Source organism: Peromyscus maniculatus, chromosome 5 (genome assembly GCF_049852395.1).
Source record: "Peromyscus maniculatus bairdii isolate BWxNUB_F1_BW_parent chromosome 5, HU_Pman_BW_mat_3.1, whole genome shotgun sequence".
NCBI lineage: Eukaryota > Metazoa > Chordata > Mammalia > Rodentia > Cricetidae > Peromyscus > Peromyscus maniculatus.
Genome location: NC_134856.1, coordinates 59,585,813 through 59,657,011, shown reverse-complemented (window position 1 = coordinate 59,657,011; position 71,199 = coordinate 59,585,813). Strand labels below are relative to the sequence as shown.

At 47.3% G+C, this 71,199-nt stretch overlaps 1 protein-coding gene across 2 annotated transcripts; it reads left to right on the top strand.

The window, feature by feature from the left end:
- The first annotated feature begins 30,652 nt into the window (after window positions 1-30,652).
- On the top strand, window positions 30,653-70,844 carry Egln1 (egl-9 family hypoxia inducible factor 1). Of its 2 annotated transcripts, XM_006992829.3 has the most exons (5): window positions 30,664-31,604; window positions 64,232-64,351; window positions 65,865-66,001; window positions 67,673-67,740; window positions 68,633-70,844. In XM_006992829.3, the coding sequence occupies exons 1-5, from the start codon at window positions 30,780-30,782 to the stop codon at window positions 68,689-68,691; spliced, it is 1,209 nt and encodes a 402-aa protein (XP_006992891.2). In that variant the 5' UTR covers window positions 30,664-30,779; the 3' UTR covers window positions 68,692-70,844. The 2 variants fall into 2 exon arrangements, with proteins under 2 accessions (XP_076428448.1, XP_006992891.2); XM_076572333.1 differs by lacking the exon at window positions 65,865-66,001 and having other exon boundaries at window positions 30,653-31,604.
- The last annotated feature ends 355 nt before the right edge of the window (window positions 70,845-71,199 follow it).

Here is a 71,199-nt window from a genome sequence, read left to right as displayed (position 1 = left end):
AACTACAGTCTGAAATTTGAAAGTGAAAAATTCCAGAAATAAACCATTGGTAAATTTTAACTTGTATACCTCCTGCAAAATGTGCTGGATTGGGGCTGGAGAGATGGCTCATCGATTAAGAGCACTGACTGCTCTTCCAAAGGACATGGGTTCAATTCCCAGCACCCACATGGCAGCTAACAACTGTTTTTAACTCCAAGATCTGACCCCTTCACACAGACATACATGCAGGCAAAACACCAATGCAAATGAAATAATAAATTTTAAAAATGTGATGGATTTCCTGCTGCTTCTCATCCCAGCTGTGAGTCACCCTGTATCCAGTGGATCCACACTGTATACACTGCCTGCCCATTAGTCACTCAGAAGCCATTTTGGTTATCAAATGGACAGTGATTATGTCCATGTGACCCTTACTTTATTTCAAAATACCCTCAAAGCACAAGAATGGTGACGGCAGCTGAGACATGCCAACAAGAAGTTAAGACATGCTTTTTTTTTTTAAAGGAAATGTGAAAGTATAATGACATTTTAATTTTTTTCCCTCTATTTTTATTTTATTTGTATGGGTGCTTTGCCTGCATGTATGTAAGTACACCATGTACATACAGTGCTCTTGAAGGCCAGAAGAGGACATCAGATTCCCTAGGACTGGAGTTACAGAAGGTTCTCAGTCATCATGTAGGTGTTAGGAATCCAACTCAAGTCCTCTGGAAGAGCACCCAGTGCTCCTAACTGCTGAGCCATCCCTCCAGCCCCATAATGACATATTTTGACAGAGTGGGGTGTTGTAAAATATTCATTTACACTGTGTAAAGATGTATTACTGTGATTGGCTTAATAAAGAGCTGAATGATCAATAGCTAGACAGGAAGAGATTAGGCAGAACTTCTGGGAACAGAGAGGACTCAGGGTCACCAGCCAGACTCAGGGAAAGCAATATGAGAAGTATGGAGAGCCGTGTGACAGAATGTAGATTAAAATAAATGGATTTAAGTTATAAGAGCTCCTGGGACAAGCCTAAACTGAGGCCAAGCTTTCATGATTGTTATTTGGGAGCTGACGGTACAGAGAAAGACTTGCTACAGAGGGGAGTGAGAGGAGAGAGGAAGAATATATGAATATCCCAGTTAGCTTTAACTGTCAATTTGACACAACCTGGAATCACCTGAGAATGAGGGTCTTCACTGAGATCAATCAGATTGGCTGGTGCCATGTCTGTAGGGAATTATCTTGTTCATTAATGGAGGAAGAGCCAGCCTACTGTGCACTGGGAGGTACCGTCCCTAAGTAGTCGGGCCTGGGCTGTATAAGAAAGCTAGTAAGCAAAGGCCTGTGTGTGAGCCAGCAAGCAGCAAGGTTCTTTGTGGGTTTTGCTTCAAGCTTCTCTTTGAGGTCCTGCCCTGACCTCCCTTCAGCGAAGGACCAGGACCTGGAAGTGTGAGCCAAATAAAGCCTTCCCTCCATTAAGTCACTTCCCATCAGAGTGTTTTTAATCACAGTGTCAGAGGGAAACCAGGACAGACCACATCCACAGCAACTTCATTGCAGCAGGCTGTGGTCATTGTTTTACTTTTTAAATGCTTTTTAAAGCAAGAAAGGTTTATCTTGGCTTGCAGTTCAGGGTTGCGATCCCCGCTGCTGGGAAAGGTACAGCGGCAAGCCCAGCTCCTGTCCATGGTGTTGGATGCTTCTTGCCCTCACCCTGGTGGATCAGGAAGCCGAGAAATCGAACTGATGTTCATTAATGTTTCTGAAATAATGTCTCCCTAAGTAGCCCAGGCTGCTACTACTCATGATCCTCCTACTTCCAGCTCTGAAGTACTGAATTATAGGCATGTGCCCTCACACCAGGCCTTACACTAATTTCATTTTAGTTGTTGTTATTAATGTCTTCATTTATTAAACAACAAAACTTCACCATAGGTACAGATAACTAGGGGAAAAAAACAATGATTTGCAGGGTTCCATTTCAAGTGCACACTAGGGTCAGAGACTACTTTTCATAGGGGGTGGTCACTGCATGAAGCCATTGGAAGCTGGGGTTGACCCACAACTCACAATCTCTCAGCACTTGGATCCTGGGCCTCAGAGTTGGTCCAGATGGGCTCCAAGGCCATTCTCTAATCTCAGCCATCTTCCCACACCATCAAAACCATAAAGTAAAAGGCTATGGGAAAATATTCTGAACTGTTTGGGCCAAAGGTTTTATGTTGAGTTTCATGGTACGCTCTCTCCCTTGTATTTGGTATAAAGTCACATACCTAACAAACAGCCGAGCAGAGGTTTGAACTCAGACCTCCCGGATTGTGTAATCTTTTTACTGTGTTATGTTGCTTACTGAACAGAGTCTGTCTCTCGGTTGCTTTTTTTCTTTCCTTCTTGAGACAGGGTCTTGCTAGGTAATCAACCTGACCTCAAGCTAACAGCAATCCTCCTGCTTCAGTCTCCTGAGTAATGGAATTATGGGGACAAACTCTGACATTCTGAATCTGGTAATTGCTTCTTAGGTCCTGATATAGCTTGGATTTGTGTCAAAGCCTTGGTCCCAGGGTGGTGCTCTTGGGAGTTGATGGGACATGTTGAGAGACAGGCTTAGTGGGGAATCCTAAGGTTCCTGGGGGATGCCCGAGAAGGGAGTAGTGGGACTCTGAATTTCTCTGTCTTTGCCTCCCGGCTGACATGGTGAACAGTTTTGCTCTGCTATGAATTCCCCTCAGATGTATTTATAGAGGCCTCACTCACAATAGGTAAAAAACAGAAAACGAAAAAACTTAAAAAAAAAAAAACCTGTCATTTTTATTCTTGTGGTTTTAATTCTATGCGTTTTTTTTTTTCTTCTCAACTGTTTTCCATCTGTGTGTGGTTGTTTGAATCTGCAGGTGATGAGGGCCAACTCTACATATCCATTGCTTTTCTGGGGTGTTTCCCACTCCCCAGTTCCTTGGCACCTCAGTTTGCAAGATAGTGAACAGCAAAATCCAGGACAGGGTTACCGTTACTTGCAAAAAAATAAAAATAAAAATTAAAGTAAAATAAATAAATAAAAGAAAAAGAAAAAAGAAATCCAGTACTCTGTTACAGGAGGGATCACTCCAGGATACCCAAATCCCCACCCAGTAAAGGGACAGATATTAGAAAGGGGATCCTAAAGAGAGGACCAGATCTTGGGGTGGAGGCTGATGGAATAATACACGTGATAAAGCAGAAGAGAACCCTGTGGGGAGGGGAGGATGTCAGCCTCAGAGGCTGCCAGAGCGCAAGGGAGAGCATTGTCAGGGAGAGGTGAGAACAACCTATGGTTGAAAACACTGTAATGGCCGGGCAGTGGTGGTGGTGGTGGTGCACACATTTAATCCCAGCATTTGGGAGGCAGAGGCAGGTGGATCTTTGTGAGTTCAAGGCCAGGCTGGTCTACAGAGTGAGTTCCAGGACAGTTGGGGCTGTTACACAAAGAAATCTTGTCTCAGAGAGAGAGAGAGAGACAGAGAGAACGTGTGTGCTAGCCAAAAGAATATAATTTAAACCAGGTGTGGTGGCACACACCTTTAATCCCAGCACTTGGGAGGCAGAAGCAGGCAGATCTCTGTGAGTTCAAGGCCAGCCTGGTCTACAAAGCAAGTTCCAGGACAGACTCCAAAGGTACACAGAGAAACCCTGTCTCAAAAAACATATATATATATATATATATACCACTCAGGAGCCAAGCTACCTGGGTGCACATGCCCAGCAGCTCTCAGGAGCTTGTGAGCTGTGGGCGGGATCAGATGGCTGCACCTGGACATCTGTAAAATCACGCAGCAGACAACAGTGGACAGTCCTGTCATTTAAGGCAGGGCATGGCACACCTTTGAATCTACTTTTTTTTTTTTCTCCCAAGACCGGGTTTCTCCGTGTAGTTTTGGTGCCTGTCCCGGATCTCGCTCTGTAGACCAGGCTGGTCTTGAACTCACAGAGATCCGCCTGCCACTGCCTCCAGAGTGCTGGGATCAAAGGCATGAGCCACCACCACCCCGCCCAGTGCTATTTCTTACCATCAGGCTCCCAGAACCAAAGTCCTTCCCCGCTCTGCCTCATGTGAAACACCATCATCTCAAGGTGTTTAGGAAGACTGGACTGAGACCTACTACCCACGTGAAAATGAGTGCCTTTCATCTCTACAGAGAATCAGCTAGCACTGAGCCCAGCAAACACATCTGAAAACCGGCTTCAGCATCAAGCTCACGGCTCTCTACTCAGTTTAGGCAGAGGTATGCAGGGCCAGCTCACGGAGGCTTTGGAGAAGTAACTGCACATCTCTTCTCAGGTTAAGGACATGCTATCTACTGGTAGCTTGAAATCAACAGCACCAAAGGAGTTTAACCACAGAAGTCAGAAACTGCTGTGACCTTGCCCACCTCTACCCGAGAGTCTGTTGTCAAGCAGTTTCTGGTGCACCAGTTGTCAAGGACTGGACTGTCACCAGAGCGTCAGGGAGTAGGGTTTTGTAGTCTCCGTGACAAATAATAAGCCTTGGACATCAGGTCTGTTCTACTTTGGTTCCTGTTCCTGTGATAAATCACTATTCCCAAAACCACCTTGCAGAGGAAAGGGTTTATTTGGCTTACACTTCCGGGTCACAGTACTTATCACTGAGGGAAGCCAAGACAAGACACTGGAGGCAGGCGCTGAAGCAGGGGAGCGCTGCTTACTGGCTTGCTTCCCTAGGCTTCTCCAGCTCTCTTTCTTACACAACCCAGAACCGTCATCTGCCCAGGACTGACACCACCCACAATGGCCTAGGCCCTCCTCCATCAATCAGCAATCAAGAAAATGGCCCACAGACCTGCCTACAGGCCAATCTGATGAAGGTAATTCTTCACGGAGGGTCCCTCTTCCTGTGACAAATTGACAAAACCCAACCAGCATGGTTTATATGAGACAAAGCATTTTATTCCTTCCTTCAGCAACAAAACATTGTGTGTCTCCAAGATAGACCATAGAAACTAGAAGTTCCCATTCTGAGGTAGGTCCCAGAAACTATAATCTTCCCCTGCCTGTAGGTAGGTATGGGAGCTGGGAGCTGGCCACAAACAAACCCTCTGGCCTCCCTTTTCCAATGGCAGGTCGTCAGATAGGCATCTTAGGGTACCTGTCTCACAGCTGGAGGGAGGGACGCTGGGGCAGACAGCCTTGCTTGTCACCCCATCCAGCCTACCTTCTTTTTTTTTTTTTTTTTTTTTTTTTGGTTTTTCGAGACAGGGTTTCTCTGCATAGCTTTGTGCCTTTCCTGGAGCTCACTTGGTAGCCCAGGCTGGCCTCGAACTCACAGAGATCCGCCTGGCTCTGCCTCCTGAGTGTTGGGATTAAAGGCGTGCGCCACCACCGCCTGGCCAGCCTACCTTCTTGAAATACGTACTGATGTTTCCACAGAAACCTCAGAGGTCAGGGTTCAGAAAGCACTACAACAGCTAGTTGGTCATGGGGCAGTTCCTGGAGGGCGGCACCCTGAGAGGCAGGGACGCTCCATGGGTCTCCTTCAGATCTTGCCCTGGGTACCTCTTCCCCTGTTTCTGTTTTAATGCTTTTCATGATAGATGGGACGTTTCCCTCAGTGGGTTCTGGGAACAAGTCATTTCATCTTTTATCCCTTTCTAGGTATTCTATTTGGTTTTTTTTTTTTTTTTTTTTTTGACAGAGTCTTGATATATAGCTCTAGCTGAGTCTGGAATTTCCTAGGTAGCCCAGGCTGATCTTGGTCTTATAATAATCCTCGTTTTAGTCTCCCAAATGTTAATTAATTAATTAATTGAAATCCATAAGAGTTTGTGAAACTCCAATTTATATCCAGAGTGTCAGGAGCAAGGAAGCCCACCTGGGACTTGGGACAAGTGTTAATCCCACCTGGTGAGAATAAGAACACTATCACAATTTCTGAGCCAAATTTGAAACAAGCTTTATTAAATACTGGCCAAGAACATGACCACTGGCTAGGTCCACACCCAGGACTCCCAGAGTATGGCTGTGAATTACATTAGTCAGAGGCTTATAAAGGCAAAACCCCCAAGGCTTCATACTTTCCACCTTCGTACAATCAGGGGCAACCACACATCCTGACATACTTCTTGCCTCTCACCTACTGTAATCAAGCACATCTTGCGCAGTTGGGGCAACCAAGCTTCTTTACAGAAACAAAAACACGTGGCTTGTTATCTTACATGAATAATAGCCCCCAACATTCCAGGAAGTTATCTGTCTCTGGGCAAGTGGGGTTTACAGGTTACAGCTTTTATAGCTCTCTTACACACAGTAATTTAAACTCAAAACACAACTTTAGCCATCACACAAGCACCTGGGGGGAGTGTGTGTGGTTGACAGAGTCAGTGATGACTTACCTCAGAACTCACCAGCTAGCTTGCTGGAATGGGATGTCCCCACACATTTTATGGTTACAGGGGTGATGATCTGTGTTGATTGTAGTGGCTGAAGAACAGAAGGAAAGCAGGGAGCTAGGGGTTTGTTTTCCGGTCTGATGGTCTGTGACTAGGAATGGTAAATTAAAGGTCAAGGCCGAATTGAGGGACAACTTTGCAGACACTGTATCCAATGTGTGAGGAACTGAATCTGTAAAACACCAGGTGCTGACAGGGAGCCACAGGTAGTGGAACACCCAGGAAGAGGCCTTAGTCCCCAGGACACGGGCTGGATTAGTGAGGGATTACGAGGTGAGAAATGTTTGCTGATGACTTTGTGCCTTATCTTTCACACAGGGAGGTTCCAGGGACAAGGTCAAAGGATGGGCAGACTTGGAAAGGCTCTGTGACTCAAGAAACAGGGACAGACTGGGACTTTGTAGGTCTGAGAAAACTCAAAGGAACAAGTACTCGGATTAGTCGAGACAAGAGACAGAGACTGGAGTGGTGTCTGGTCCAGTGATGTGGATGGATACGGAACCTGAACCAAGTACTATCCTTGTTATCAACTACACTTTGTCTAATGTCATGTGTGCCTCCAGGATGAGTGATTCCCCAGGAAGCCAAGTGTTGGAGTGATTAAAAGAGATACTTAGTGACAATCCCTTCACTGGACATCCCATGTCTGATATCCTTGTGTGCAAGCCCGTTGTCTTTCTGTGATATCTCTTGCAGCACCAGAAGTATAACTGCTCATGTGTTTGACAAGAACAAGCGAAGTATGTTTAGGGCCTTTCCAGCCTGGGTAAAAGTTAGAAAGATACATTTTCCTTTCTGCATGGCATTAAGGTTGATGGAAGGAACGATCTCTCTGTAGCAATGGTCCTGGGGTGGCGCTACTTCCAGCTCCTTGTACTTCAACCCAGAAGGTTTGTGATAATAATTTGTTGGCGTTTTGTTTTGTTTTACCAGGCGGTGGTGGCGCCTATCTTTAATCCCAGAGGTTGGGAGGCAGCGGTAGGCGATCTCTGAGTTCGAGGCCAGCCTGGTCTACAGAATGAATTCCAGGACAGCCAGGACTACACAGAGAAACCCTGTCTTGAACCGTCCCCACCCTGCCAAAAAAGTGTGATTTTGTTGTTGTTGTTGTTTTAATGTATATGTGAGTGTGTTTATGCCATGTGTGTGGCCAGAACAGGAAGTCAGATCCCCTGGAGCTAAAGTCACAGACGTGAGCAGTTGGATATGGGTGCTAAGAACCAAACTCTGCTCTCTGAAAGAACAGGAGGTGCTCTTAACCACTAAGCAATCTCCCCTTCTTTGTTTTTTATGGTGATAGTGATCTATGCCAGGGTGTTAAACATTCGGCAAGCTCTCTGCCACAGAGCTACAGTCCCAGCCCAGTGAATTTGTAAATAGTTTTAACTGGAAATGAAGGAAAGAAGCTGGTCCTGTTTAATCCTGTCCTGGCCAACGAAGGCTGCAAACCTGCGAAGGACTCACTGAAGTGCCCCAGTGAATGTTTCAAGTCTGATAGCTCTGGAAAGAACTGTGGGAAGAACAGCTGTCTGCTCTTTCTCAAGAATAGGGCCTTGGGGGTGAAACAGCCTGCTCTCTTTGTTGTTGGAACCAGCCCAGGGTCCTTAAAGCATGGGATTTGCTATTATAATCATGACATACTGCCTTGTGTCATGTGTGTGGCCTGTACCCTGTGAGTCATATTAAAAATGAGTGTGGATCACATGTTTTTAGCATTTACTTAATTGGTTAGAAGACAAATAGCCTTTGAAGTTTGGTCTGGTTTTGTAATAGAGTCTCCCTCCCAGGCTTTCTTGGAACTCACAGTTGTAGCCCAGGCTGGCCTCAAGTTCACAAGAATCCTTCTATCTGGGCCTCCCTAGTGCTGGGATGACAGGCATGTGCTACCATACCTGACTTCACACAATACGACATTAGAGAGTTCTCTGACATGGACATTGGCCTGTGTATTTCACGGAGACTGCGATTCACAGACAAACACTGCTTCTCCTTTTCTGTGATTGGTGCCAGTCTTCCTCACTGACCCCTTTTGTCCGGCCAGGATGGCACACACTGTGCCTAGTCTGGAACTCTGAGTAGTTTACTAACAAAGAATCCTCTTTGCAAGCCTTCATCTGAATGGACAGAATCAGCCTCCGATTTCATCTCAACCTTTCCTGCTTCTCTGCACCGGAGAGAAGTGTGGCTGGCTGTGGCCGTGTGGCCACAAGGAAAGGCTTCCTCTTGACCGTGGACTTGCCTCCTTCTTCTGGCCTCCAGGTCAGCACACATCCTCTCATCATTACACCTGGTCTCCTTAGTGTCTGGGCTGAGGGCTGCTGTGGGGCGTCCTTGGGGTGCTCAGAGGTGGCTGGAGCTCCGGGTGTCACTTGGCCTCACTGTCACGAAGAGCCCTGTGGTTTTGCTGTTTTCTTACTTCTAGCCTTATGTGCTCTGCTTCCCAGCTGGCAGCCTCCTTCTCAAGTCCCCATGAAACCAACCATTCCCACTGGGCCACATGCCGCACACCCCCTTAGGGGATACAAGCCTCCTCGGCTCTCCCCTAGCCACTCCAGAGCCAGAATATCCACAAAGAAGACTCAAGGCCTCCCTCTGATGGGCCTCTGGATCCTATCTCATTTCAATCTGGTGTGGCCTTGACGAGGTTGGCTGGAAGGTCTGTCAGAACACAGCACCACCCTACCCATAGCTTTTTCCTTTCCTCTCAATTCCCAAGCCGTAGAAGCAGGCTCCCTGCAAGTCCTCCTTTCCCTTCATCAGACTCCAGGGCGCCCTTCCCTGCCCTGAATCGCCACATCTAGACATGCCGAGCACCTCCAGGCATGCTGACCGGAAGCTGAAGGAATCTGAAATGTCCTTGGTCTTAACTATGCCTACGTTGAGATGATAGCCTGGGTGAGATCTCATCTTGGTGTCACATGATGAATATTAACCCCTTATTTTCCCTCTGCATTCCTCTAGGAGTCCCTAGCATCCATCCCTGACTTTCTCAGATTGCTCTCTGGAACTGACTGATGGGAGGATACAGGTGCAAACAGTAAAGAAAATAACAAAGCTGAGTGGTGGCGGCGGCGCGCCTTTAATCCCAGCTCTCTGGAAGCAGAGGCAGGTGAATCTCTGTGAATTCAAGGTTAGCTTGGTCTACATAGTGAGTTCCAGGACAGACTCAGACTCCAAAGCTACACAGAGAAACCCTGTCTCAAAAAACAAAAGAAAGGAAGGAAGGAAGGAAGGAAGGAAGGAAAGAAGGAAGGAAGGAAGGAAGGAAGGAGAGAGAGAGAGAGAGAGAGAGAGAGAGAGAGAGAGAGAGAGAGAAAGAAAGAAAGAAAGAAAGAAAGAAAGAAAGAAAGAAAGAAAGAAAGAAAGAAAGAAAGAAAGAAAGAAAGAAAGAAAATAATAGCTCTAATCTTGTTAGTGGCTGTGCAGATGTGAGAAGGTGAGGTGGTTTGACTACTGTAAAAATAATGGTGTTTGCCGGGCGATGGTGGCACACGTCTTTAATCCCATTCAGAGGTGGACAGACCTCTGAGTTGGAGGCCAGCCTGGTCTACAGAACAGCCAGGGATAACACAGAGAAACTCTGTCTTGAAAAACCAATAATAGTAATAATAACAATAACAATAATAATAATAAACAATGGTGTCAATGTCCACTACAAGTGAAATATTATAAAATAAAAATTTTGAAAAGAATTTTTGTGGGTCAGTGAGATGGCTCAGTGGATAAAGGCACATTGCTGCCAAGTCTCATGACCTAAGTTCAATCCCCAGGACCCACTTGGTGAAGTCAAGAACCAATTTCCACAAGTTGTCTTCTGATTGCCACCCCACACACATGCACAAATAAGTAAATAAATGCATATACAATATTAAAAGAGAACTGTAAATCTGGGCTGTGTGGTGACACACAAATCTGGATTCTGTGTTCTAGTCTCTGGTCATGGAAGGGTCCCACACACACAGGAATGCGAGCCCTGCACGAAGTCGGCCCCAGTAAGTTAGGAGAACTGGGCACCCTCACAGTTCCCAGGGCTTGCTCTAGGTAAGTTTGCGTTTCACGTAGTAGGTTTGGGGCTTTGTTTTTTTGTTTTTGGGTTGTTTTTTGCCTTGTTTTGTGACAAGTTCTCTTCTCCCTATGTTACCCAGGCCAACCCCAACTGGAATCACAGATATGCGCCGCCATACCTGGCAGAGATATTGGTAAAAAAGATAATTTGGAGTTTGGTGACACCTACCTGTAATCCTAGTCATTGAGAGTGTCAGGAGTTCAAGGTCATCTGTAGCTACATATCAAGTTTTAGGTCAACCTGAGAGACTGTCTCTGTTTATTTTTATTTATTTATTTACTTATTTGAATTTTTTGAGACAGGGTTTCTCTGTGTAACAGCCCTGGTTGGCCTGGAACTCACTCTGTAGACCAGGCTGGCCTTGAATGCAGAGATCCTCTGCTGCCCGAGTGCTGGGATTACGGGCATGTAGTAACCATGCCCATTAAAATTTTGTCTTAAAAACAAACAAGACAAAAAAGGCAACAATAATAAAGAAGACCCTGTTAGATAATCTTTACTGCAAACTAGATATAGCAGAAGAAAAAGGATGGGTTAACTTGCATAATGAAAATAGAGGGGCTGGTGAGATGGCTCAGTGGTTAAGAGCACTTGACTTCTCTTCCAGAGGTCCTGAGTTCAATTCCCAGCAACCACATGGTGGCTCACAACCATCTGTAATGGGATCAGATTCCTTCTTCTGGTGTGCATGAAGATAGAGCACTCATATACATAAAATATATGAATAAATAAATCTTTAGCCGGGCAATGGTGGCACATGCCTTTAACCCCAGCACTTGGGAGGCAGATCCAGGTGGATCTCTGTGAGTTGGAGGCCAGCCTGGTCTACAAAGTGAGTTCCAGGACAGGCTCCAAAGCTACACAGTGAAACCCTGTCTCAGGGAAAAAAACAAAAACAAAAACAAAGAAAATAGAAAATGGAACTGAAGAGATGGCTCAGCAGTTAAGAATACAGAGGACTGAGGTTCAATTCCCAGCACCCAGATGGTGGCCAACAGCAGGCTCTAACTCCAGTTTCAGAGGATCTGACACCCTGTCTGGCCTCTGTGGGCATGAGGTACAGAGACACAGTCAGGCAAAACAGCCATAAATATTATATATATATGTATGTATGTATATGTATTTGTATTTGTATATGTATATAAAGAAAGCATAAAGTTTCCAAATTGCGGTGGGGGAAGCTAATAAAAAGGAAGCAGGGTGCGGTGGGCTGGCTCAGTGGATATAGGCGCCTGTCAACAAGCCTGACAGGCTGAATTTGATTCCGGGTCCACACGGGAGAAAGAGTCAACTCACTCCAGCAATTTGTCCTCGGACTTCCATGTGCAGCTCCCAGGCCAAAGAACTGTAATAAGGTGACCAACGTCCCAGAAGGAGAGAGAAAGACTAGAGAGGAAACCAACCAACGAGGAGAGAATTTTCCTCACTCTAAACCCCGAGGGATGACATGAACTCCTAAATCCAAGAAGCTGCAGAAAGACCAAGGAAAAACAACCAGGAGAATCGCAGCCAGAGAGACAAATGAGCAGAGGTGTGGGCCAGGTGGAGCAGCGGCTGGCCGCAGTGGCAGAGCCCCTGTGGGAGGAGATGCTGGCTGCAAAGATCTGGTGACATGAGTACCACAATGCTTTGGTAAGTTGGCACCGTGTGAGTACATGCTCGCTGGTCACCTTTGTTTCAAAGGAGTTCAAAATCTGCTCTGACAGTACCATGTGTTTAAGGAATTTTTTTAAAGTCTCCTGAAGCAGTCTAGGGGGTCTTGAAATGGGTTCATTTTCTCTGACAGTTCAAGAAAAGACAGGAAAAGTCTGCAGTGCAACAGGAAGCAGCAGAGAAATCTCAAGCACCACAGACAGAATCAACAGTTGAAAGGAAGGTGTTTACTGGGGGGAGGGGGAGGAAATATGAACACAGCAGACAGACAGAGAAAGGGACCCTCTGCAAAGCAGAGGGGAAACTCTGGGCTCTTCTAAAGGCCTGGGGAGGGGGGAGGTGTTAAAGCCTCTGGAGAGTTTTCTCCCCTGCTTTAGGGGTGATCAGTTTGAAGACAGATAAGATGGTTGACTGGTCCTTGTCCTGATCCAGCCTTGAACTTTTGAGCCAATCCATCAGTGGGGGAGCCCTGTTGGTGGGAGACCAAAGCTGCCAGGCTTTTGTCTCAAGTCAGGAAGTTGAGGGAGAATCTGACCATCTTGGAAATTCTCCACCTTTATTACCTTTCCCCGTATCTGTCTGCCTACAGCAAGTCTATGATATCTCACAATAGTGAGAGATGCTAAGAGAGAAGATTTCCCCAGAAGCTGTGGCTAACTCAACCCTGCCACCCTTCCATCTTCATTAGCCAACTGGCATCCTAAGTGAATGTTCCACAGTTAGAAGATGTTGTCTCTAGGAGCTAGGGAGACAGCTCAGAGGTTAAGAGGTTAAGAGCACTGACTACTTTTCCAGAGGACCTGGGTTCATATTCCCAGCACCCACATGGCAGCTTAATACTGTCTGTAACATTCTGGGGGATCCAGCACTCTCACACAGACAGACATTTAGGCAACACACCAATGCATACAGAAAAAAATACATAAATAAATAAGTTGTTTTTTTTTTTTTTTTTTTTTTTTTTAAAGATGTTGTCTCTAAGAACTGGTAGGAAGGAAACGTCCAGATGTCTTGGCTCTTTTTAGGTTTAGGGAATGACATTTCCTAATGTGCATATGATGGCCATCTACAAGAAATATATTAGTAAACAATTTTTACTGACTTAACCAGGTTTGTTAAAGTCAGTAAAATGTCATTTTCAGGCATCTGCATCTGTGGGTGAGTCCTTGGCTTGCCCAAGCAGACTTGTATCTACAATACGAAACCCACAGGCCCTGAGCTTCAGTTAGACCACTTCAGGGCCTTCAAGGTTTTGGTTGAGACTCTGTTGGATGCCACTGAATGTGAGTGTGGGAAGCAACTTCAGTCATATGGATTGGGTCACAAGGCCCAGTAATGTGCTCTTTTATTTACCAATGCCTTGTTGTTTGGTATGCATGAAACTTGCGGATAAACACTGCATGTCTCCCTAGCAGGTGGCCACAGTATTTGAATCAGCAGCCTAGTGTTGCAAATGCTCTGAGGTGGCCCAATATAAACCAAAGCCCTCCTGAGAGAGGGACCGCTGGGGCTAGGCTTGGTGACTCACATCTGTCACCTCAGCACTCAGAAGGCTGCTGCAGGATTAGTGCAAATTCCAGGCTGGCCTACACCATTTTTTTTTAAGTATAATTTTATATAACTATGTACACTAAATATGGCAGATAGTGGCTAGCTTTTCACAGAAACAGTGGAGGAAATAGGAAAATAAAATATAAAGTATTAAAAGAAAAAACTTGCTGGGCGGTGGTGGCGAATGCTTTTAATCTCAGGACTTGGAAGGCAGAGATAGATCTATGTTGAGTTCGAGGCTAGCCTGGTCTACAGAGTGAGTTCTAGTACAGGCTCCAAAGCTACAGAGAAACCCTAATTCAGAGAAAAAAAGAGAGGAAGGAAGGAAGGAAGGAAGGAAGATAGGAAGAAAGAAAGAAAGAAAGAAAGAAAGAAAGAAAGAAAGAAAGAAAGAAAGAAAGAAAGAAAGAAAGAAAGAAAGAAGGAAACTTCAGAATTCTGGGTTGATGGTGGGTGTAATGGCACATGTCTTTAATCCCAGCACTAGGGAGGCAGAGGCTGGTGGATCTCTGTGAGTTTGAGGCCAAGTTCCAGAACAGCCAAGGCTACATACAGAGAAATAACAAAAATATTCTGGGATTTTTGTCTTTTTTTTTTTTTTTGGAGGGGGGGTGGATTTCAGACTAGGTTTCTCTGTGTATCCCTGCCTGGCTGTCCTGGAACTTGTTTTGTAGACCAGGTTGGCCTCCAACTCACAGAGATCCACCTGCCTCTGCCTCCCAAGTGTGGAGATTAAAAGCGTGTGCCACCACCACCTGGCTGAAACTTTAGAATTCTATGTCCAGGGAAAACATCTTTCTAAGAATTAGGGCAGGCTGGGAGTGGTATTCATGCCTATAATCCCAGCACTTGGACTGAGTCAGGAGGATTGAAAGTTTGAAGTCAGTCTGTGTAAAGAATGAGTTTCAGGGCAGCCTAGAGCTACATGATAAGATTCTGTGTGGGAAAGGAAGGATGGAAGAAAGGGAGGGAGGGAGGGAAAGAGGGAAGGGAGGGGAAGGGAAAGAAGGAAAGGGGAGGGAAAAAGGGAAGGGGATGGGGAGGGAGACAAGGTTCCTCTGTGTAGGAAGGAGGGAATTGAGAGAAGGGAGGAAGGGGGAAGGAGAAGGAAGGACAGAAAGAATGAAGGAATGAGTCAGAAAAGAAAGAAAAAGCAGTTTCTCAGCTGCAAACCATTCAACTCTTATAGAAAAGAAAAAAGGACTCAGAAAAGAAATCACAAAACCCGGCAGCATCCCTGTTTTCCTTTTGTGTTTTCTTGCTTGTCTGTACTCAGTAGTTTCGAGTGGCAAAGGTTTCTTCCTTCTCTGTCCCTTTTAGTCCAAGCTCGGAGTGTCCCCACCTCTGCAATTCCTCGGCATCTGTTTGAAAGGTCTACCATCTGATCCTAACGGGCTTGCACTCACACTCACAGCATCATCTCCAGATGGGTTTTACATCTGTTGTTGCTACCTCTCACTTTTCTTCTGTTCTTTTCTCCTCTCCAGTAACTCACTCTAGTCCAGGCTGGCCTCAGTCTCACAATCCTCCTGCCCCAGGCTTCTCTACAGCTGGGATTACAAACAGGAGTTACCCCATTTCCTAACTTTTTCCCACTTGGAGGATCTGGAATTAAAGTGCTGGTTTGGAATCCAGGACATCTAGATGCTTTGTCCTTTGCTTACTGTAACAAACCCCACGTAGCACAAAATACTCCCTCCCCCAAACTCCAAAGTGCAATATAGTCCCCTGAATGCATCGTGGGGCACAACAGACCCCAGCACCCCCCTGTCCATCAGGACCAAAATTCTACCCCCTGCAAACAACAGCTATCTGCCTGCCTCCCACCCCATCAATTACCATCCTCCTCTTTGTTTCTATGATTTTGACTGCTTTGAATTCTCCTACAGGTAAGAATCATGGAGAAGAGCAGAGTTCACTTTGTACTGTTTTCAAGATTTGTTTATATTGTAGTATCAGAATTTTCTTCCTTTTAAAGGCTGAATTATATAAATTACACACACACACACACACACACACACACACACACACACGTTTTGTAGACCAGACTGGCCTCCAACTCACAGAGATCCACCTGCCTCTGCTTCCCAAGTGCCGAGATTAAAAGCGTGTGCCACCACCACCCAGCTGAAACTTTAGAATTCTATGTCTGCTGTCAACACACAATGGTGGAACGGAGTGGTTGTGACACTACGTGGATTCCAGAGACCTACAGAATATGCACACCGGCAATCCCAGTACTTAGAAAGCAGAGGTAGGAGGGTCAGGAAGTCTGAGGCCAGCCTGGGCTATGTTAGATTCTATCTCATAAAACAGAACAACAACAACAACAACAACAAAAAACCCTACAGTGTTTATTTTTATTTATTTTTTAATCATGTGAGTCTGTATCTATGTAGGTATGTGCACTGAGTGCATGTGCCCTTAGCGATTAGAAGAGATTATTGATCCCTTGGAGCTAGAGTGGAAGGCTTGAGGGCTGTCTGGTGTGGGTGCTGGGAACCAAACTCAGGTAAGAGCAAGGAGCATTCTTAACTGCTGAGCCATCTATTCAGCTCAATGTACGTTTAAATCCACGATACTTTCTACCTGACCGTTCTACCTGGCCGTTACACAGAGTTCCCTGGCTCCTGAAGGTAGCTTGTCTATGTCTGAGCACAGGAATGGCTGGGTACACTTCCTCCGCAATGTAAGGAGATCTTGTAGGCTCCCCAGTGTCCTGAGAGAGAGCTGGTGGGGTCCTCTGCTTCTCAGGTCGGAAGCAGTAGGCTCCTCTGCTGCCAACATCATTGAAGATGCTAACAGGCCAGATGTTTTTTCTCTGGAGTTCTGCCCAGTCTCCATATTTCTTCTTTTAAAACTATTTGGCTTTTTAAATCTAATTATGTGTCTCTATGCATGTGGGGTGGGGGAAGGTATGCATGGGAGTATAGGTGCCCTCAGAGACCAGAAGAAGGTGTTAGGTCCTCTGGAGTGGCAGGAACAGGTAACTGTGAGATGCCCGTTGTGGGTGCTAGGAACCGAACCTGGTGCTTTGAAAGAGCAGTGCATACCTGTAACCATAGTGCCATTTCTCTAGCCCTCCTAACACACACACACACACACACACACACACACACACACACACACACACACACACACACACACAATTTATTACCAATCTTGCTACTAGTTTCTCTTTTACATTTATTTATTTTATGTCTATGTGAGTGGATGTGCATGTGCTTGAACTTTGTGGCATGTGTGGAGGTCAGAACACAGCTGGCAGGGACTGGTTCTGCCCTTCTACCTTGGGGGTTGTGGGGTCAAATTCAGGCTGTCAGGCTTGGTGGTGTGCTTTTACCCACTGAGGCATCTCACCAGCTTCTCCAGATCTCCTTATGATGTATCTGTTTAAGAGTGGAGTAAGCTAGGTGTGATGATGCAAGTCTGTAATCCCAGCACTTGGGAGGAGGAGATGGGTCAGGAGTTCAAGTCTAGCCTGGGCTAACATAAAACCCTATCTCAACAAACAAACAAAAATTCAAAAGAAAAAAAAAACCAAACAACCAAAAGAAGAGCAAGCCAATGAAATGCCTCCAGGTGTCAGGGTAGGCTCCATCAGAGTATGCCTAGAACAAAACAAATCTCCTGGACTCAATCCCTCCCCTTCTCCCCTCCCCCCACCTCCCTCCTCCCGGCAACCTTATTTTGGCCCAAATCTTGAATCATCTCAGAAGAATCCTCTGTGAAGGAAATTCATGGCCATGACACCGACTTCAAAACAAAGTTTTGCTTCCCTTTCTCTTTTTCATTTTTTCTTGTTGACAGTCTCGTGTAGCCCAGGCTGGTCTCAGATTTGCCCTATTACCAAGTTTTACCTTGACCCCGATCCTCCTGTCTCCATCTTTCAAGGGCTGGGATTACAGCTGTGCAGTCCTAGGCCCACCTCTGGCACAGCCTCTTAGACAAACAACAGGTGGCCATCCATAGAAAGTGAATTAACTGCTGTAAATGTCTCTGCTCTCTATGTGAGTATTCCTGTTCCAACTTCAATGTTCTCCATGGGTCTATTTCTGTTGAAGGATGCCTGTCTGCTTAGGGGTTCTTTCAGAGCCTCTAATTTCAGCTCACACACTTGAGGTCCCCCATTTCCATTTCCTTCCTGGTTCTTGCCTAGCTCACACTCCATCCTTGCTTTGGGTCACAGATGTTTTCTGTCTTAGGGTTTCTAGTGCTGTGAAGAGACACCATGGCCACACAGTTCTTTCTTTCTTCCTTCCTTCCTTTCTTTCTTTTTTTTAAAAAAAGATTTATTATGTATACAGATGTATTCTGCATGCAGAAGAGGGCACCAGATCTCAATACAGATGGTGGTGAGCCACCATGTGGTTGTTGGGAATTGGACTCAGGACCTCTGGAAGAGCAGCCAGTGCTCTTAACCTCTGAGCCATTTCTCAAGCCCAACCCACAGAATTCTTATAAAGGAAAACATTTAATTGGGGTGGCTCACTTGCAGTTTCAGAGGTTTAGTCCATTATCATCATGGTGGGCCATGTCGACATGCATGTTCCAGACATGGTGCTGGAGAAGGACCTGAGAGTAGAGAAGGAGCTACATCTTGTAAGCAGGCAATAGGAAGTGAACTGAGACTCTGGGTGTGGCTTGAGCATATATGAGATCTCAAAGGCCACCTCAATGGTGACATACTTCCTCCAACAAGGCCATACCTACTCCAACAAAACCACACTTCCTAATAATGCCACTCCCTGTGAGCTTATGGGTGCCAATTACTTTCAAACTACCAGTCTCTAACATTTCCAACTAACATTGACAGTTTCTACACACCCAGCACACATGGCTCTTTCACATTCAGCTCCATGTTTCTTTCTTTCTTTTTTTTTTTTTTTTTTTTTTTTTGGTTTTTCGAGACAGGGTTTCTCTGTGTAGCTTTGCGCCTTTCCTGGAGCTCACTTGGTAGCCCAGGCTGGCCTCGAACTCACAGAGATCCGCCTGGCTCTGCCTCCCGAGTGCTGGGATTAAAGGCGTGCGCCACCAACGCCCGGCTCCTTTTTTTTTTTTTTTAAGATGTATTTATTTATTATGTATACAGCATGTATGACTGCAGACCAGAAGAGGGCACCAGAACTCATTACAGGTGGTTGTGAGCCACCATGTGGTTGCTGGGAATTGAACTCAGGTCCTCTGGAAGAACAGCCAGTGCTCTTAACTGCTGAGCCATCTCTCCAGCCCTCAGCTCCACATTTCTATGCCCTACCAGTTAGCCAGAAACTTACAGCTTTCTTCTTCTCTTTTATAATATATTATGTGCTATCAGATTCAAATGAAGACAATTCCTGATGTCCAGCCTCCACTTTCAATCCCAGCACTCAGGGGGCAGAAGCAGGTAGATTGCTGAGTTTGAGGCCAGCCTGGTCTACAGATCCAGTTCTAAGATAACCAGGGCTACACAGAGAAACCCTTTCTGGGGATGGGGGTGGGACAGACAAAAACAATAACAGCCTCATTTACCTCATAGAAGGGGGGGGGGCTCCTGTGAGGTGTGTTAATTAGGTTTGTTCTCTCAGTGAATTTCCAATTCCAAGCCCAGCCGCCAATTCCTCCTGCATGCTCCTCTTCAGTCTGTTTTTTCTTTTTATTCATTTATCATCATCATCATCATCATCATCATCATCATCATCACTATTTGGTACCTTAAAATAACCAAACTACCTAGGTGGTCATAGCACACACTTTTGATCCCAGCACTCAGGAGGCAGAGGCAGGGGAATCGCTGAGTTCAAGGCCAGCCTGGTCTACAGAAGTGAGTTCCAGGACAGCCAGGGCTAACAGAGAAACCCTGTCTTGAAAAACAAAAACAAGACAAACAAACAAACAAAAAAAAACCCCACTAACTCATCATTTCAAGTCCTGGGATTGCTGGCAAGCACTACCATACCCGACTCTGTCATTGGTTTTGGGGTTTTTTGTTTGTTTTAATATTTTTTTGTCTTGCATATTTGAGATTTACAAACATCAAGGGAAAATTGTGGGATGGCACAGAGGTGAAATGGTTATTACGATAAAGCAAATTAGCTTCGTGTCACATCCTTACTTTTTCTTTTTTTTAGACTTTTATGTACATGGATGTCTTGCCTGCATATATGTAAGTGTATCGCATGTATGCAATGCCTTCAGAGGTCAGAAGAGAGTGTTGGATCCCCTGGAACTAGAGTTATAGGAGGTAGTCATGGGGACCAAACCTGGATCCTCTGCAAGGGCAGTAGGTGTTCTCCTGTTGTTGTTGTTTTGTTTTTGAGACAGAGTTCCTCTGTGTAGCCCTGGCTGTCCTGGAACTTGCTTTGTAGACCAGGCTGGCCTTTGCCTCCTGAGAGCTAGGATCAAAGGCATGTGCCACCTTTGCCCAGCTCAGGCGCTTTTAATCTCTGAACATCCCTCCAGCCCCGTAGTTCTACGTTTATAACTTTACCTTTTTGAAGTTCACTTCTCTCCCTTGCCTCAAACTTCACGGTGATATTTGTGGAGATCATGTAGCATCCTTTACCATTATTTCTAACATTATATAGATGTCTGTCTTCTCAAACTTAGGAGTCCTTCCTTGGTTTCCATAGGACCAGTGGTCATCACCCCAGGCTTAGGCCAACTTCAGTGCTAAGTGTTGAACCCAGGGCCAAGTATATGCTAGACAAACACTCTACTACAGAGCTGTACCTCAGCTCTCTCTCTCTTTTTCTTTTTTTCTTTTTCCAGCTTATTTGTTCTCCAGAATGTTAATTAAGCTTCCAAACTTTGACTTTCAAACATTCTGGAATGCAAAATTTCCCTCACTCTTTCCAGGATGTGTGTGTTTGAAGGATGGAATTCTCATCCGGGCCCCACCCCCAAGGCCGTCACTGGCTGTGCTTTCTGGAGATTTGTCTTTGGCTCTCTGACAGCAGCAGGACTTCGGCCTCCAGGAATGTGAAGCCCACATACTTGTGCAGCCCTGTGGCCCATTCATCACTGGAGAGCGCTCCATTATCAGGGCTTCACCAGATTTAAAAAAAAATTTTTTTTTTTCAATCCTTAAAGGGCCAGCAGCAAGGCTACATTTAAGTTCCTTTGGTTTTGCTGACCTCTGCCTGGATTCCTTTCAGTTCCCCAGGCATGCTTCGAGTTCTGAGTGGGCTCCTCCAGAAGGCACAGGGTTGCTTTCAATGAGGTCTTTTGTAAATTTAAGAAGTTTTCAAACCTTTTGGACACTCAACTAAGCTGTTCTCCTCCTTCTTCTTGCCTCCCCCTCTTCTTTATCTCTGTCACTAAGTCTGTCTGTCCCTGTCTCTGTATCTGTCTATTCATTTCTTCAGTGGAAGAAAAAGTAAGAGGAATTCAAAGAATGTAGCCCCAATGGATATGAAAGAGCAGCACATGCGTGTGGAAGGACTGGTGTGTGTGTGTGTGTGTGTGATGGGAGGCAGGGACTTGAAGAGGGGTGCAGAGCCACTGACGGGAGAAGGCAGCCAGACACTAAAAGCTCCATCTTCTTCCTGTATATGTGACTGGAGACCTTGCTGAAGGTTGTTATGATTACTATGCAGGGGAGCAATGTGAGTTCTGGGCTGACAAAGTTTATTCGGAATAAGTGGTTGGAAGCAGGAGGTAGAGTGGGGGCAGGGAGGTTGCCATGCCAGCAGCTCAGAGGTCTACACAGCAGCACATCCCACTAGAGTGGCCGTCGGGGAGGGGACAGCTGAGGGAGCAAACTAGACAGGAACTGAATTCTGGGCAGTGTGACTAGTGCCTGTTCTTCAAAACTCTGTCCCAGACTGTGTGACTCATTTTTATCACTGCTGGATTCTAACTGAAGAAGGCCAAGTAGGCATCCCACAGAGATACTCGCAAACCCTGTTTATTGCTGCACCATTCAGCAGCCAAGACACAGAAGCAGTCTAGATGCCCATCAACAGATGAATGAATAAAGAAAGTGTGGGGTATGTGTGTGCATGGGTAATAAAACTTACATCTGAAGATGTGTTGCTCTCTTTGTTAAGAAAGAACTGACTGGCCAATAGCTAAGTAGGTAGTGGTTAGGTGTGACTCGTGAACAAAAGAGCTGGGGAAGAAGAAGGGTGGAGCCATGAGGACACAGCGGAAGCAGGAGATGAACATACTGTGCTGAAAAAGGGTACCGCCATGTGGTAGAGAGTAGGTAAGAAATAATGGTTAAGATGTAAGAGATAGTAACAAGCCTAAGCTATGGGCTGAGCATCTATAATTAATAATAAGTCTCCGTGTAGCTATTTGGAAGCCAGCTGGTGGGACAGAGCTGACTGGTGGTCTGGACGAAAAACTCCATCTACATCTATATAACAAAGCATGTGTTTTACTGAACCATAAAGAAGAATAAAGTGATGTCATCTGCATGAAGATGAATGGAACTGGAGATCATTGTATCAAATGAAATAAGCCAGACTGTGATGGTTTGAAGGAAAATGGCCCCTAAGAGAGTAGCACTATTAGGAGGTGTGGCCTAGTTAGAGTAGGTGTGGTCTTGTTGGAGGAAGTGTATCACTTTGAGGGCTCATATATGCTCAAGCCATGCTCAGTGAGACAATTCATTTCCTGTTGCCTTTGGATCAAGATATAGAATTCCCCAGCACCATGTCTGCCTGAATGCAGCCCAGCTCCCCGCCATGATGATAATGGACTGAACCTCTGAACTATAAGTGAGCCACCCCAATTAAATGTTTTCCTTTATAAGAGTTGTTGTGATCATGGTATCTCTTCACAGCAATAGAAACCCTAACTAAGATACAGACTCAGAACAGGAAATGTTTTTTTTTCCTCATATACAGAATCTAGATTGAACATGCGTGTGTGTGTGTGTGTGTGTGTGTGTGTGTGTGTGTGTGTGTGTGTGTAGCAAAAAGAGGAAAGAAGGGACCAATGGGGGGGGACACAAGAGAAAGTAATAAAGGGGAAAAAGAAATACATGTTTTTTTCATATGCAGAATCTAGATTATATCTACACACACTCACGCAGAATGGGAATCATCTGTAGAGAGGAAGGGGACCAGCAGGAGGGGCAGGGGTAACAAGAGGAAGATTGGGAGGGGTGTGAGCAAAATACATTACACTCATGTGCGAGAATGTCATACTAAAACTCATTATTTTTATATCTGCTAATTATTATATTTTTTAAAACAAATATAAGGAAATAAAAAAGGCTGTCCTGATCAAGTGAGGTCTTTTGGATGCTCTTCATCAATGCAGAACCCCTGCTGGTCTTTCATCACCAGCCCATGGCGACCACTCTATATCTCATTTCTTAAATTCTTGCTACATTCATGTTTCTTTGTGGGTCAACTGGGAACTGACTGCCAGTGTTTCCCAGTCTGTCTGTGCAGCTCCAGTGTGGACTAGCTATAGGAAGTGACCTCAGGGACACACCACTGGGGCTCTTTTAATACCATTAACAAGTAGGGATGGCTGGACAGAAACTGATAAAGGAATAAACAAACAGTTAAGGGTGCCTGAGGGGGAGGTCATTGGTAGAGCACTGAGAAGGCAGTTAGAGGAATGAGCTGCTTGGGCCTTTGTGGGTCTCCCTGCAAGACATCAAGCTGGCAGTGAGTCACAAACCCTGGCAGGGCCCACTTCATCTTGAACTGGAGCTGGTATCCACGTCATTAAACTATAGATGAGACATGGGCTGGGAAGTTCGCATTGCTATCTTTCTAAAAAGCATGGCTCTGTACGCTTGCTGGAGTGGTGTCCCCAAAACCAGCCCTTCCAGGTCACCCCACAGCTCTTGCCACCACCATGAAGCACCTTCATTCTCCTAGATGGTTGACACCCTCTCCTCTCCTTTAGAGGTTACCTGTCATAACTGTTAAACTTCTGTTCCTCTATGCATAAAAATGGACCATCCAGTTGTACCTGCACTGTTGACAATGAAGGAACTGTATGTTCCACATACGTAAGTCATTTATTATTGTTTTTGGGCCGGGATCTCATGTATCCCATCTCCTGAGGGTTGCTACAGTTGTACACCATCACAGCTGGTCTGATGAGGTCCCGGGAATCAGACCTCAGGCTCCATGCATTTGGCAAGCACCCTGTCCACTCAGCTACATACCCAGACCTTCAACTTTTTTTTTCAGAGCTGAGAACCAAACCCAGGGCCTTGAGCTTGCTAGGCAAGTGCTCTACCACTGAGTTAAATCCCCAACCCCTCAACTTTTTAAATAATATATTTATTGAGGTTTTTTGACACAAGGTTTCTCTGTGTAGTCCTGGAACTCATTCTGTAGACCAGGCTGGCCTCAAACTCATAGATCCACCTGCCTCTGCCTCCCAGGTGCTGGGATCAAAGGTGTGTGCCACAACCACAAAGCTTATATTCTGCATTTATTTACTGTGTGTAGGTGCATGACATAGCACATGTGGAGATCAGAGAACAACTTTCTGGAGTGAGTTCTCTCTTCTACCATGTGGGCTCTAGGGAATCAAAATTAGGTCACTATGCTTGGTATCATGCACCCTTACCCAGTGAACCATCTTGGCTGGTCCTCATGTGTCCTTTGGTATAAGCTACTGGGGATTTTTCTGGTTTGTCATCAGTTACAATGTTTTCTGCATATTGTGGGATTGTGGGCAGTGGTTCAGCAATGAAATGGCCATGACTACAAATTTCATTTGTTTATTTGTATTCTGAATTAACAATTCAAACATCGTCTATGACAGCATGGGGGTTTGTTTCAAGGACAACATGAGTCCCTTGAAGTGCTTGGTGGAAAACAGCAAAGAACAGGAGCAGGGATGTGGTTTAGTGGCCCCAAGGAAAGCTGCATCACCAAGTGAGCCTTTTGCCCAGCCCACTGTTTGGGGGCAGCAGGGCCTGTGTATATGTAGTATAATATCTTAGCCCACCTTTTTTTGAGACTGAGTCTTTCACTGAATGTAGGTCTCTTCACTGTTCTAGCTAGACTGGCTAACTTAAAAGCTCCCAGGGTCCACTTGGCTCCAACCACATCCCAGAGTTGGGTTTATAAGGCATGTGCTAAGATTTTGTTGTTTTTATTTTTTATTTTTTCTGAGACAGGTTTTCTCTATGTAGTCCTGGCTGTCCTGTAACTCACTCTATAGATCAGGCTGGCGTTGAACTCACAGAGATCCCCCTGTCTCTGCCTCCCAAGTGCTGAGATTAAAGGCGTGCACCACCACTGCCTGGCCCAAGATTTTATTTATTATTTTTTAAAAGATTTCTTTATTCATATATTTTTATGTATATGAGTACTCTGTCTCCATGGACACCAGAAGAGGGACTCAGATCCATTACAGATGGTTGTGAGCCACCGTGTGGTTGCTGGGCATTGACTTCAGGACCTCTGGAAGAGCAACTCTTAACTGCTGAGCTATGTCTCCAGTCCTTATTATTATTTTTTGAGAAAAGAGTCTTACTATGTAGCCTTGGCTGGCCTGAAACTTGCTTTATAGGAGCTATATAAGCTATTTAAGTTATATAAAATCAAGTGCATGCTTATAATCCCAGTACGTGGGAGGTAAAGGCAGGAAGATCAAGAGTTCAAGGCTATCTTTAGTTATTTAGTTTGATTCCAGTCTGGTACATGAGACTCTGTTTCAAAAAAAAAAATTAAAAAACAAAACATTGAAGCCAGTGAGATGGCATTTGCTGGCAAGCCTAATAACCTGAATCTGATCCCTGGGAATCAGATGGTAGGAGAGAACCAGGTAGTAGTTCTATGACTGTTGGCCAAGCACCACGGCACGCATGCTCCTCATCACACATGCACATATATACATACACAATCATAATAAAATTCAAATAAAACCCTAAAAAAGTAAAATACAATAAAAAAAAAACCTGGGTGTAATAACCCACACTTTTAATCCTAGCATTCAGAGACAGAGGCAGGTGGATCTCTGTGAGTTCTAGGGCAGACTGGACTTCATAGTGAGTTCCAGGACATCCAGAGCTACATAGCCAGATCCTGTCTCACAAAACAAAACCTTAAAAACATACATTATATGTAATCAATATATAACACATATCTAAACGCGTATCACCCAGATACTGGTGTGGCGTGTAACAACCTCTGTGGCAGTGGTTCTCAATCTTCCTAATGCTGCAACCCTTTAATACAGTTCCTCATCTGTGGTGATCCCCAGCCATAAAATTATTCGCATTGTTACTTCATAACTATAATTTTGCTACTGTTATTCTGGTATGCAGAATATCTAATATGGCGACCCCTGTGAAAGGGTCCTTGGACCCCACAGGGGTCAAGACCCACAGATTGACAACAGCTTTTCTGTGAAGACAACATGTTTCAGGGCTCTAGCAGCCAGCACTGAACAGCGTCTTGTAGTATGCATGCCCAAATAAAGGGCCTGTGATTGATTGGGAGGGAAATCTTACTCAGCCCAGGCTCTCTCCTGCAATACAATCTGTGGCTGCACTCAAGAGACACACCGCCATCTGCTTCAGCTGCTGCAGTGCCCCGAATATTTTGAGGAAATCTGAAGATCGGTTAGGTACTCCTCTATTGAGGACCCTTACCAGCAGACAAGCGGTTACCAGCAGACACCTCTCAAAACGTCTCTTCTGGGTGTGAAGGTCCAAGCCTGTCACCCTAGTACCCTGAAGGATGACAAAGGAACGTCACTGCCAAGTCTGAAGGCCAAACTGGGCTACACAGTGAGATCTTGTCTCAGAACAACGGCAGCAAAATTCATGGGCCTGGGGATGTCTCTTGGTAGGTTGAGTGCTTAACTAGTATTCTCGAAGCCTCCGGTTCCATCCTCAGTGCCAGACAACCCAGGCTTGGTGCTCCACACCTATCCTTGCACTTAGGAGGTGGAAGCAGGAGGGTAAGAAGTTTAAGGTTATTCCTAAATATATAGCAAATTTGAGGCTAGCCTTGGCTACAAAACACTACCTGAAAGAGAGAAAGAACAAAAAAATGTTTCTTGGGCCTAGCAAAATGGCTCACTGGGTAAAGATTCTTGCACCAAGCCTGAAAACTTGAGTTGGAGTCTTGAAACTCATGTAAGGGAATAAGAGAACCAACTCACTCCCACAAGATGCCCTTTGCCCTACACACACACACACACACACACACACACACACACACACACACACACAATTTTTTAAAAAAAATTTTTTTTCAGTATTTCTACATAGCCCTGACTGTCCTGGAAGTATTCAGAGTAGAGCAGCCTCAAACTAACAGAAATCTGCCTGCCTCTACCTCCTGAGAGCTGGTATCAAAGGCATGCACCACCATGGCCATGCCTGGCAGGAAAATTTTTCTTAAAGAAATTTTCTTTCTTTTTTTTTTCCCCCCTCTGGAGCTGAGGACCAAACCCAGGGCCTTGTGCTTGCTAGGCAAGCGCTCTACCACTGAGCTAAATCCCTAACCCCTAAGAAATTTTCTTAAAGAAAAATTTTAAGAAAATTTGAGCCTAAATTTTTTGGCAACTTTAAAATCCAAAAGTGTTAAGGTTTAATCACAGGTACATTTTCCTGGACATAAAGTCTCATATAACGATTTATTTTCACTAGAGAATGATTTGGCAGGAAGGAAGCTCACCGTGTGCCTGGCAGATCCCCTTTCATGGACAGCAGGTGCTGCTTCCAGCCACACCCTTGTGTGTGTGTGTGTGTGTGTGTGTGTGTGTGTGTGTGTGTGTGTGTCCCAAAACTAGAGTTAGAAAATGGCTCTGATTTCCAGTCCCTTTCCCCAGAACTCAGAGACTGTCTTCCTGTTTATCTTGGTGAAATGCCTGTTATACTGGCCCTCTGCATCATATTCAAACAAGATGGTCACATGGGGAAGCCACAGGTCCTTACTCACAATCAGGCATTCTGCTTCTTGAGTAGAAAAGACACTCTGCTAGGAATGTTTAAGGATTTTCAGGATTTAGGGCAAATGTAACGGTTTAAGAAACTGAACTTCTCTCAAAGGCAAGTCCTCCTCATGGGCTTCCTGAAAGCCTAGAGTCATTTCCTCCTCGGTGTGTGTTTGTGGACTGGTGCGGGGCTGAGGAATGCAGGGTGAGGCAGGAGGATCCTGAATTTGAGGCCAGCCTGGGCTACAAAGAGACTGTGCCCATGCCCTGCAAACTGTGTCATCAAGCTGCATTGCCAATCCTCTTTTAACTTACTAGTTTGAGACTTTGGGGTCTAAGTCGTCTAGGCTGACCTTGAACTTGCTCTGTAGCCCAGGCACACACTCTGTAAGCAAGACTTAAAATTTCAATCCTCCTGCCTCAGTCTTCCACATAGCTGGGTTGACAGGCATATGCCGCTATCACTTCCTGGTTTGAGTCTTCCTTGGGGCTCACTCCCAGCCTTGTGTCTACCTTTGAGTCCCCCATCGGTTCTCTGGTGCTATTGCTTCTTAACTTAGGGGAGCATCCCCCAAGAACAAAGGGTGGCCACTCAGGTAGCCACTCAGCTGTGGTTCAGGTTGTCACTCAGGAGTGGAGGAAGTAGCACTTCCTTTAATTCTCCCTTCAGTTTGCACCATGGTGCTCTTGATGGCCTGGCCTAAGTGTCATCTGTGCAGCAGAGACTCTGCCATGGCACTCCTCTAACCTGTCCAACGGGCCTGATAACACGACTTCCCATTTCCACCAGATTGCCTGACCCATATAAACATTAAAACTTTTTTTTTTTTTTGTATTGACCGCTACCATGGTGATGGAAATCCAGGCTCGAATCCATGTAACTTAACCCGTGGCATACTCAGTAAGACCTTCCTAGATGAGAATTAGGGCCTAAGTTATTGCGGACCTTTGGAAATATTTGCAATGAGTATTTTATATTTGACTTTCTATTAACTATGTGTTTGTTTTGTGATTCTATATGCTTAATTGCAACAAAAAAGCTAATAGACTTTCTTTTTTGAATGTTTGCCTTTTGAGATATGCGGGTCTAGAACTTGTTTCACAGGGATTGAGACTCTGTAACTGAGATTCTGAATCTGCCTTAAGTAGAATTAAATAAAAACAGACGGACATGTAGAGAGGTAAACACTGGCATACCAGGAACCCAATGGTTAATGGTAACCTTCTAAGACCCTGTCAGGGCCAGCGGCTCAGCAGGAAAAGGTACTTGCAGTCACAACTGACAACAACCTGAGTCTGATCCTAGAAACACACATGATGGAATAAGAGAACTTACTCCTGAAAGTTGTCCTCTGACATCCAGACACACTGTGGACTGTACACACCCACATACGTACATATATACACTAAGCAAGTAAACTGTAAAAAAAAAATAAAATAAAATTGTTGGACTAGGGGGGTAACTTTAATACCTACAAATAGGTAAATTTATAAGACTTGTAACAAATACCCGTTTGTTGTTGCCTGCTAAGAGCATTCCTACTCTTTTGAAGTTAAAATGTGTGCCTACTACAGCAAAAGGAGGCCGAAGAACTCTTTGATTCTACTAGGATTTACTTACTTTTGGGGGGAGAAGTTCTTGGGGATCAAACCCAGGTCCTAGGCATGTAACAAGGGGCTAGCTGAGCCACACCCCTAGCCCTCCTTTTGTGTTTACATTAATTTATTCACAGTTAAATATGTGCCCTGAGTACACTACGCCAAATGCTTGTGCCTGGGAGAGTCCTGCTGACTGTTTTGGGAGCAGGGTGGCTGTGCCCAACTCTGTAACCCTGGCTGATGTGAAACTTACCATGTAGAGCAGGTTGGTCCTGAACTGGCAGAGATCTTACCAGTGCTCTAATTAAAGGCCAGTCTCCTTGCCCCGGCTCCACCCTTTACCCCTCCTACAAATGACAGGTGGAAACAAAAAGGTCTGGCTTGTTGTGTATGTATGTATGTGTTTGAGAATGGGTCTCTCTGTCCTGGAAATCGCTATGTAGACCAGAATGGCCTCAAACTCAGTGATCCTCTTGTCCGAATGCTGGCGTTAAAGGCGTTCGCCACCACGCCAGGTTCAGGGAGGTTTTAAGGTTTCATAAAAACAAACAAAAACAAGTGTGTTCATCTCAATTCCCAACACTGTGGACAAACAAAATCAAGATACTGAGCCGGGGCTGACGCTAATCACCTTACCCTTGTGGCAGGTGAGGCAGGAGAGTCATGTTTGCGGGCTACGGGGCTGCATCTCAAAACAACAAAGACCGTATTGATCCTCGTAATACAGACACTATTGCAGATTCTAATGCGAGATTTTAAGATCGTGTACAGAGTCGTTCACGTAATAACGCTCTTGAGAGCTTCAGGCCTGAATGCGGATCTGGAACCGAGCCCTGATTACCTTACTTAACCCGGGAGGTCTCGAACCGGAACCGGGAAAAATCTCAGAGTTTAAGGACGCCAGAAAACCAAAACCAAACAAAGCAAAACCAGAACCTGGCCCGGGAACTTCAGTAGTCGGTCCCTACGCGGGCTGCCAGGGCGGGCGGGGAGGGGGGGGCGGGGGCTTTGTTGTGCCCTCTGCGGCCTCCCGGGAGCTGCAGACCGGGAGCGCGCCGCAGCCTGCCCGGAGCACTGAGCGGCCCGGCGGGAGGTCTGAGCTTCCGTTTCCTCCTTTGCAATACCAAGGTGGCCAAGGCCGCCGCGCAGCAGTCCCGGAGCGCTGCCCGCGGGTCCCCGACAGGCAGGTGGAGGCGCGCGCGCGCGCACGCAGGCGGCCACGCGCGCCCCGGGCGGAGCCGCGAGGCGGGAGGGGAGGGCGGAGGAAGCGGCGCGCCCGCCCGCTAGGCCCGGCCCGCCGCGTGCGCGCGGCCCCCGCCCTCTCCGCCCGCGCGCCGGGTCGCCGGGGCCGTGGTGTACGTGCAGCGCGCGCGGAGCGAGTGGCGCCCGCAGGCCCGCGCCCTGCCTGCCCGCCCCGACGCAGCCGGCTGGGCCCGCCCGCCCAGGGCGCCGAGCGCCGCGCAGGCCGCGCTCTCTCCGGCGCGATGCGGCGCTAGGCGGCCCCGGGCGAGGCAGGCGAGGCCAGGGAGCGCGCGGCCTCCCTCAGCGGGCGGCGGCCCCGGGTGGGCGCCCCGACGGCCCCGCCGCCGCCCCGCTCCCGGCCCGCGGCCCGCCCTGACGCGGCTATGGCCAGTGACAGCGGCGGGCCCGGCGTGCTGAGCGCTAGCGAGCGCGACCGGCAGTATTGCGAGCTGTGCGGGAAGATGGAGAACCTGCTGCGCTGTGGCCGCTGCCGCAACTCCTTCTACTGCTGTAAGGAACACCAGCGCCAGGACTGGAAGAAGCACAAGCTAGTGTGCCAGGGCGGCGAGGCCCCCCGCGCGCAGCCCGCGCCGGCGCAGCCCTGCGTCGCGCCCCCGCCCGGTGGTGGGGCCCCCGGAGCCGCGCGCGCCGGCGGGGCGGCCCGGCGCGGGGACAGCGCGGCGGCCTCGAGCGCCCCGGGCCCTGAGGACGCAGCACAGGCCCGGAGTGGTCCTGGCCCGGCAGAGCCCGGCTCCGAGGATCCTCCGGCTAGCAGGTCTCCGGGCCCGGAGCGTGCCAGCCTGTGCCCAGCAGGCGGCGGCCCCGGGGAGGCGCTGAGTCCCAGCGGTGGGCTGCGGCCCAACGGGCAGACCAAGCCGCTGCCGGCGCTGAAGCTGGCGCTGGAGTACATCGTGCCGTGCATGAACAAGCACGGTATCTGTGTAGTGGACGACTTCCTGGGCAAGGAGACCGGGCAGCAGATCGGCGACGAGGTGCGCGCCCTACACGACACCGGCAAGTTCACGGACGGGCAGCTGGTCAGCCAGAAGAGTGACTCTTCCAAGGACATCCGGGGGGACCAGATCACCTGGATCGAGGGCAAGGAGCCCGGCTGCGAGACCATCGGCCTGCTCATGAGCAGCATGGACGACCTGATCCGCCACTGCAGCGGGAAGCTGGGCAACTACAGGATAAACGGTCGAACGAAAGTAAGTGGCTGGGGCTCGCGCCCGAAGGAGGAGGGTCTGTGAGGACCACCCCTTCGCCCCCACAGACCTGGGGCGGGCGCTCCGCGTTAGCGTGGTTTCTTTTGTCCCTGCAGTACTCTTCGCCACAGTTCAGACACTGCTGGAGCCCTGGTCACTAATGGGGGGCATTGGGGTACCGGCTACATCGGGTGTGGGTGGTGGTGCATCTTGCCTGCGTGCCTGAGCTAGTTGAAAGCCCCGCGGTTTTCAGCGCACACCGGCTCTCATTGAGAGCCAGACACTGCGTGTGTTTAGCTGGGAGTTTTGTCAGCTGCCCCGAGAAAGGCCCATTTAAAAGCCTGTGGTCGGAAGACTCCCTGTATTCAGGAAAAGCTTGACGGCCTGCTCCTCCTCCCCCTTGTACCTTTATCTTGCTGGCTGTCCCTACTGTTTTGAAACCCACTACCAAACCGGGAAAGAGGGGTTTCCGTTCCCAGGGCTCATAGTAGGTAGGTTACACTCAGAGCACAGGTTTCCTCTATTCGCTTTGTTAACGTGATCCTTCTCTTGAAAAAGCTGTTTTTGTGGCTTCCTGGATTTTTTTTTTCCCTTAAACAAAACCCACACGGAGTTGGAGGTCGGAGGGCTCCTTTTAACCTTAGGTTTGGTGGGATTTTTTTTTTTCTTTCTCTCTTACTGTGGCAGTTCCTTCCAGTCTGCTCCTCCCTCCTGTGGCAGACAGCGGCTCTCCACTTTTCCTTCCCAGATCTGAATCTTTTCTTTGATTTACCCCCCCAGGGCCAACCTGATCCACCCTCCCACTCCAGTTAGAGTTTTGAGAGGTTTTGGAAAACCCCGACACACAAGTTTGTACACACAGCCTCTTCCTAGTAATTCTTCCTTGTGTAGGTTTCAAACTATGCTGACAGCCATATGGGACTGTCAGACTGGGCATGTTTGGGAGGGAAAAATACAATAAATATAACGAGAAGGCAATTTACAGCTTTCTTAGCCCCATACTGGATGAGGGCACCTGTCTTAATATCAAGTGAGCTCAAGAAAAAGTTGCTTAAAATTAAGCTTCATGCTGGGGATGTAGGTCAGTTGATAGAGTGCTTGTCTAGCATGCAGAGAACCCCGAGTTTGGTCCCCAGCAACATGCAGACCATGCCCGCACTGCTGTGATCCCAGTTCTCTGGAGTTGAAGGCAGCAAGATCAGAAGTTTATGGTTATCTCTGCTACATCTCCAGTTCCAGGCCAGCCTGGGGTACAGGAGCTCTGTCTCTGAAAGTCCAATAAAATAAAGCTGGGAAGAAGGTGGACGTCTGATTGGGTCTCAGTTTGGGGTTTCTGTGAGATTTTCATTTACATTTAAAGACAAAGGCTGTCCTGGGTCCCATCTGCATGTCCCTGTCACTCCAAGAAAGAGCTACTGTTGGGGGGACAGTCTGCAATAAGTCCCAGGGAGAGGCGCAAGGAAGGTGGTTTCCTCGGTCTCTCCGGATCTGCTTGCCTTAGGTGAGGAACTAGCAAGCCTCTTCCCTCCTGTTCGTGGGGAAGAGCCAACAGACAGCCTGGGTCTGAGGGCAGCGGCTCTCCTGGGAAGCTGTTGGGAAATAGACACCTCTTTCCTCATGGGTTGAAGTGGCCAAAGGAAACAGTGCTGATTTAAGTCACTTGACTGGAGATCTTACCACGAGGGCAAGGACGATGCCTGGTAGCAGGGAGGTTTACGAGGTTTACACTCTGAATTTGAGCTTACGCTTCTCATTCATTGCAAGGATACGGTTTCAGTGTCGATGAATGGTCTTAAGGACTTCCTTTCATTGACCCTCACATTTTAAAAATGACATTTCTTACTTACTTATTGTGTGCGTAGGTTAGAGGACAATTTTCTGCAATTGATTCTCCTTCTACCAAGTGGGTCCTGGACATGGAACTTCTGTTATCAGACTTGGCACATGTACCTGTACCTGCTGAGCCATCACACTAGCCCCTTATTGAACTTTTTGGCTAAAAAAATTGGGCAACCATGTTTGAATATGTAATTTAAGTATTTCTTTAAAAAAAAAAAACCCACTGCTTTTGAGCATGCAGACACCAGTTGTACACTCCTCCCAAATACTCAGCAAGTCGGCTGTATCAGGCTGCAGACTAGTCTCTGCACGGGCGCTGTCACAGTGATGGCAGTGTTGGGCAGTGAGTCGAATCCCTGACTTAGATTTGGGGTAAAGGTCAGCTCATGCCAGACCAGGGCCCACCACTCAGGCAAAACTGGCTCAGGTTCAAGCTAGACTTGGAGCGTATGTTTTCCTTCTGCACTGGATGTAGGAGACCTCAGGTGAGAAGGTGTTTCCTCACTGAGCATATGGCTGGAACTCTAGTTCTGATAGGCAACATTTCTGTTGATGGTGAGGGAGTCTGTTGTGGCACTCTGGGTCCGGCTATGTAAACTTTTTGACTATTAGGTGTTTACTTCATATACTTAAAAGCAGCTCTGTGTTTAGCCTCCTTCTGACAACCCCTACGAGACAGACTTAAGAGTATAACTTAAGAGTGCAACTTTTAAGTCTGCTCGTAGGGGTTGTCAGAAGGAGGCTGTAATATTTGATTGCCTTCAGGAATGTCTTTGTGTGTGTACTGTGAGAGCGGTGTTAAGCTTCCTTTCAGTGTGTGTTCCTCACTTTGGCTCTTGAAGCAGTAGCAGGTTGTCAGTGCCTGGTTCCCACCCCTCGGTTAGATGAGTGAGGTTGAGGAATATCCTCCTCTTACTGGAAGTCCTGTAAGATACTAGGATTATTATTGTTGTTGTTGTTGTTTAGTTTCTCAAGACAGGGTTTCTCTGTATAGCCGTGGCTGTCCTGGAACTCGCTTTGTAGACCAGGCTGGCCTAGAACTCATGGAGATCCGCCTGCCTCTGCCTCCCAAATGCTGGGGTTAAAGGCGTGCGCCACCACCTGGTTATTTGTTTATTTGATGTGTATGAGTGTTTTGCCTGCATGTGTTTGTCTGTGCACCACTTATGAACAGTGCCCAGTGGAGGCCAGAAGAGGGCATAGGATCCCTTGGAACTGGAGTTACAGACAGCTGTTAGCCACTGTGCTGGGAATTGACCCGGGTCCTCTAGAAGAGCGGCCAGTGAGTACTCTTAATCACTGAGCCATCTCTCCAACTCCCAGATACCAGTATTTAAGTCAGGTCTTCCAGCTAAGCTCTGAGTTCTGTCACTTACATCATGCACATGTATGTCAGGACATGGACATCAAGTTGTGAGACTTGCCAAGTTGACTTCCCCAGTGTCCGCCTCAGACATGCGCATCTGGCCACTGCTTGTCCACCCGCTTGAAAAGAGGAACCCCCAAGGGAAGATGAAGTAATACAGGAGAAAACCAGAAACGTGATTGTCGCCACTGATGTAACCCGGCTCTCGTCTCCGCTCTCTCTGGGATCCTCACCCTTTTCTCGCCCTCAAGCTTCCCTTTAACCTCTTACCCTTTCTCACATCCTTCCTTCCATCAGGAAGGCTCATGGTGACGTCAGCGGCAAGGAGCCACGGTCTTCCCCTTGTACAGAGCAATGTCTGAGCGCTCTCAGAAGCCACAGGCGCTTTAGCTGGGTAGAGAGAGGTGGTGTAGAGGAATGGGACCTGGGGGAGCACTGTATTCGTCTGCTGCCATTTTTTCTCGAGGAGAATGTTCCTCATTAAAATTATTGCAACACCAGGTGTGGTGGTGGCGCATGCCTTTAATCCCAGCACTTGGAAGGCAGAGACAGGTAGATCTCTGAGTTCAAGGCCAGCCAGGGCTACCTTGTCTCAAAAAAAAAAAAAAAAAAAAAAAAGGCTGAGGCAGGAGAATAGTGAGTCTGAGCCTGAGTTGCACAGAGATAACTTGTGTCCAAAAAAAAACACAAAACAAACCACTAAAAAGTGGAATTACTAGAATTACAACATGTATACAGTTTTTAAATTTAATTCCAAGTTTCCTGTGTTCATTTAAGAACATGTGTAAGGAAAAGATGTCGGGGATACAGATCAGTGGTGAAGCACATGCCTGGTGTGTGAAGGCACCCCAGTTCAGTCCCCAGCACTGCAAAGGAGAGAGAGATAATGAGTAATGGGATGAGAGGAACAAGCACCTTATACTACTCAGATTTTTCTAGTGCTGCAGTTAATTAGTCAGCTCTGGACGGCTTTGAGAGCAAAGAATAGGATGAGGACGATCCTGCTGCTTTATTGCAGCTACCATAGAGAGAGGTGGCAATCCTCTTAGATGATAAAACCCTGCAGTGAGAGGCAGAGAGAGGCCCGGACTGTGCTGTACTGGATTCAGACTAAAGCCTCCTGACCTGTGAGAAGCAAATCTCCCGTTCGTAAGCCTAAAAAGAACAGAACCAGACAGCTTCTGTCCCTCGCTACTTCTGCCTGCCTCACTTTCCTCCTGGAACAGCGATTTTCAACCTACCTACTGCTGAGACCCTTTAATATGTTCCTCATGTTGTGGTGAGTGCCCCCTCCACAAACCATAAAATTATTTTGTTGCTACTTCATGACTGTAATTTTGCTACTGTTATGAATCATACTGTAAACATCTGATGTTCAGGAGAGCTGATATGTGACGCCCAGGTTGAGAACTGTCCTGGAACCTTGGACATAGAAATGGGCGTAGCCTGCCAGTGGTTGATAGCTGCATCAGCTGGTCCCTGGCACCTGAGCAGAAGATGTTCCTTAGAGGTTAAGAGGTTACTGTGGGGCCAGGTATGATGGTGCACATCTTTAAATCCAGCACTTGGGAGGCAGAGGCTGGAGGATCTCTGTGAGTTTGAAACCATCTTGGTCTATAAAAGGAGTTCCAGGCCAACCAGGCCCACAGAGTGAGACCTTGTTTCACAAAATCATCTGTAGCATTACTGAGGAAGGAAGGCAGGCATGTGGGTCTTGTGTCCTTGCTGGATCTGGGTGGGATGCTAGGTCTGCTGCTGGGACCCCATGATTGGCTGTGCTTTTGGACTAGTGGCTCAGTGTCTGTGAGCCTCAGTTAGTATTCACAGTACTGCCTGCCTTTCACACTTGCTGTGAGGAATCTCTGTAGCCTGCACACAAGCAATGCACCTTTTCTGGAAAGCAGTAGGCCGAACTCTTATTAACTATTACTCTTCCCATGTTAAAAAAAAAATACCAGTTTTCTGATTATTTCTTTTCTTAGTTTATTTGAGACACAGTCTCACTATGGAACCCTGACTGGCCTGGAACTTGCTATGTAGACCAGGCTGGCCTCTCGGACTCAGAGATCTAGCCCCGACTCTTTCATTAAGAGATTACTGCTTTCCCTCTCTCTCCACCTCTTGTAAGCTGGAGAAAAGAGGCTTAGAGCCTCTTTTGACCCAACCACTCCCTTGGCTGGGTGCACACATGCACACATGAGTGTATATTCACACACAGGCATGCACACCTCCCCCTCCCCCCGCAAATAGAAAATAAGTTCTGGAGAGGTTAAGTGACTTGTTCAAGGAAGGTCTGTTAGTGACAAGCCAGCGGAGGTGGCCTCAGCCCTCTCCTGTTCCTCAGTAGGTCCTTTCCTGCGGAACTGATGTGCTCTGTTTTTTGCCGTTTCTGGGGGGGGGGGACTGAACATGTGACTCACTTTACTTTGCTCTTTCCAAATGCTTCAGCTGGTCTGACACTCTAGTTTGACCTCCTTTTCCACCCTGTCTGTCCTGTCGCTGTTGGAGCTGTGTTCCTGGAGCAGGGTGCCCCACTCCCTTCGTGGGCCTGTCTTCCTGCCATCCGTCCATCCATCCGTCTGTCTCTTTCTTTCTTCCTCTCCTCCACCAGGCTCTTGTTCTAGCAGGACTTCAAAGCCTATGCTTGTTGTATGTGTGTCTTTGGGTTGATGTTATCAACTTGGTTGTTTTATTTAATTTTTCACTTTTGACCTTTCATTCTAACAGATTCTTAGATACTTTTCTGGTGCAGGGAACTGAACTTCCTTGTGATGCCTAGAAAGCACTGAGACAGGGATTCGTGTAGTCGATCCTAGCCTCAAACTTGCTAAGCAGCCCAGGCTGGCTTTGAACTCCCGATCTTCCTTCCTAGGATTATAGGCATTTACCACCATGCCTGGCTTAGACCGTTCTTCTAGCTTCTTTGCCTACCTGTGCTTGTCCCCAGCTTCTTTTCTACAAGGTCCCCATTTCATGCTTGGAACCACCTGCTCGGGTGATGTTCTGATCATTTACAGTATTGTCCTTAGCTTGTCTTTGGCTCTGCTTCAGCCACCCAGTTCTCCTTGCAAGGTCAGCCTGCCAAGGACCACCTCGCAGACACCCTTGAAGCCAAAAGGGAGGTCTTTATTGCCAGCCAAGCAGCTGCATGAGGAATTCTCCCAAATCACGCAGCCCTGAGCCTTTACAGCTCTTTGTCTCTTACGCACAAACAAGCCACATCCTGGTTGTCACACTTCAGTTAGCAAGAAGTGGATCTACAGAAGCCTAAAGGCGAGGTTAGTACGTTGAGGGACTCTGTCTTTGTTCCCTTTGTGGCAGGTGTTGGGGCCCCTGTGCTGAGTTTTTGGTGGCAGTCTTGCTAAGGTCTGGGGGCCTGTTGCATTCCAAAAGGAAACAAAAAACCCAACAGATGCCTCACCGGAGTCTTCCCCTACCAGTTGATTTCATTTCACATTTCCTCGCTGAAACTGGACCTCCCGCCTTTTCACACAGCTGGCATGTCCTGGACCAGGGCCTGAGTGCTGCGTGCTGTGCCTGTGTGGGAAGGACCGACACCCGGCCCCACACCCTGCTTCTGGCAGGTTCCGCTCTTCACTGACTATGAGGAAGGCTTGGGTTCCTGGCCACAAAGGAGGCAAGCCAAAAAGCCACAGAGAAGCTCCCAAGAGTCTAAAGCCCCCATCTTCCTAACTGATCATGGGGGGCATTTCCTCCCCTGCAGCCCGTTTTGTTGTTATAATTGGTTTACGCTGTAGCAGTTAATGATGGTTCACCTTCAGATGTGTGCTCATGATATGTCATGGTCCACGGTTCATCTCTATTTAGTCTATTTAGTCTCTTTTTCTGTTTAGAGATAGGGCCTTGAGCAGTAGCTCTTCCTGCCTCAGCCTCCCAAGTGCTGGGGTGATTATAGGCGCGCACTATCATAACTGTCCCTCCTTTATTCTCTAGTCTGTGCTCTTGCCTGGGTGACCACAGGCCTTAGCAAGCACAGGTTCTGGGGTTGCTGGTTTCAAACTCTTACTGTCCCTGATTGCTCAGGGTTTTAGACATGTTCTGTAACATGGAAAGTGTCACCTTCCTGCTAGGTGCATTGGGAGTACAACAGCCCCTCAGAAGTGGGTGTGACCAGGACAGTGGAATGCTAGCACCTGGCTTCTTCATACACACCTGCAGCAGCAGCCACAGCTTCATCTGGGAGGATCTGCAGACACCTAGATCAGTCTCCCACACTGACGACTGACTGACTGACTGTACAGGGGTCAGAGACAGCCCTTCCTGCGTTTTTGGAAAGCTTAGCAAAGTCAGGGTGATTCATACTGATCTCCCCTCTGTTAGAAGGGGTGAGGGCTGATAGGGCAGATAGGGGTTAGGTGGATGGAGGAACAGGTTTAAATGGTTCTGTATATGACCTTTATGTTTATATAGCATCTGCCTACATACAATGTGATATGTATCTGCCCTGTGTGGGCCCCAAACAATTCTCTTTGCCCTCTTGGGCCCATCTTTTGGAGGGAAAGCTCTGAGCTAGGTTGGGTAGTCTGCTGTTTTGGGACATACAGGAGCATACATACATGCAACCCTGGCAATCCTTAGGCTAGGAATGGTTCTCCCAAAGAAGCTGTCATTTTGGAAAAAGCATAGAGTTTTGGAGTTTCAAAGTCACGTACCTCCCTTTTCCCTCTGTCATTTTCTACAGTTTTACTTGTTTAAAAATCTGTTTGGAGTGGCTTACTTGACAGAGTACTTGCCTAGCATGCACAAAGCCAGGGGTTCCATCCCCCCAGAAACCAAGTGTAGTACATATGTCAGTAATCCCAGCACTTGGGAGGAGGAGGCAGGAAGATGAGGGGTTCAGGGTCATACTCAGCCATGTAGTGAGTTCAAGGCTAGCCTAGACTACAGATCCACCTTATTACCACTTCCATTTTCCCATTCAAACCCAGTTTCATATCTGCCCAGGAGAATTCCAAAGATCTAACCCCCCCCCTTTTTTTTTTTTTTTGGTTTTTCGAGTTTCTCTGTGTACCTTTGAGCCTTTCCTGGAACTCACTGTGTAGCCAAGGCTGGCCTCGAACTCACAGAGATCCGCCTGCCTCTGCCTCCCGAGTGCTGGGATTAAAGGTGTGCGCCACCACCACCTCCCGGCTTAGACCTAACCCTTTCTTATAACATCTTTCCCTTCTAGTCTTTTCTGTCCCTTGCTGCCTTTTGAAAAGAACATTTCATTCCCTGCCACGTGCTTCCTACGTGGCCTCCTTCATCCCTTCCCTCTGTGGCTTCCCCAGCTCTTGCCATGTGGAGGTGGTGCAGTGTCCTGTGGCTTGCTTCTTGTCCTGCTGGGGCCCTGACAGCTCCTATCACTGATGACACACCCCTCACAGTGGGAAGCCCTGTGGGCACAGCACCTTGTCTTATCAAATGAGTGTTCCCAGTTGCTTGTATCACAAGACTCAGTGAGTGTTAGGTCTGAAATTCGCCCTGGACACCCTCATTGAGATTTTAATTGTTTTATATCCAGTCCCTCACACCATATTGTACTGCTGTTTTTTGTTTCGTTTTGTTTTACGATTTCTTTGCCATGCGCAACCTATCATAAGTCGATCCCACACTGAAGACTGGGGAGGCAGCAGCCCCGTGGTTGAACTACTTCATTCCCACCTGGAACCTGTGTCATGAGGCATGGCAGCCGCCTGTAATTCCAGTCTCAGAAGGCACAGACGGGCTCCAGAAGTAAGCTGGCTGGAGAGACTAGCTGATTGCTGAGCTCTGGGTTTGATTGAGAGATGCTGCACTAAAGGATAGGGTGAAAGGGCGAGGAGGAAGACTCCTGACACCTGCCTCAGACCTGTGCACACACACACACACACACACACACACACACACACGTGTGCCCATGCACAGGTGAATACAGATACATGCATGCACTCTGCCACAGGTAATACACGAAAAGAAAGTGATTGCCAGCACTTATAAAAACCGTACTTAGGAGCTTTGGGTGTATTTGCAGGCATGTCTGGTCTTTGATATTGATACTGACACAGGATTGTTGTCTGTAGAGTTCGTGTCTGAGAACTACACAGTTGGGTGCACACCCTGGTGGGGGAGGGGGACACCTCTCATTGAGTCTGGAGTAAGTTTATCATTTATGTCGGGCTGCGCGCAAGGGTATCCTGGGGCATGTGACCGTGGACCACAGGTTGGACATGCTCAGAAGGATGTGATTGGATTCTTTGAATTGATTATTGTGGGTTGTGAAAACTATGCCATCTCCTCACGGCTGGCACTCACTCCCCAGCATACCAGTGAATCAAGTCTCCGGTGGGCCTCCATCCTGATTCTGCCTCAGCCGTTTAGACCATACACCTCCGTTAGTGCCTGGCTAAGTCTCCTTCACGTATGTGTGGTTCCCCCGACCCCAAACTGATACAGATCTCCACTGATCTTTCTGAAAACCAACAACAACAACAACCACAACAACAACACACCCCACTCCGGGGCTGGAGATGGCTCAGTGGGTAAGAGTGCAGACATGAGGACCTGGGTTTGAGTCCCTGGCACCCATGTAAAGAGCCGAGTGTGGCCACATACACCTATAAACCTAATGCTGTGGGGGCAGGGACAGAAGAATCACTCGGGTTACTGCCAGCCTAGCCCCCGGTTCACCGAGACACCCCATTTCAAGGCAGTAAGATGGAGGGTGAGACAGCGGGATGCCCCACACCTTCCTCTGGCCTTTGCATGTACACACTCGGCCACGTGCACACTTGAATATGTGCATATACCACACACACACACACACACACACACACACACACACACACACACACACAGTCCTTGTCCACTGTGGTGGTGCACACCTATAATCATAGCACTTGGGAGGTGGAGATAGAAGGGTCAGGAGTTCAAGGTCATCCTCAGCTGCCTGGGGAGTTCAGGGCCAGCCTGAGACCTCACAAGTTGTAAGTGCAGAGCAACTGTGACATTACCCTGTCTTAGAGCACCCCAAGTCTGTGCTTTCAGTGTGTTAGGCACTTACCTTGCCAGCACTCAGTGACTTTGGCTATCCTTGGCCTGTCCCTCACCGCCCTCCACCACCTGCCTGAACTTGTATCTCAATCCGTAGGAGCCTTTCCCCCTCAAGTCTGTGGGTGTTCTTTCCTATTGTGGTCAGCCCCCCTCTCTGCTTACCATGTTGTTTCTGACCCCTAATTTTCCAGATAAAAATAGCCCAGGCCAGCCTGGCCTTAAACTATTTTTAACTCCCAAGTACTGGGAGAAAGGTCTGCTTTGAAGATGAAATGAAGTCTGTGCCAGTCCCCGTGATAGGAGCCAGGCAGGGTTCTGATGACCTGTCCCCTGCACAGGGGTGGCCTGTGTCCCTGCCTCCTCACCCCACAGGTGCCTGAGAATCTGCAGGAAATGCCTATGTCCCCAAGCTAGCAGCTTGTAAGGTGTGATGTTGAAAGTGACCTCTTGGACATAGGCCTTCAAAGAGACCCACAAGAGAAGGCCTGTGGCCAGCACATGGTCAGAGTTAACATCCCATCCAGCCGATGCATGGGATACTCTAAAGCACAACTTTAAACTTCAGGCATCACTGTGGTGTTGATATGCATTTGGAGCTGTCGCAGACTCGGTCTCAAACACGTTCAGGGTCAGCTGAAGCGTTTATTTAACCAGGGGCCGGAGAGGCGTTTAGTGGTTAGGACCCGCAAGTCGATTCAGCACAGCATCCGTGTGCAGCTCACAACTGTCTGCTGCTGCAGCTCCAGGGCATCTGCCATCCCTCTGTCCTCTTCATAAAAGGGTTGATTTAATAAAAGAGTGCATGTCCTTAACCCAGGCTTGAAATGTCTCCCTTAGGGTCAGGGAGCCTTCTGGTTCTGATCACATGTTCTAGATTCCGATGTTTAATTGACTTCAGAAGCAGCTGGTGGAGCTGTACAGTGTGACAGGAAAGTGTGGCAGGAACCCAACTGAGCATTTACTTCAGTTTGGCTTTGATAAGTATTCCAACATTTTCACCCTTATAATTTCACCTGTTATGGCTGGGGAGATGATTCAGTGGTTAAAGGCACTGTCGTTCTTGCAAAGGGCTGTGTTCAGTTCCCAGCACCCATGTGGCAACTCACACTGCCTGTGACTCCAGGTTCAGAGGATCTGCCACCCTCTTCTGGCATCGTGGGACAAGGCACACACATGGTGCACGTACATATATGCCAGCAAAACAGTCACACAAAATCACTAACTAAATAATAGATAATATTTTTTTAAAGAGTTCCACATCTTAATTGTGCCTAATTTTGGCATTTAAACTTTATTCATTCTGAGTACAGAGTGGGTGAGGGAAGTGGCCCCAGAGCTAGTACCTACCACAGGTCATTTATATGCCAGGATCAGTGGTACCTGGACGGGGTCTCACTGTGCACCGTGGACTAACCTCAAACTTACACCCCTCTTCGAGCCTTAGTCTCTTGAGTGCTGGCATTACAGATATACACTGCCATGCCTGGTGTGAACTTTGAGTAAAGGTGTATCTAGAAACTGTGTTGATGACTAAATTCTATCCTCAGGTCCTGTGTGAAGGTTAGCTAAGGCAGTTCTACAAACTGGCTCCTGACTTTTGAGTGTGTACCCTATAGATGTCTGATGGAAATTGTCAACTTCTTCCCTAAGTGATTGTGCATAGTTTACCGCTCATGTAGCGACCCCATGCTAAGTCCCTGTTACAGGGGCTGGAGATATGGCTCAATGGGTCAGGACACTTGCCACCAAGCCTAAGGACCTGATTTTGATCCCCAGGACCCATATGGTGGAAGGGCAAGTTGTCTTCTGACATTCACATGGCATGCCATGGTGTGTGGTCTGAATTACACACAGACACAAAATAAATAGATTTTTTTTTTTAAAGTTCCTGTTATAAGGATATCCCCAAAGACTCAAACCAAGAGACAGGGTCCCTAAATTGCCCAGGCTGGCCTGGAACTTGCAGTCCTCTTTCCTTAGCTCCCAAGTAGCTGGGATTACACACATACCCCACTCAAGCTATTTGAGCTGCTTTTCCTGGTGTCTTTAGAACTGTATGTTGTGGTTCCCCCATGAGGGTAGGCATATGAATTAAGAGACTCCGCTAGGCATGTATGTAGGCTCCAGAAGTTGTTGGCTTTGTATGGTCTCCTCACAGAAGCAAAGCCATCTGTCTATGCCAATACAGAAGCTGTGGCGTGTGTTGTCTGCTCAGGGCACACCTTTGCATAAGCATTGCTAGGCCAGTCCTTGCTTTGGAATCCAGATGTGCAGTTTTACCATAAAGGATGCAGAGTCGCTTTATTACTAGGGGTGGATACTGGATGGCAATTTCTCCTTTTCCTCTCTGCCTTGTCCCTCTCCTCTCTTCCCATGGCATATGTGCAAGTATGTTTTGCTTTTGATTCTACCAGTAACTGGCGTTGTAGGACAATTCATCTGAATTTTTAAAGATAAAAGGCCTTAGTAGATATCCCAGTGTCTCTGAGCTGGGATGCCCCTACTAACAAAAACAAAACCCCGGGCTCATGTCATTCTGTTCTGCTTATGTTAAAGGCAGTTCCTGTGCTTGCTAGCTCCAAAGCATTCCTTGATGTTTTGGTGGAAAGGTCTTTAAAACGTGTAGGAACCACTTGTTTGGGGGGCTGGTTTCCAGAGACTGTTTCAGTGTTACACAATGTGAAAGGTATTCAGTCCTGCAAACGTTTCTTCATCTTTTTGTCTGGGAAAGGGAAGGGGCCTGCTGACAGAAGCCAGCAATGCTCAGAGGCCCTGCTGGTCCCCGTTTAGTCCTCGGGCTCTCCAGATGGAACAAGTCCCTGCTACTGGCCCAGGAGCTCCATCAGTGAATTGGGAGCAGTATGAACCTAAGAAACAGAAAGACGGGTAAAGGAGCTACTAGGCTCATAAGGAGCTTTGAGAACGACGCCTCTATCTTTAGTGGGGTTTCTCCCGTTGTTGGCTCCTGGTATGGTTGGCAGTGTTTCACAAGCTCAGTGCAGTTTCCTCTGTCCATGTGAAAGACAGGGTCTCTCCCTGAGACCTGAACTTGCCAATTAGGCTAGTCTGGCTGGCCACCAAGCCCAAGAATCCACCTGTCTCTCCTTCTCCAACACTAGCTTACAAGTGTGCAACCACACCCATCTTTTTATGTGGGTGTTGGCGAATAAACTCTGGTCCTTATGCTTACATGGCCTCTACTTTTACCAACTGAGCTATTTCCCCAGCCCTGGAGTGAGAATTCTTGGTTGGCTTTTACTAGAACATAAAGCTTATTTTTAACTAAAGCCTATCTGTTGTTGCTTGGGCAGTTGGCACATGGCCTGGGCCTGGTGAGAGGAAAGCTGATCTATGGTTAAGGGCATTGTGTACTCATTCACACAGCCTGTTCCATCCTGAATGACTCCAGCAAAGAACACTGGATCAGGGGATCCAATATGTGTTTTATTGGTAATGGTGAATTTAATTTTTAGGGCTACATGTAAGAATTGAATATTGTGGGTATTACTTTTGAAAGCTAGAGTGTGTGTGTGGAGGGGGTCAAATCCCATCCAGATGAGCTGCTCTAGTTCTGTGATAAAACACTTGATTGCTTTGTAATTTGTCAATGATAGTATTTTTTTAAGATATATCTTTATTTTATGAATGTTTGCCTGTATGTATTGTATGTGTACCATGTGCATGCCTGCCTAGTGCTCTTGAAATCCAGAAGAGGGTGTCAGATCCCCTGGAGCTTGAGTTACAGACAGTTGTGAGCTGCTGTGTAGGTGCAGGGAACTGAACTCAGTTCCTTTGCAAGAGCAGCAAGTGCTCTTAACCACTGAGCCATATCTCTAGCCTCTAAGATAGAGTTTAAATTGTGTGGACTCCAGCTTCCTTAAGTTTGTTTTCATTGCTGAGGATCAATCCATGGTCTTCACCTGCTAGGGCGTTGCACTGTGAGTCACCCCCGGCCTGAGGAAACTTTAGAACCAAATCATAAAATAATGCAGGTGCTTAGGGGTACTTTTGCCATGTTCCACTCCCCCATGTGACTTCTCTATTCTTAGTCTCATCTGCCATTGGCTTACTGTCAATTGTAGACTGACTTGACATCTTCACTGTTGAAGTCACGAAGTAATTGTTCTCATTAGTAAAAAGTATATTTTGAAAAGCCTGTGTTAGAGAGGAGAGAGATAGCTCAGTGGTTAAGAGCACTGACTGATGTTCCAGAGGACCCAGGTTCAATTCCCAGATAGTCCAGAGTACATTCATGCCAGATTAATAAATAAATAAATGAATGAATGAACAATTCTGAGACAGTCCAGAGTCCATTCATGCCAGAATAATAAATGAATGAATGGATGGATGAATGAATAAATAAAAGAAAGAAAGAAAAAGCCTGTGTTACTTTTGACTTAAGAAATTTCTTGAGTCCAAGTTTTTGTTTGGTTTGGTTTTCTTGTTAAGACTTATTCTTTTTAATCGTGTGTGTGTGTGTGTGTGTGTGTGTGTGTGTGTGTGTGTGTGTGTGTGTATTGCTGGCGTCCAAGGATCAGATCTCCCTGGAGCTAGAGTTGCAGGTGTTTGTGAACTGCTTAACACGGAAAATTGAATTCAGGTCCTCTGGAAGAGCAGTATTCACTTTTAACTGCTGAGCCATCTCTCCAGTCCCTGGCTGGTTTTTGTCGTCGTAGTTTGTTTTGTTGTTGTGCTTTGTGCAGGGGACAGCAGTCTCCTGTAGCTTAGGCTGGTCTGGAGCTTACTGTATAGCCCAGGCTGGCCTTGGACTTGGGATGATTCTCTTGCTGTATCCTCCTGAGTGCTGGAGTTGCAGGTATGAGCCACTATGCCCATTTGTTCTTCACAGTGAAAATGACAGACCTGTGAAATGTAGATTCCTCTGCTTCTGTATTAGAAAAATAGCTTTCCTGTTGACACTGGATAAGGCTGTGTTACCCATTTACAAAAAGCTCTTTATTTGAAGTTAGGCTATGTGTCCATATATGTACTTTTCTTGTAGAAATATATGCTATCAGGTATATATGTGAGAATAATTGCATGATTCACTATGGCCCGAGTCTGCCCTTAAAGCCATTGCTGCTTTAGCATTTGGGTATTGCAAGTGTGTATTTTAGCTGTAGAAATCTCTCATATCATGGGGAAAAGTTATTGCTTTGTGACTCTGTATAAGATTTACTATTATTATTGTAGATATATTACCATGCTCTAAACTATAGGAAGCAAAAACTAAAAGGAACAGTGGCAGGTGGCCAGTTGTGGCAGCAGGAGACTTTAGTACGTATTTCTTAGTCATTGTTAGAACAACCTCAGCCTGTCACCAGGCCCGGGTGACACCTTGCTCACTCTGCAGTAACAGTGGGACATTGAGTACCATGTGCCCAGCTGTGTCTCAGGTCTCAGTAAACACCGAGGATTGAAGCTATGCGGAGCATCAGTAATAGATCTTGACAATTTTAGAGATTCTTCAATAACTGTGAGTCAAAGAAAAATATCTGGATTGATGGGACTGGAGTAGGAGTTCAGAAGTAGATGCACACTTGCAGGATTAATTGGTTTGTGTGTGTACATGCATGCTCAGATAAGGGTCTCATGAAAGCTCAGGCAGGCCTCAGACTTACCATGTAGCCCAGGATGGTCCCAAACTTGTGGCAATTCTCCTGCCTCAGTCACCAAAGTGCTGGCATGACAGATGTGAGCCACCAGGCTTGGCTGAATTGAGTTTTTCTATTTAAGTGTGTGTGTGTGTGTGTGTGTGTGTGTGTGTGTGTGTGTGTGTGTGTACTCACATATATATTTATATATACAACACATATGACTGTTTTGCTCACATGTATATATATACTATGCACATGCTTGGTGTCTTCAGAGGTCAGGAGAGGGCACTGGATCTACTGGAACTGGAGTTAGTAACAGTTGTGAGCTGCCACATGGGTGCTGGGAATTGAACCTAGGTCCTCTCTAAGAACAATAAATGCTTTTAACCACTGAGCCATCTTTCCAGCTCAGATTATTATTTTTTAAATAAACAAAAACAAAACCCACCACAACAAAATAAAGCAACCATGACGATGCAATGCAGCATTGTTTTTGCTCTTTTTCTAGTAGATGGTGCTAGAGTGCCAGCTACATGGACAAGTAAACCTTGACGCTGTACACTAGAGTTACAGTGTGGGTCGTGTGCCCAGTGTGAGCCCCAAACCTATAAAGTTTACGAGAAAATCTTTATGAACTTAGATAAAGGTATTATTAGAATGCCAAAAAAGATAGACTCTTAAGAAAAACATTGAAAGAGGGGGAATCTATGGTTGGTATGCAAATGAATAGAAAATTTCTTAATAAAAAAAAAAAGAAAAATACATTGAAAAACTGGACTTTGTCAATATTAAAATATTTTGCTTAACATAGCATACCATTAAGGAGCTAGTTGCTTTTAAAAAAAAGGCCAGGAGTGGGGAGCCAGTGGGGTGACTTAGCTGGTGGGACCCCACAATTGGTGGGAGAGCGCTGAATCCTAAGAGTAGTCTCCGGCTTCACACACATCCCATGGCGCCAATGCACCAGTACACTCTAAATAATAGAAATAAATGTTTTTTAGAAAGGGACGGAAGGGATTTTTTGGACGTTCTTGCAGAGGACTTGGTTCCTAGCATCTACATGGTGGCATACAACCATCTGTAACTCAGTTCTAGGTGATCTGGTGACCTCTTCTGACCTCCTCAGCATGAGGCACACATATGGTGCACATACATATATGCAGGCAAAGTACTCATAAACATAAAAAAAGTTTTTAAAAGATACCATTAAGAACATGAAAAGACAAATTAGGGAGAAAATATTTACAAAATGTGAGAGATTTGTATGTGAAAATTGTATAAAATTTCTTATAACTGAGAAATTAGATAAATGGGCTGGAGAGACGTTGGATGGGTCAGAGGTCTACCATAGGAAGTTCATTCAGTTCCTAGCACTCTTGTCCAGTGGCTCACAATTCCCTGCAACTCCAGCTGTGTGGGATATATGTCCTCTTCTGGCCTCCATGGGCAACTGCACTCAAGTGCACAAACCCCCACACACACATTAAGTAGGCAATAAAACAAAATCTCAAAAATAAGACAGACAAAACCTAAAAACCCAGACATAAGAGAAACAACCCAACAAAGAGCTCTGAAAAGCTATTTCACAGAAGGGATTAAACACCAATGGCTAAGGATGTTAACAGATCCTCCAAGGGCGGGGGTGTGGCTTGGTTGGTAGTGTGCTTGCTCAGCACGAACAAGCCTGGAGTTCAGTCTCTAGTACCATAAACCAGGTGTGGTGGTACACACCTGTAATTCCATCACTTTGGAGGTGGAGGCAGGAGGACCAGGAGTTTGAAGCTGTGTGGATCCATAAGCTCCTGTCTTTCCTCTGACTCCTTGTTAGGGAAGTAAAAACCACAGTGTCTCTCTAGCCTGTGTTTTCTTCCCTTTATGTCTGTAAGCTCTCTACTTTGGGCTTATTCTCCTTTCTCTTCCTTACTCTTACACTTCCTTTATAGAGGGGCCAGCACAACAAGGACAAGGATGAGGGGCACAGCCTAGCAAGGATGTGGAGCCACCTACTCCTTAGTAGATTGCCACAAGATGTGTTGGTTACAGGAATGCAAAATAGCATATCCGCTTTGTAAAAACAGGTTGGCTGTGGCTCAGAAAGTTAAATATAAACTCATGATATGACCCAGGAATTTCATTGCTACTAAGAGAAGTGAAAAACCTGCCCACACAAAGCCAGGAGCATTTCATTCATTATTGCCCAAAATAGGAGGCAGCCCAAGTGTCCTCCATCTGCAGATAGATAAGCAGCATGCTGTGCAGTGGGATGCCATCGTCAGTAAAAGGACTTCTTGTCCTTGATAAAACAGTGCGCCACTCCCGAGGCAGCTAATAGAGGCCACATTGTTGAGACCCCACTGTTGGGGGGGGGGTGTTATTCCGCTGAGACCTGGTGCTGTTGTCAGAGTAGCTCAGCCGTAGACGTGGTTGGGTTATTTCTCACTTTTGGTTGCAACAAATCATTTGTAGATTTTAGTTAAGAAACCGTTCTACAAGTAGAATCGCTGCATTGGTGAGCAATTCCGTATGTGTATGCTGCTAACAGTCATTGAGGGTGTTTATGTAGTACCAGGCATTACTCAATGCTCTCTTTACTTAGGTTACCATGCTGTTATTTCCCGTTTTATAGTTGAAGAGGCAGACACAGAATAATTTAAAACAAAACCCAAAACCAACAACAACAAAAACCACCTTGTTGCATATCTCAAGCCAAAAAGCCATACACCAGAATCAGTTTGAGTGTGAAGCTGCTATAATCCCAGAACTCAGGCTGAGACAGGAGGATCACATCAAGTTCAAGGTCAAGCCTAGCTAATAAGTTCAAAAACAAAAACAAGAAAAAAATTGAGATGAGTATGATAGGTTGAGTCATCAAAACAAGCTTTTCTGGTGTGTGTGTGTGTGTGTGTGTGTGTGTGTGTGTGTGTGTGTGTGTGTGTGTGTGTGTGTGTATGTGTGTGTGTGTGTGTCTGTCCATGTCCCGTTCCTTCCTTCCTTCCATCCATCCATCCATCCACCCATCCATCCATCCATCCATCCATCCATCCATCCATCCAAGTGTCAGAGCTCAATATCAGATATCTTCTCTCCTTGCTCACCCTCCACCACTTCTGAGACAGGGCCTCTTATTGGCCCGGAGCTCACTGATTGAGCTGGAGTGGGAAGAAGTTAGCCTTCAGGGTGCTGTGTCTGCCTCTCCAGAGCCAGGCTTTCACATGGCTGCTGGGATCCAAGTTCAGATCCGGTTTTTACCTTTGTGCAGTGAGCGCTTTACCAACTGAGCCGTCTCCCTAGCCCCTCCTTTTCTTTACTGAAATCACTTTAGCAAGGTCCCATCGAAATGTTATCTAGTTTGAACAGAGACTGGCACCAACCATTGGCTGAGGGGGTTTGCTCGTGTGTGGATGTGGTTGTTTGAACAGACCAGCCCCTCGTGTCACAGGCCAGTTAGTGCAGGCCGCACAGCTTCTGCAGCCATGAACGCATCTCAGAAAGTCACGGGCTGTCAGGGCCCCAGTGAGTCCAGGGCCATCGTGCACAGTGCCCTGACACTTCACTTGGGTCTGAGAAAACTGAGGCTGAGGCTGGCAAGGTGATGGGCCGAGCTCCATCTCTTGGACCCACTGGAGGTGGGGAGAAAGAACTGACTCCCGAAAGTTGGTCCTTCACCTCCACACACGTGCTGCTCACTCACTCACTTGCTCTCTCCACCTCCCTCCCTCCCTCCCTCCCTTCCTCCCTCCCTCCCTCCCTCCCTCCCTCCCTCCCTCAATAAATTAAACATAAACAAACCCTGGAGTGTACCATCTTCTCAACCGAAAGGAGTTGTCCGAATGTTCAGCGTCTACCTCTGGTACCCAGAATGTTTATCACCTCTTCTGAACACCTCTCCTTACCAGCAAGTTTGCAAAGAAAAAGGACTTTTTAGTCCTCCATGCTCTTCGGCACACTAGTCCCATTTTAATACTTTCCCTAGGGTGTCTGTAGTATGGGACACTGTCTGCCTTTACTTCCCTGTTCCTTGACCTCCTGGTGTGAGCCTTCAAGTGCGGGTAGGAGACAAATCTTGTGAAACCGACTTTTCAAAGTCAAGGTTGTTCGGAGTGGGTCTGTCTTCCTGTCCTGCCCTCCCTTCTCCTCAGCCACTCTGCAGCTCTTGACCCTGGAGGAGGATCCATGGGTTGTTTCAGACGGAGGAATTCAAAAGTCAGAGAACATGACATTCAGCATCAGGCAGCAGGGATTCAGAACCCTGGCCTGCTATTGGCTCATCGTATGATGCCATTGGGTCACCTTCCTCAGTTTCCCACTAGAGATGTGATCATCCCCATGTCACCACCATCAAGAGACCAGAGAGCTGACCGGTGTGTGGAGAGCACTTTACCATCAGAGACCTGTCCTTCCCTCTGCTTCTCTTCTGTTCCTTCACGGGATTCTGAGCAGCCCTGGCTTTCTGGAAGCTCCTGACTCTTCTTCCTCTGCTTGTTCCCTTTCTTCTCAACAGTTCCAGTACACACTGGTGCGGTGTCGGTATTGCTGTCCTATGTGTCGCATAGTGATGTGTCAGGAAGACTTCGGGGGCTGGAGAGATGGCTTGGTGGTCAAGAGCACTCACTGGCTGCTCTTTTAGAGGACCCAGGTTTGAGTCCCAGCAACCCCGTGATGGGTCTAGTTCTAGGCAAGCTGACGCCGTCTTCAAGCCTCCATGGGCACCAGGCACACAAGTGATGCACAGACGCACATGCAGACAAAACACCCATACACATTAAATAAATAAAAAATGTTTGTCAGAGAAATAATGAAGACATAAATCCGCTATAATAACCAGAAGACCTGGGATTTCTGGGGAAAGACGACTTGGGTTTGAGCTCTAGACAACACCTACTTACTCTCTGACCTTGGGTTTGCGTCAGACCCAGTTTCCGGTCTGCAAAGCCAGAGAGGTTTCTTTTATTGCAGAATTATGAAGATGATCAGAGATGACAGGGTCTGACTCAGGGTGGCTTCAAGTAATCATGACACAGACCAATCAAACCACTAGTCAAGGGTGATAGTTAACATTGATTGTCAACTTAACAGGATCCAGAGTCACTTAAGCCTCAAACCTTGCCAGGCAGTGGTGGCGCACGCCTTTAATCCCAGCACTGGGGAGACGGGGCCAGGTGGATCTCTGTGAGTTCGAGGCCAGCCTGGTCCACAGTGAGATCCAGGACAGGCTCCAAAACTACACAGAGAAACCCTGTCTCAGGAGGTGGTGGGGGGAGGCAAACCTCTGAACGTGTCTATGAGGGAATTTGAGTCTGGGTTAATTGAGGCAGGAAGACTGAATGTGGGTGACACTATCTCCCATGGACCAGGGTCTTGGGCTGAGAATGAAAAGGAGAAAGAGCTGAGCCCCCATCCTCATCTCCCTCTGTTTCCTCTCTGTGGACACTGTAACCAGCTGCTTCAAGCTCCTGTAAGCCTTCCCTACATGGTACTGTGCCTCCAGACTGCACGCCAAATTAAGCCTTTCTTAATTTAAGTTGGTTTTCTCTGGCATTTTGTCACAGCAACAAGAAAAGTGACTCATATGCCAGTCAGATGGGAACCCAAGGCTGACAGCCAGTCAGCAGCAGGCGCGGTTTGTGACCTGGTGCATGGTGTCTGTTGTTCTTGCCATCGCCAAGCCCGTTGATCTCGGCTCTGTGTCTTCTTTTCATTTCCTTGCAGTGGTGGGTATTGAACCCAGAACCTTGCATACAGTTGTCAAACTCTACCACTGAGCCTCATCCCCAGCCCACTGTTGGCTCTTTTTGTTTGTTTGTTTTTGTTATTCGTTTTTCAAGACAGGGTTTCTCTGTAGCCTTGGCTGTCCTGGAACTTATTCTGTAGCCCAGGCTGGCCTCAAACTCAGAGATCCGCCTGCCTCTGCCTCCCTAGTGCTGGGATTAAATACGTGCCGCCGCCGCCGCCGCCGCCGCCGCCGCCGCCGCCCGCTGTTGGTTCTTAATTGCACTTACCTAATAGTTTCCTTCATGCTCCACCAGAGCAGACCCCAACTGCTGTTAAATGGAGTCACTGTTGGCATCTTAGGTTTTCCCATCCTATGAGAACTTCTCACTCTTCTTCCATGCAAAACCTGCTCCATCTGGTGTGTTCTATGTTGTCACTCATGGTCCCCACATCCTCCCAGACATAGTACCTCAGTGCTGACTCATTGGGGCTCTTGTCCCTGTTCCTGCTTCTTCTCTACATTCTCAGCTACACTGAAGCTCCTACAGCCATCTTTGGACATCTGCATTTCCAGCAGCCTCCTAGGCATGCATGTGCTCAGGCTCAGGACTCCTTCAACCCACTGTTTCCCAAATACTGCACCCAGACATCCCAGAGCTCTGGAGCAAACTCCTAGGCATATGTGGATATCTTTGCATTCCAAGCGGACATCATCATTATGTTGGGCAAGTAGCCATGATCCTCTGGGTCATGTCCTGGGTCTCTGAAGCTAAGTTTTCAGGGCTTCCTCAGATGGAAAAGCAAGCACCGCCTGATACTCCACGTGGAACAGGAAGCCAGGCTGTCAGTCTCCAGTCTGATGCCAAGGTTTGAAGCCTCCAATAGGCAGACATTGTTAAGGCTTAAGACTCATTCACTGCTTGCTAGGAAAGATTACTGCTAGGTGTTTATTTTGGCCTGGAAGTTCTAGGTTTTAGCTAGGTAAGTTTGGGGACTATAGGATAGATTTGCCTTTATAGAAGCCTGCTGGCAGAGTCCATGTAGAGCTGCAAAGACTGTAGCTGGAAGGGCAACACAAGAGTCATTTTAAAATAGAGTCTGTTGTATGTTCAGGAAGGAAGTCACTGATGGAGAGGCAAATGGCGAAGGTTACATGAAAGAGGTCATGGCATGGGCTTCTAGTAGCAGGGCTCTGAGGTGAGATGGGGTGAGAATGAGGTCCTGCTTCACACCAGCTTCAGAGTGCTGCCCTCACACCAGCTGCAGGGCTTTATTGGAGGAACTGCAAAACCACAGGCCACAGTCAAACCTGAATTAGAACACACATTTTAAACAAGGGTCTCAGGTGGTGTGTGTGCAGTTCAAATCTCAGCAGCCCTTCTGTGCTAAGAATCGCCTCACGCTGTGTGTTGCTCTGTCATGAGCTGAAATGGTGACAGGGGGAGTGAGAAGAGATTTGAAGGAACATTCTGAGGAATGTCCGACAGCCTGACGAAGAGCGGAAGAGTGGCCAGGAAGGTCTGAAGGGTCACGGGTCAACCACAGTTAGGACCGTGCATACAGTCGTAGCCTCTTCTGGTGGTACCAGGCAGCATAGGTGTAGTGTGTGCTGGGTGAGGCGGAGGAAGAGCCAGCTGGCGATCATCTGTCACACTTACAGAGAGAGAGAAAGGCACAAGGAGGATGAGATAGAGGAAAGGGCTGAGGATCGGGGTCCCCTGAAGCCAGTGGAAAGAAAGGCTACACCCGTGGATGGGAGCAGATGTTTCCTGGCCTCCGTCCCTGTGGAGAGGAGTGTTCTTTCCTGCTAGGCTGCAGTGTTGGCCAGGACTTTGGGATTGTCAGGTGACTCCAGTGCTTTCTGTGTGGAGAGGATAGCCTAGGAGGAGGCCTGGGGTGAGATGAGATTGGGAGATGCTGGATTTGAAGCCGGAAAGCGGCTTTTGTTGGTGGATATGGCTTTCACACCACTGGAAGTGAGGATCTGGCACCTTAGAGGCCGCCCTCGATGATTGCTCAACCCGGCAGCCACTTCTCCATGTGTCGTGGTCAGGTGGAGGCTGAACAGCCAATGCATATTGGCACATCCTCCAGGCTGCCTCTGGGGCCATGTCAAGTCAGGTTACAGATGAGGAAATGCCTCACAAATGCCCACAGTCACGTAGCTGGTAATTGGCAGAACCAGGATTAGGAACAAGAGCCAGGTGTCCTTTAAGCTGGGCTGCTGTGTTCTGAGTCACCTGCTCCTGGGTGCTGACTGATACCAGGGTGTGAGGTGTTCTTAAATGGAGGTGGCCGGAGCATCACACTCAGGCTGTTGTCAGCCTGGCTTCTGCAAGCCTGAAGGAAACTGACTGACAACCTGGTGTTAGCTGACACAGAGCTCTGAGCACCCGAGAACTCGGCCTCTGGTTCTGTCCTGTGACATCAGGGTAGCCTCAGTGGCCTTGGTGCCAAACCCTGGAACTAGGTAAGGCGACAAACACGGTTCTTCCAGGGGCTTTGGCAGAAACCTCTAGTCCGAAGCCAGAAAGAAGGTTCAGCAGGTGAAGGTGCTTGCCATGTAAACTTGGTGACTTGTGTTCATCCAAATCCACTAGAGATAAAAGGAGAGAGAGTCTGTACCACAAAGTTGTCCCCTGACCTATACAGGCACACAGTGCCGCACACGACACCCCCTCCCTGTCATACACAATACATACACAAGTGATAATAACAAACTTTTAAAAGTTCAAATCTCAGGGTGAGCCCGAGGCTCTTACAGTCTTCAGCTCTGAGCTCCTCTTAGCCCCGTGGTTCTCAGCCTTCCTAATGCTTCAACCCTTTAATACAGTCTCTCATGTTGTGGTGACCTCTAGCCCAACTACTTAGTATCTTAATTCAGAATTTTGAGGATAGTTTAGGTAACATTTGCCTTAAAGAGTTTCTCATAGTGGAAAGTACTTATTTTTTAATTGAATTCCGAGTTTTAAAAAAATTAGCTGGGTGGTGGTGGTGCACGCCTTTAATTACAGCATTTGGGAAGGCAGAGGCAGGTATATCTCTGTGAGTTGGAGGCCAGCCTGGTCTATAGAGTGAGTTCCAGGACAGCCAAGGTTACCCAAAGAAACCCTGTATTGAAAAACAAAAACAAAACAAAATTTCCCTCATTTTTGTTTTTTGAGACAGGGTTTCACTCTGTAGTCGAGGCTGACTGAGAACTTACTGTGTAGCCCAGACCGGTCTCAGATTCCTAAGTGCTGTATTTATAGGCATATTAAACTACCACACCCAGCTTTTAAAATGTTTGTGCTTTGTATTTGAACCCTATGAATGGCCTTTAACCCTATAAAAGGCCTTTCAGCCTTGCAAGTCTTTATTTCTGACAGCTCCTAGACCGTCGTTGGGTCTGTGAAATTCCAGTTGGGTTGTTTCATTTTTAGTTCATCTCTGGGGACTGTGGAAATGTCTCTTGATTTCGTTTAACTTTTGTAATAATATTTGCAAAACCATATCTAGTGTTTCCTTAATACTTTTTTTTTTGGGGGGGGGACGGACTCATAGTCTCATGTCAAGCATTTCCTTATCAGAATGAGTTTTTCTGAGTATCCTGTTTGTTAGAATTGAGTATTCTCAGGAGATAGAGATGGCACCCCAGGGTGTGCTGGGTTGTGCTTCAGCAGGGTGCAGCCGGGCCAGGTAGGCAGGTACCCCACCATGTGAGGGCAGACAGAGCAGACATTGGGCACTTCTGCCTCTGCCACATTGTATCTCCTTCTGCATGGCAGTGGTGCCCAGCTAGAGACATCCGTCTTCTACTTCCCATTTGAAAAAATAAACGTTTATATTCAGCAAGGTGGCACATGCTTAGCTTCAGAGTTGCCTGAACATGAGGGGGGAGCACACAGAACCAGGCCAGAGGGTCCAGCATACCTGGGCTTACCATCTGGCCAGGTGCCTCCACTGTCTGGCTTCAGGTTGCCTTGCTGTTCTGACCACACCTCCATAGAACAGGGTCTTATACAGTCACTGTAAGGATTGAATGCGCTTGGCCTCTATCAAGACCTCTTAGATGTTATAACGAAGATACTTGCGAATGCCTGCCTGGCTCCCCTGTCCACTCCCCTCGAGGCAGGTGAAATGAAGAAACAGCTCCAGGATGGAGACCAACTTCTCCAGGGTCCTGGAGCTGTTAGGTGCAGCTGGTGTTACTGCTGTCTGTGCACCAGGCACAGTTTGTAGCACTTCTCGTGTGCTGGTTGGCTAGCTTTGCAGGCAGTGTGCTGCTGCTGTTTTCACTTTACAGGCAAGGGCCGCTGAGTACAGAGAGAATAAGTAATTGGTCCAGAGTGACCCAGCCAGTTAACCGCGGCGGCACAGTTAGAGCTCAGGTACAGATCCTGGCAGGTCCCTCTGTTCTGAATCCTCCTTAATGTCTTGCTCCCTTCTAGGAAGACAAACACAGTTTAACCAGTTGTACACACTTAGTCATGTTCCTGTGGTCTGTCTGACCTAGTTCTGGGGCCCAGAGAGCATAGTAGTCTACCAGGACTGTGTCTTTCCAGCCCTTCCTCGTTGTCTGTGATTGGCCATTCTTCATTAAAAAACAAAACAAAACTTTTTTAAGATTTATTTTTATTTTATGTATGTAAATGTTTTGCCCTCATGTATATGTGTGCACTACATATGTGCAGTGCCCTAGGAGACCAGAAGAGGGTGTAGGTCCCCTGGAACTGGAGTTAAGGATGGCTGTAAGCTGCCATAGGGGTGCTGGGGACTGGACCTGGGTCCTCTGCTCTTAACCACTGAGCCACCCCTCCAGCCCCCCTTTCTGATTTCTTTGTGTGTTAGAGACTTAACACCACTTTATCAGCAGTCTTCCTCTAATGTGCCCCCAGGAACGGCTGCAGCCGTCAGGCCTGGCCTGCATCCTGTAGAATCTGTAGGACCATCTCTCCTCCTCTGTATTGCTCAGCTGCTTAGCGGCTCTTTGAAGCTGATGGTCACCCATAGTCCTAGCTCTTTCATTTTTGTTGTTGTTTTTAAAAAGATAACTTTTTGAGAGTAGGACTGGGATGTAGTTATCGATGCATGCCTACAATCTCAGCACCGAGGAGGTGGAGGCAGGAGGAGCAGGCATTCAAGGTCACCTTTGGCTAGCCAGTGAGTTTGAGGCAACTCAACCTAAGAGCCTGTCTAAAAAATAAAACAAAAAAGATGCTTGCTCTGCCAAGCTGTCTCCCCCACCCCTCTTATAGCCGGCTTTTTAAAAATGGGAGTAGTGCCCTCTAGGAACCCTGAGGATTAAATGGAAGATGCCGTGAGGGTCTCAGCATAAGGACACGTGCATACTCTATCTTGATAAACCCTGAGTGTTGTCTGTTGCTTTTGTGTGGTTGGCTTTGGGTTTTTGTTTTTGGGTTTTTGTTTTCCATTTTTAAAGCAGAATTTAAGCCAGGCATAGTGACTTATACACGTAATACTAGTACTTGGAAGGCTGAGGCAGGAGGATTGGTAGGAAAGCTTAATTGGTGAGTTCTTTTACTGGTGTGAGTTATTGAAATAAATGTGAGCTAGGATATACTCAGTTCCTCTGGGCAGACAGACCCTGGGTGTGGGATCTGTAAAGAGGAAAGCTTGTGTTTAGTTTGTGCAGATTGTATTTCACCGGCTAGTGGCCACATGTGTGAGTGGTTGGTTCTTCCTCTGTTATTAATTTGTTTACAGCTTAGTCATTAGTCTTTAGTCATCCGTGTCCTTACAGTTTTGGCCCCCATTCTTATCATACCCCCATCAGTCACTTTAGTGAGCACTGGGTCTTGTCACCCTACAGAACTAAAATGAATTTCCTATGCTGACAGGCTATCCAGATGTGACACTGAATAGCAGCGTGTGAAGCTCTGCCTGCAGACGACTGACATGCCATCATATTGGTCAGACGACCAGGGTAGACCAGCTGTTGGAGTCTCAGCAGTCTTTGGGATATGAAGAGTAAACCTGGGCTAACAGAAAACTGTGGCCCAAAGACACAGGGGCTCTGAAGAAAGAGGCTGAGGCCCCAGAGGATTGCTCTGGAGGTGGTGGGAATGAGGGCTCAAGAGACATGGAAGGCTGCTGGCCTTGTGCAGAGTCACTGGGGAGGGGAGGCTTTAGGAAACTTGATTTCTTCCTACCTGCAACCGAGGGCCGTGTGCAGCCACCTGCAGCGTGTACTTAACGTTCTTATAAACATGCAGCAGATAGTGCCAGATGAAACCACAGCATGCTGGATAGAACTCTTCTACAGACATAGATAGCTTAGTGTGTGCTGGAGTGCGTGCATGAGTGTGTGTGTGTGTGTGTGTGTGTGTGTGTGTGTGTGTGTGTGCATGTGCATGACCAAGTGTGTGCTGTACACCTAGAATCCCAGCCCTGGGGTGGCTGGTACAGAACGATCTTGAGTCTGAGGCCATCCTGGGCTATAGAGGGAGACTGTTTAATAAAGAACAAAAGAAGTGCACTCACAATCAAGCCAGCACACAAGGGCGAGGGGGGTGGGTGTTGGCCGTGAAGACCAGATGGGAGTGTGCTTGACCTGGAGGGAGTGACAGGTGAAGGCCAGCATCACCTTTCTGGAGTGCACCCGCTGCATGCTTAAGACAAGAAACTCGGGCAGGGCGAACCATCAGATCACAGACCTTTTCCTCTCGTTCAGAGTGAAAATAATTTCAGAACCTGTCAAGTTTTGGTTTTCTTAGCATTAAACAATCTCAGTTTCCAAACAGTTCGCTTTGGGGAGAAGAGGGGTAGGCAAAGAAACGTATTTGGTTCAGCCTCATGCTGAAGCCATCCATTGCCAGAAATAAACACACCTTGGACTCCAGAGAGAGATGGCCAACCTCTTCCTTCCTTTTATTCTCTGGGTGAGAAGAAACAACTTTATGGTGTTTGCCCTCATGAGAATGTCCTCTGTCCTGTGTGTTTTCATATCAGAAAGGAGGAAAAATGTAGTTTCATAGCTTGCTTCCTCAGATGTTTTCCTTCCAGGAAGTAGAGACATCCAGAATTGGTGCCTGCAGAGTTAGCTCAGGGACAGGACACCGTTGGGGTCCGGCCATCACACTGCTCCGTCTTCTGACTTTTTTGTTTGCTAGCTTTGTTTGGAACTCGGTGTAGCTTTCCATAGTTGTTGCTGCCTGTCCTAGGGCTGACACGGGCAAGGTGACTGAGGAGGCAAGCTAACTGCAGGCCTAGTGGCCCTGCTCTTCCGTCCCTAGTATCTGCATCCCCAGAGCATTGGGGCCCCAAGGTACTAAGGTACTAGGTACTAAGACAAGTATGATGATGCAGGAGGTGGAGATATCACAGGGACTGGAAAGCTAATTAGCATAATGAAATGGATGTTTACTTCACTGAATTGAAATTGAGACTTGGTGCTGTCTCATCCACACTCTGCCCTCTATGTGATCCATCCTCTCCTCCTCCTCCCACTCCTTAGCCAGCTGCTTCTGTGAACGGAGTTGGCTCTGTGGCCACGAAGCCCGACCTTGTACAGTCTCCTTTATTTCTCCCTTTGAGACTGCATTGGTCACCCCAGTCTGTGGAACCCTTCAGTGCTGTAGTTTGGCCTTGCTTCAGGGACTGACTTCCAGAACCACATTCCCTGCATCCACCTGGTGTGAAAACACAAACTAGCCTTTCTGGCCTCAGTTTCCTTGGCAGGTGGATGAAGATCTTTGAGAGCGACGGTTTGGGCCCCTCACCTGGTGTGGTGGATACACTTACTTAGAGTGCATTGGCTGATTGATGGTGAGCAGCCGCAAATATTGCTGAGTGATGCCAACTCTCCACAGTTGGCGCCGTCTTGTACAGGTCTGATTTTAAAGCATTAGTGAGGTGTGCTCGCCATTAGCTCCTATCACTTCTGAGGCTTGTTTTTGTTTTGTTTGAGGCAGGGTCTCTCTAGCTCAGGCTGGCCTGTAATTGAGTGGTCCTCTTGCCTTCATCTCCTGAATGCTGGAATTACAGATGTGCATTAGACATCTGACTTTTTGTTAGTTTCAGAATAGTATCTACAGTTCCGTGTTTCTTGATCCCCTTCTGGCTTTTTGGGCCACAGTATCCCAGACTGCTGTCCTCATGGGTGATGCCCAGGCACAGCTGTGCTTCATCAGATGGCCCTTCCTTCTGAACCCCAATCACCAGTCAGCTCCTGGGAGCAGACGTGCCATGTTCTAGGATTTCCTGTCTTGGGAAAAGATAAATAACTTCGCATTACCTAACTGTATTGGTCAAGGTTCTCTGGAGTAGCAGAACTTAAATGAGTCTCTCTGTACAGAAAGGGGATTTATTAGAAGCACTTACAGGCTGTGGTCTGGCTAATCCAACAATGGCTGCCTATGTATGGAAGGTCCAAGAATCCAGTAGTTATTCAGTCTGTGAGGCTGGATGTCTCAGCTGGTCTTCAGTATTTGCCAAAATCCCAGAGAAGTAGGCTCTAATGCTAGTAAAGAAATGGACCTCCTGTCGAGGGTGGGAAGAAGCAAGAAAGAGAGCAAGCTTTCTTCTTCCATGCTGTTCATGTAGGTTCATCTCACCTCAAAAGATCTGCATTAAAGGTGTGTCTTCCCACTTCAATGATCTGAATTAGAAGTGGATCTTCCAATCCCAAATGATGTAGTTAAGTACAAATCCCTCACAGATGTGGCTAGCCATTTTGGGGTTTTAATTAATTCCAGATATAGTCAAATTGACAACCAAGAATAGCCGTCACACTGACCTTACATTATATATGTCTATGGGCTGACACCACTGACCTAGAGTTTATAATAAATGCAAGCAAGAATAGCTGGGTACACTACACACCTGTGACTCCAGGATTCGGGAGGCCAAGGCAGGCCAGCCTGAGCTACATGGTGAAACCTTGTCTCTGAAACCCAGGTAATGAATGAATGAATCAATGAACGCAAGAAACTTTGTCTCTTTTGATCATCATATTAGTCCCAGGGCCTGTATGTGTATGGACATGTATGGTAAGTCCGAAAATGTATTTGCTAACTGAAGAGATGGATGGGCAGCCAGTGTGGGTGGGCCGAGGAGGACTCCCCATCCACTCCTTACTGGAATTACCAGATAGGTTCAGGGTCCAAACTCACTTTAAACTGTTGTGTGCATGTGGGGGAGGTGTGCATGTGCGGAGGTCAGAGGAAACTTGGTGGAGTTGGTTCTCTCCCACCTTTACGTGGGCCCCAGGAATTGATTTCAGGCCATCTGGCTCACACAGCAAATGGTTTTCCACTGAGCCATCTCACCCCCCTCCCCAACTTACTTTTTGAACCGAGATCACAGTAGGAGAGAACTGAGGTTTTAAGTTCCTCCCCACCCCACTCTCTACAAGTGGGAGGGTCTTGCTGCTGAACTGGTACCCTCCGACAGTTGGCAGCTGGTGATGGGCTCCTTCGCTGAGCAGTCTGAAACCCTCATCCCAGGCCATTCCATCATCGCTAGCCACTAGCACTAAAACAAATGTTGATGAAGTCCATTCCGAGTCAGGACAAATAGAGACGTAAGGGATGCTCACCAGCAGTCCTTCCTGCCTGTGATGGAGAGCAGGCAGGCCGTCGGGGCGTCGAGGGCAATGGCACTGTGTTCAAAGAGTCAGGCTCAAAATGCTTCCCAGTCCGTTAAGAGATGGACCACTGGTCAGTTGACTGTGAATTTTAAAAATTAGTGTTTGTCACATATCTAAATCTAATGGTGGATGACTTTTGAAACATTAGGTAACCATTCCTGGGGATTTATCTGGAAGCGGTCTCCCTTCCAGTTCTGTACTCTGAACTGCCGTCAGCTGACAGGAAGGTGGAGGCGGCTGTTGCGTAAATCACAGTGGCACTGAGCAGCTTGCCAGGGTGGACTGCTGATCGCCTCTTCCCTACAAGCCTTCTGGGGCTTTTCTATCATCAGTATCCGACAGTGGCATAAATTTCAGTCAAAAAACGGACGTCCAAGTCACTTCAAGTTCAAATTCTTGTGCCCTTGAGGGGTTGATAAAAGAAGAATGTAAATTCAGAGGAGAAAAAAATTAGCATTTGTCACATATTTAAATCTGATGGTCGATGACTTTGTTGATATTTCAGTTTCCTTTGATCCCTCAACTTGAGGTCATGGGTGTCATAGGCTGTGACCCGACAGTGCCCTGTTTTCCTCCCAACTGTACGGTTTCTGTTGACCCACCCCACCCAGCGTTAGCTGATCACATGCATGCTCCCAGAGCACACAGGAACTTGGTGTCTCCGTGGACTTTATCCCCTGGATGTATCACACCCAACAATCTCCGAATCTATGTCTTGATGAGCTGAGCAAAACATTGCTTCCGTTCCCACCCAGGAGGGGTTAATCGCTGTTACGGAGTCTGAGTTTCTGTTATTCATTGACACGAGAGGGTATTTGGAGTTGGCCATCTAAATTATGTTCAACCAGTACCATTCAGAGTCAGGTGGCAACAGGTTGGGGTAGTTCATTCCTCAAATTTGGGTACCAAGGCTAGTTCTGGGAGGCAGAGCTCCACTGAGCAGGTCAAAAACTCACTTTCTTGGGGCTGGAGAGATGGCTCAATGGTTAAGAACACTGACTGCTCTTCCAGAGGACCTAGGTTCAATTCCCAGCACCCACATAGCAGCTCACACCTCTCTGTAACTCCAGTTCCACAGGACCCAACACCCATGGCAAAACACCAATGCACATAAAATAAAAATTAAAAAAACAAAAAAAACCACCTCACCTTAGTTTCCAGAGTATGTAACAGTCAGGACAGTGAAGTCTAGAAACTCTTCTGACTTGTTATTTGAAGCAGTGGCCACTGGCTTGTGATAGCTCAGGGTCTCCATCATTTGGTCTCCCGACCCTCCGTGTTGGCTCCTTCTATTGCTGCACAGCTGCCACTGAGCTGGGTTCTCCCCACTTTGGTTGCTCACTGGCCTATGTTGTGTTCTTTATAAATGTCAGCGTAGAATAGCCTTACCTCCCCTTATCCCAAAATGGGATCTTACTATGCTCACACTGAGGTGTGAGTCAGAGTTCTGTCTCATAAGCATGTTCACTCATGGACCATTTACCTTGTTTTTCAGGCCATGGTTGCTTGTTACCCAGGCAACGGAACAGGCTATGTCCGTCACGTTGATAACCCAAATGGAGATGGAAGATGTGTGACATGTATATATTATCTAAATAAAGACTGGGACGCCAAGGTATGCAACTGAATTCAGCAGTAATGGTTTTTCCTCAGAGTAATATCTGCACTTCCTATGGGTGAGGCTGGATTAACAGAGGGCAGTTCTCTCTCATGTCTGGTTCAGTCTTGGATTGTTGTGAAATGGAACAGATAATACTGTGTCTGAAAACAAACACAAATGTATTAAAACATAGTGGCATGCCTTGTCCAGTATGTACCTATAGGTGGTACTGTGGTGGAAGTGGGTCTGGTGGAGCACACCAATAGTCCCTGTGCTTGGGAGGTGGAGACAGGGGATTCAGGAGTTCAAGGCCATCAGTGACATGGAAAGGCTGCCTGGTTCAGGGAAAGTTTCCAGGGGGAGATGAGTGTCAACCAGCCAGTTCACTTAAACAGCAGGGTGGAGAGAGAGGATGCATTTGTCTTCCCAATCTGACAGGTCTCTAAGTGTTTGCAGGATGCCTTGGCATTGGGTGACACACAAAAGCAAGGAAGCAGGCCATATTCCTAGTGTCTGACATCCCCAGGGGATGAGCCCCTCGTCTACTGTCTAACTGTGAGTTCTAGGTTAGGTTCAGGGCAAGGCGTTCACGGGCCCTTCAGCTTTGAGCCCAGCTGCTCAGGAGCATTGGTTTGCTGGGCTCGCTGGTACACACCTGTGACCTCAGCATTTGAGAGGTTGAATCAGGAGGATCAGAGGCTAAGATCATCCTTGGCTACATAGCGGGGTAGACACAAGCCTGGGTTATTGTCCCAAAAAACAAAAACGAGTAACGGAATATCTCCAGATTGGTGATTTTAGTCTAGTGTTTTTCCTCATAGTGTAAAATAGAAGGACCACGTGGTGCATGTCCCCAGGTCCTCATGAAGAGTCCCCTTGGCTCCCAGTGCACTTGACAGACTACTGTCTGTGATGACTGTCCAGTCGCCACAGAAAGCTGTGGTCCAGGTAAATGAGTTGTGTGGGTGACGTTGAGCTCTTAGCAGTTATGATTAGAATTTAGACCAGGCACAGAATGAGAGGAGTGGGTACGGCTCCATAGGACCCGACACCTGCTGCCAAGCCTGAAGATCTAAATTTGATCCATGGGACTCAGCAACTCCCATAATACACATAAACATAGATTAAAAAGTAAATTCAAGGCCGTAAGTTCACCTTCTTGTTAAGTGTAAGTTAAAGCACGATGATTGTTTATCTGATGGGATGAACCAACCATTTTACTGAGGAAGCCACTCAGCAAAGTGGCTGACATCAGTGTGAACAGAAATGCTCGCTGGTTTTCAAAACTTGCAGGCAGGTTTGGAGATTTTGTGTATTTGTCTGTTTCAAGTGCTTACAACAAAAAGGAAGTTTTCCATGCATTAGTGTTGTACATGGAGTCTCGGCTCACCATTACACCTTGTTAATTAACATAATTATATTCACAAGTAATCCACCTAAGCATTTTGAGTTACTTACCTCCTCCCAATCCCCAACTTAACCTGGTCCCATTCTTGGTGGCTCATACTAACATACTTTCTTTTCCCAGGTAAGTGGAGGTATACTTCGAATTTTCCCAGAAGGCAAAGCCCAGTTTGCTGACATTGAACCCAAATTTGATAGACTGCTGTTTTTCTGGTCTGACCGACGCAACCCTCACGAAGTACAACCAGCATATGCTACAAGGTAGTGTTCTGTTCATGGAAAGTTGGTTGACAGTGTGGCAGGGCAGGGGTGAGTCGAAGGGTGAACCCCAAAGTTTCTGGGGAGTGCCTGCCTGCTCTCCAGGCCCTCCTCTTAGTTTGGATGATAGTGCTTATTTGTACTTGGTCCTAAGAGTGTCAGCCTTCTCTTAGCTGCTCTTTGCTTGAGGTGGAATAGGACTGAACAACCTCCTCCTCTTCCTCCTCCTCCTCCTCCTCCTCCTCCTCCTCCTCCTCCTCCTCCTCCTCCTCCTCCTCCTCCTCCATGGTGCCCCTGCTAACACTGCCCATTTCTAGATCATTGGGTGTTTTCAGAACTTTTAGAAAAGTGAAAAAGAAAAAGAGGAGCTTTTTGAAAAGTAATTCTGAGAGCACAAGTGTGTGCTGCACGCCGAGAAGGGTGTGATAGCACTCTTTGGTTGTGATGCCGCTACACACACGTGCTGCCATGCCTGGTGCATGCCTGCCATCCAGGGTGTCCTTTCTCTTCCGCTTCTGAGCTGTGCTTCCGTCACTGATCACATCACTGTGGGCAGCAGCTGCATGGTGGAGCCTGAAGTCATAGGTACCCTGACAAGAAACCTGGGGTCCAGGCATGGCACTCATCGGAGGCTAGAGATACAGTCAGGAGAGGGGCCACTGGGCCAGAGAACAGAGGCCAGAGCCCAGCTTGGTCTGTATAGCTCAGGCAGAGGGCAGACTGTTGAAGTCTGGAGACAAATGGATGTGAAGAAGGCAGCTCTGGAAGCCACACGCAGAAGAAAGGAGCAGGGTTTTCTGGTTAGGACCGAGGGCCCTAGGAGGAGTTGATTATGTCAAAATTCTAATTGGCAGTTAACTGACAGCCTGGGACACGGGGCAAGAGAGATTGAAAACTCTCCATGTAACCCTGTTTCCCGGAAGAGGCCATGGTAGAAAGAGGGGTGGAGCCTGGGCAGAGCGGGCAGCCGCGGGCCAGTGGAAGAGTACCTGTACTGCACTGTCACCACTGGTGGAGCTGGCTCTGCCTGCATTCGGCTCTTCAGGAGGGTTCACATGGTTAGGCGGCTGTTTATTTAGGTTGTTGCTTTTCCTATGAACTTTGGCCTGGATCCACATATTCTTACCTAATGTCAACAAGGAGCCAATGGCCTGAAGCACATGCTCACATCCACAGTGTCTGTCCCTCACTCCACTGTTTACATCAGCAGGTACTGCCACATGCTTGTATCTCAGAACAGACCTGTCATACCACATTTATTTGTAGGATAAAGTAGTCCAGTTAGGTGAGGATTTTTAGAAAAAGGTTCAGCCAAACCCAGTGTCAAAACTCAGTGTGACTTTCTAGGTAGGAATCCTAGAAGTTTCTGAGTGTGGCTTAACTCTTGCTCAGTGACGCAGTCCGAGATGTTAGACTGCTGGCCTGGGTTGCTCTGTCCCGGTCCCTGTCCCTGCTCCCTGGGCCCTTTCCCCTCTTCTGTTTCTGACCATGCAGGCCGGGTGAGCATGGAGAGAGGCTGTGAGCCTCCCTTGGATGCTGCAGCTCAGCTGCGGGGTGGACAAGCCATGCTTGCCCGCTACACACATCAGTCTGAGGATGCTTTGGGCATTAGAAGTTGTCAGGAGCACTGTCTTCCCAGGGACCATTCTGATCCTGTCTTAAATTTCCTTCTAGGTACGCAATAACTGTTTGGTATTTTGATGCAGATGAACGAGCAAGAGCTAAAGTAAAATATCTCACAGGTAAACACAGCTGGGGGCCAGGCTGCTGGAACAATTGGGGATGGTGTTTTCCAAAAGCCACAGTCCACGAGTGTTTTGCCAGATTTTCAAAAGGATTTCTTTAGTTAGTCTTTATTCTTGTCTGCTGAGATTGTGCAAAGCTTAGCAAAAGTTTGAGGCAAGTATGAGTTAGTTACTCAAACACAAACTGATCTTTTCTGTGATGGCCCTTAAGAGCCTCAAGCTACTCCTCAGTGCTCCTCAGGTTACCTAGTTCCCTCCCCTTCTCCCTTAGATAAGGGATATCCCTTCTTTTCTACACTGCCTCTAAAGAATGTGTGGCCACAAGGAGAGTCAGCACAGAACCGGTGAACAAAATATTCTCCCAGCCCGGAAGACAGGTGTGCAGACTCCCAGCTGTCGGCTCTGTGTGTAGGCCATGCACTTGTCCTGTGCCTGCATGGCCTGGGACAGTGGCCTGGGCTGCCCAGGGATGGAGCCCTTGCCCGCCTTTGCTTTACCTCTCACATCTCTGCAAGTCTGCCCAGCGGACACAGGACCCACTCACTGAGTTCTAAGGACTCCACTCAGCTTTTTGTAGGAGTGTAAGGACAGGATGTGAGTGCACTTTCTCTACGTTCAGAGCTATGGTTTGCGTCCATTCTGTGGTTTTCCACTACTTTATAGTCAGGTGGCTTTAAGTGAAAAGACAGCGGCGCTGTGTCTGTTGGTGTCTCTGCTTGCCCTCTGAGATCTGCAGAGCCGTGCACCTGCCACAGTGGCAGTGGGAATGGCTGGTGGGGTGGACCTCATGGGACGCTGGAGAAATGAGGAGGCATTGCTTCACATGTTCGGGGTGCGGTCACAGGAGCTCGGGTAGCTTAGTCAGTGAAGGCTTCTCTTTTTCTTGCAGGTGAAAAAGGTGTGAGGGTTGAACTCAATAAGCCTAATTCAGTCAGCAAAGACGTCTAGCAGGGCCTTAGGTCCAGCAGTGCTCACACCACCTACAGCCGCTTCGTTGCCTTCTGTGGACTCGTGGATGGGATAAGCAGAGACTCCTGGCTGGCGTTCCAGCTGGGAGCCAGGCAACCTTGCCAGGTGTTGTCCAACAGAGGGTTCCGTCTGCTGTGACTGCTGTGGGGTCAGCTCCAGCTCTGTGACTGCACTTGGCCACCGACTGAAGAGGAGACGCTGTCTGAGGAGAGTGGCTTTTCCATCTGGACACGAAACAAGGGCCCTATGTAGGATTTTCTTCATTCTTCTATTTTGCCAGATCTATCATCTAACTGAGTTCATTTCATCTCTTTTTTATATCAAGTTTGAATTCGGGGAATTTTTGTATTAGGTACAATTTATCAAAACTGAATTAAGAAAAAAAAATTACAGTATTATTCCTCAAAGTAACATCAATCTATTTTTGTAAACCTCTTCATGCTATTAAATTTTGCCCTAAAGACCTCCTACGATGATTGTCGCCAGTGAATGATGATTCGTTTTCTTTTGACTGAAAGTAAAGAAAGGGCGTTGAGTTGCAGCCGAAGTCCACAGGTTTTTCTTGGCCTGTCTCACAGTAGTTTGAACTTGTAAAGGTCTCTGCTGTCACGCTTTGACCTTGGTGATAGTGAAACCTAACAGTAGATGGTCACCACTGACTACCAAGTAACTTACAGAATTATGAGAGGAAAAACGCCACAGGAAAAGGGTTTATCTTTTAAGTTAATTTTCAAAGCTAAGTGACTGGCACTAAATAAACTTGAGGTCCTTCTCTGCTCTGGTTCCCAAGACAAAGGGCTTCTTCCGCTTCAGGTCTGTCCTGCCATCGGTCTGTCCTGCCATCGGTCTGTCCCACTGCACAGTTTCCCCGTGGTTTCTCCTTAGCTCGACTGTGCTTCCAGATCCTCCCAGATCAGAGCCTTGTTCTGTTGCAGAGCACCCAGTGGCCCCAGGCATGGGGACATGTGTGTGGTTGTAGCCTCAAGCATGGTCACCGGCTCCTGGGACAGCTATGTGCGAAAGGCATGTGTGTAGCTTAGAAATGAGAAGAAGTGTAAAACCAGACACTTTGTTTTATGGGTTTTTCTCTCTTTAGAGAGAAGAGGGACGGTGTGGCACAACCACACCAGGCCTGCCAGACTCTGGTCACCTCTACAGTCCCCTTAGAAAGCCTGGGTTTGCACAGATTTGGGGTGTAACTCCTTGACCCCTTGGGTGTTTTATCTCTGACCTTGATCTTTGCCAAAATGTGTGTATACAGAACGACTTCTGTGTGTTTCACCGTACACCAGTCTTAGCAGCTGTCTAGTTTGAATCCAATTAGAAACCTTTTCTGTGGAAAGCTCAGTAATTCTTATTAAGAGATTGCTATTGTTCATGTAAAACATGAAAAAAAAATCAAGTAAAGCTGAGTGTGGATTGGGGGTTACTCAGCACTGTGCTTGTGTGAGGGGCTCATGGCAGGAAGTCCAGTTCTGTCCCACATCCTTCTCTACAGCCCCAATAACCGCTGACAACCTCTCCAGCAAGTGCCTCTGCCAGCCGAGGGCCAGCGCGAGGTTAGCCACCTGGCGGCCCTTCCAAAAGCACCATGTTTCAGAGTTGGGAGAAATTGTTTGGCATTGGTGGGAGAAGACATTTGATTGGAGCAGCAGCCTTTCAATGTGGGAGTCCCTGGTATATTTTGTATCGGACCTTTACTGGTGTACCAAGTCCCAGACTCTCTGCTGCCAAGAGGGTGTGTGCTTGCCAGACGAAATTTAAACTATAGATCTTCTGGAAAGTTTATGTACTTTCCTGGAGGTCATTTGTGAAAAGATCAAGATATCAGGAGAGTCATGCACTTAATACTCAAACTCTTAATTTCATGTTAGTGGCACAAAACAGGGCTCTATTTAAAACTATTTGTGGCCTCTGTGTGTTAATCCTGGTTAAAGAGAAAGCTTTATGATGCTGTTTATTCAACACATTAAGCAGCTGTGGAACAGACCTTTATCCGTAATAGGCAGAGCACTTCAGGATTTGCATAGAGACTCATGGTTTGGACGCGGTGTTTCCTATGAAAGCTTCTCACGTTGCTTGTAAAGCTAATCTAATTAAAAAGATGTATAAATGTTCTTGAAAAAACTTAACTGTTGTCACCTCCAGCTTTCTTCTGTTTGTAGCCCATCACCATCTGTTGGCTTTCATCATGGGCCCCTTGGTCACTTAGTTATTGCCATGCATCTTTGGTCTAGTCCACAGCATGCAGCAATTACCTTCTGTAAGAGAACAGCCAGGAGAGATGCTCCAGGTGTGGAGACATCGCTGCATGGTTAGTGAGCTGCACCTGCCTTCTCAATATCAGAGTTCTTTTCTCGGTGGGCTTTCAAGTTGCTTTGAACACCATAGCTGTTGAATATGTCTTCTTCGCACCCTTGTGCTGCTGAAGGAGGGGCGTGGTACGCACCTGCAGGGCCACTGGAATGCAGCTCTACACACATGATC

Bases quoted from the DNA above. Each gene is read 5' to 3' on its own strand.
- Egln1 (XM_006992829.3), top strand. From the start codon at position 30,780: ATGGCCAGTGACAGCGGCGGGCCCGGCGTGCTGAGCGCTAGCGAGCGC. The intron at 31,605-64,231 runs GTAAGTGGCTGG...CTTGTTTTTCAG, and splicing joins GGATAAACGGTCGAACGAAA to GCCATGGTTGCTTGTTACCC. The intron at 64,352-65,864 runs GTATGCAACTGA...TTCTTTTCCCAG, and splicing joins ATAAAGACTGGGACGCCAAG to GTAAGTGGAGGTATACTTCG.